This window comes from Vigna unguiculata, chromosome 4 (assembly GCF_037176805.1).
Source record: "Vigna unguiculata cultivar grain cowpea cultivar isolate G323 ecotype 2 chromosome 4, ASM3717680v1, whole genome shotgun sequence".
Lineage (NCBI taxonomy): Eukaryota > Viridiplantae > Streptophyta > Magnoliopsida > Fabales > Fabaceae > Vigna > Vigna unguiculata.
In genome coordinates, this window is record NC_140795.1 from 5,383,857 (window position 1) to 5,455,945 (window position 72,089).

Consider the following 72,089-nt stretch of genomic DNA (forward strand, 5'->3'; position numbering starts at 1 on the left):
AAATATTGAAATTAGCATAAAATATGAACCCTGACTTTTCACATAAAATATTCTTATACATAAGAGGGGTGTATTTGTTTATATCATATATAAACTTGACATAAAAAGCTACCATATTTATCACAATATGTTTTAAAATTCATTTTTGTGACAGAGAATACTGAAGAATATAGTTTTCATCAGTTTTTAGGTTTGACTTTTTATAGAAATCAATAAAACTTAATATTTTTAAAAATAGATGCTTGCACAATTTTAATACGGTTGGAAAGAAAAACTTAAAGGAATTAATGTCAGATTTATTTATGTTTAGCCAGTATACATCTTAACGTTCTAATTAAAACATATTTTATAAACTTTTGAATTCATCCTAAATTTTATACCCATTAGTCTCTCTGTAATATGGTTATCAATTTATTTCGTTATTTATCAGAGGTAAACATTTATGACACTTGATATTGGTTTTTAAAATTATAATAATAAAAATTAATAAATGTATTTTCTTTTGTGATAGAATAGTTACATTTACACTACACTACCCCTTCATGTATTATTTATTTTATCATTTTACCAAATAAAAAATGTAAATGGTCATTTGATAATAAGATTAGTGTTAAAGTAATAAATTGTAACAGTATAATCATGTATTAATATGAAATTTAAAATGTAATTTACTTCTTATTATTATGCAAATCTCTATGTCCCTAGCCTTATGTCCAAACAAAACATAGAATATACTAATACTAAGCAATTTTTTTTAGAAATTAGCAACTTTTTTACATCCTGTATTATTTTAAAACTGACAAATTACTTTTTTTAATTACAAATCTTTTTTTTTTCTTCAGTAACTTGCTAACTAGCCTGTCATCATTTGCATTACTGCTCTTCGTTGTTACATCAAATCAAATTTTATAGTCTTTCTACTCACACATTTAGGTCTTTCTTCCTATATCATTATCTTCTTTTAGTTTTGTTTGTTGTACACATTATGCATTACTTTCATTGTCCTTCTTTTCATTCATTACTTTCTTCCAAGTAATACATTTTTAAATTTATATTAATTTTGGATTTATTATTTATTGTTTTTTGTTTAACTAGACAACATACCTAAATGGAAGATATTCCTTCTAACAAATCAACATCAGAACAACAAAGACAAAGATGGAGAATAAATGCTGCAAATAGAAGACGTAGAATGACCTCCCAACAAAGACTTATTGAACAATCTAAAAGAAGGAAAAATAATCCTGAAAACACAACCAACATTGTCCAAATGCCAAACAGAGCTCCCCGATTGAGAATGACATCTATTCGACAAATGGCTCGGTCAGCAACTAATGCAGGTAACATCACATTTTTCCTCATCACTGTTGTATGTAAATTATATATTCGATTTAAATAAAATTTAAATTATCTTTTAAATATTAGGTTATGGTTTGGTCCCACAAAGGTTTGCAGGACATAATGATAATGAAGCAAAAGTAATACACACCTTACTGACACTCTCCATGGTCAGCAAATTTTATTCATCAATATTTAATCCATGTTATTTACTCACCATTTTATGAAATATTTACATATTTATATTTATTATGCTTCATGCTTTCACATAACAGGTTCTTCTCATGCACCGCAAAGGTTTGAAAAATATAATGTATATGAAGCATTGTCAAGTACTTCACCTGTCAGTAACATAGATTATGGTCAGTACACTATATTTGTATTATGTGTAACAGTAAAGAACATATATAAACAATAATGTATTCTAACAATCTTAAAAATGCTTCATAAATAATTACATTTAATTACGCTTAAATGAAAAATTATATCTAACTCTATACAAAAAAGTATAATACAACTTCTTTGTTTAGGTTTAAACCCACCTCATCACTATTGTATGTCATTAGCCGATAAAATCTTTTCGAGTATGCTTACATTCTTTTTAATTCTTTCCTGTAAAGTATATATTTGATTCAAATACAATTTATCTTATTTTTTAAATATTAGGTTATGGTTTTGCCCCACAAAGGTTTCCAAGACGTAATGATAGTGAAGCAGGACCAAGTAATACGCACATTACAAACAGGTTTCCAGGACGTAATGATAATGAAGCAGGACCAAGTAATACGCACATTACTGACAGGTTTCCAGGTCATAATGATAATGAAGCAGGGCCAAGTAATACGCACATTACTTGCACTGAACATGGTTAGACAACTTTATTCGTCAATAGTTAATTTATGTTGTTTACATTCCATTTCAAAAAATATTTTCATTCTATTTATTTACTATTACAGGATTTGTAATTATGATTTTGATATAATTTATTACGGTGATGAATAATAAAACACCTTTAAGTATCGTTAATTTTTGCAATTACTTCCTTTTTTTCTATGTGTATCAAGATATGATTATACTTTATTACCATGTATCATGGTTTTTAATTTTCTCTTTATTTATTACAGTGATATTGGATTTTTATTCTGCACTTTTTTTCATTGATTTAATACCACACAGTTTATGGTTTTCCTACACAAAGATTGGAAGGATGTATTTATAATGAAGCAGGACAAAGTAATACACACGTCAGTGTCATTCAACATGGTTAGTAAATTATTTTCATCAATAGTTAATACTCATTTTGGTACCATTGAACCTTATTTGTATCTTTTTCCTACCATAATTAATACATGTTGTGCTTTAAGAATGCACTTTTAATACTTTTGCAATTTATAAAACTACATTATTTACTATTCCTCCAATTTATCACTATAATGTAGATATGCTACATGGATTCCCCCGAAGACATAATAGTGCTAGAAATTTTTCAAATACGGTTCCGATGCTCAAATTTCAATTGCCTACACCAACTACATGTCCACATTGTCATGCACGATTATTTTATCATGAATCATGCGATATGTGTTGCTTTGGTGGGAAAGTCTTACTTCCACGTGTTCCTCCTCCACATGAGCTTTTTCAAATATTTTCAGATCAAACATCTGAAAGTAGACATTTTAGACAACATATAAGAAGTTACAATCATGTCTTCTCATTCACTTCTCTTGGTGTTCATATGGATGAAACTATAGTAGCAAATGGTCGTGGTATATATAGTTTTCGTGCTCAAGGTGCAATCTATCATAGGATAGGAGGATTTTATCCAAATGATGGGTCCAGACAACGATTTTTGCAGTTGTACATTTATGACACTGAACATGAATTACAAAATAGGATGTTGGAAAACTCTCAACTTCATCAAACTATTGTTCATAAATTGCAACAAATATTACATCGGTGCAATCCTTTTGTGCATGTATTTCGACAACTTGCTCAAGAACTAAATATTCAGATATGTTCTTTACTCATTAAAGAGCGTCCTATGAATCAACCACAGTATAATATTCCAACTGCATCTCAAGTAGCAGCTATTATTGTTACTGCAGACGCAGAATCAATGGCACGTGGCCGAGATATTAAAGTTGTAGGTCATGATGAAAATTTAATAAACATACAAGAGACCGTAGGATATTATGACCCTTTACAATATCCTTTATTATTTCCATTTGGAACATATGGCTGGGACACCAACACAAAAAATCATAATGGCCAAAATATCTCTTGCCGAGAATATTATAGTTTCATGCTTCAGGTAACTTCTATCATAATTATCCCAATTTCATTAAATTATGTAATATTAAGAAGGCTAACATATTTTAGAAACACGTGATTATTTAATGTAGATTCGTCCAAATGATCAGTCTGTAATATTACAAGCGGGACGACTTTTACAACAATATGTTGTAGATAACTACGTTAAGATTGAGACTGGAAGGTTATGATGGATTAGTAATCATCAAAACAACATTCGTGATGAAGTGTACCAAGGTTTGCAGGATGCTTTGCATGAAGGACAAACTCACGCAGGTAAATATATTTAAAACAACATTTATTACATCTAAATATATTATCATTCACTCTTTCATTTCTTTGAAGATATTGTTGGAAAGAGGACAATATTACCATCGTCATGTATTGGTAGTCGTCGAGACTTGACACAACGATATCAAGATGGTATGGCAATTGTTGCTCATAATGGAAAACCTGATATTTTCCTTACAATGACATGCAATCCATCTTGGAGTGAAATTTCTTCTAAACTACAAAATCAACAAACTCCACAAGATCGCCCTGACTTGCTCACAAGAATCTTTCGAGCAAAATTTGAACAATTGAAGGAAGATGTTGTTAATAAAGGAGTCCTCGGAAAAGTTATTAGTTATATGTATGTTACTGAATTTCAAAAACGTGGGTTGTCGCATGTACATATGCTATTGATCTTCGATAATAATGATAAGTTACGTGATCCACAAAATTATGATAGCATTGTGAGGGCAGAAATACCAAATAAGGCAGAAGAACCACAATTGCATGAAGTTGTGTTAAAACAACGCACGATACATGGTACTTGCGGAACTCTCAATCCTAGATCACCATGTATGAAGCGCAATCAATGCCAAAAGAGATTTCCCAAGGATTTCTTGGAAGAAACACGATAAGGTAATGATTCATATCCACAATATAAAAGACGTTTTGATGAACCAATTTCGATAAATAGAAATGTGACTGTTGACAATAGATGGGTGGTTCCTTATAATCCTTGGTTACTCTTAAAATACGACTGTCATATAAATGTTGAGGTCTGCAGCAGCATCAAAAGTATTAAATATTTGTATAAGTATGTTTACAAAGGACCAGATCGAGTAGTAATGGAGATTCATGGAGGACCAATTATAGATGAAGTCCAGCAATATCTCAATGCTAGATGGATTTGTGCTCTTGAGGCTTTATGGAAAATCTTCAGATTTACAATCTATCGAATGAATCCAGCTGTTGAAAGATTGCAAATTCATTTACCAAATCGACAACAAGTGCGATTTTATAAGCACCAAAACATCAATGACGTGTTGAATGATGATAACAACTCTAAAACCATGCTCACACAATTTTTTACCCTCAATCAAAGAGATCCCTAATCTAGAACATTTTTGTATCGGGAAATTCCAGAGCATTATTGTTGAAATAATAGACATAAGGAATGGTATCCAAGAAGGTCAAACAAGAAAGTTATCGGCCGAATTTATACTGTATCTCCTTTTGAAGGAGATAAGTTCTTCTTGCGGGTTTTGCTTTCTCACATAAGAGGACCAACCAATTGGGAACATCTATTATCACCAAATGAAACATATTGTCACACATTCAAAAAGGCGGCTGAGAAATGGGGATTTTTAGAAAGTTACAATAATATTCATGAATGCTTAGTTGAAGCATCAACTTTACAAATGCCATATGCTTTACGAAGACTATTTGTGACCATATTACTTTTTTTGTGAACCAACTGATGTTAGAAGCCTTTGGAATCAGTTCCACACCTATATGCTAGAAGATTATACTTCAACCAACACTTCTGTCAATGAGAACTTGATTCCTATGTTATTGAGGGATTTAAATGACCTTTTAATTCAACATGGTAAAACAATCAAGGATTTTGATTTGCCACCTTTATCTTATGATGCATTGGCAACTACTTCAGTACCAAGAATTATACAAGAAGAATTATCAATACAGATACCTAATGAAGATGTTGACAATGTACACAGATTGAATCATGACCAACTCATTGCCTTCAATACCATTTTAGATGTAATCAACCGTAATCAAAGTCAAGTCTTTTTTGTGGATGGACTAGGCTGAACCGGTAAAACATTTCTTTATCGTACTTTAATTGCACATTGTAGGAGCAACGGTCAAATTATTTTAGCTACAGCTTCCTCTGGTATAGCAGCAACATTATTACCAGGTGGTAGAACTACACATTCTCGATTTAAAATACCTATCAATGTCGAGGCCGGTTCGTTTTGTTCTATAAGTAAACAATCAGATCCTGCAAAACTAATAAAAACAGCAAAGGCAATTATTTGGGATGAAGCACCCATGATTAACAGATATGTTTTGGAGGCACTAGATCGGACATTAAAGGACATTCTAGATTCTGATGCTCCATTTAGGGGGAAAGTGGTCATATTAGGAGGTGATTTTCGTCAGGTACTACCAGTTGTTCAAAAAGGTACAAAAGCACAAATGATTTTTGCCTGTATTATTAACTCTCATTTATGGAGTAACACAAAGATATTACATTTACAACAAAACATGAGATCATTACAAGATCACAATTTTGCTAAATATCTCATGCGCATTGGAAATGGTATTGAACCAACACAAGTTGATGACATGGTAAAAATACCCCAACAACTAGCAATATCATGGGAAGGAGAAACCTCAATACAACACCTCATACACCAAACTTTTCCTCAGTTACAATTTCATACATGAGATGCATCTTATATGGCTGAACGAGCCATGCTAACTCCAAAAAATGAAGATGTAGAAAAACTTAATGACATAATTATCGATATATTTCCAGGAGAAGAACGTAATTTGTTGTCATTTGATGAGGTTGAAGGAGACACAAATCATTTATAACAACATGAGTACTTGCACACTATTTCTCCAGGAGGTTTGCCACCACATAACTTAAAGGTTAAAAAAGGATCACCCTTAATGTTGTTGCGAAACATAGACCCTAAATTTGGGTTATGAAATGGGACAAGATTATTATGTCATGGGTTCTACATGAACATGTTGGATGTTGAAATACTGACAGGTCACCATGCAGGAAATAGAGCTTTCTTACCAAGAATTAAACATAAAACAACAGATAGTGCAGGTCTTCCTTTTATGCTTATTAGGAAACAATTCCCTGTGAGATTGAGTTTTACAATTACTATAAGTAAATCACAAGGACAAACTATACCTACCGTTGGAATTTACCTTCCACGACATGTTTTTAGCCATGGTCAGCTATATGTTGCTTTATCAAGAGGTGTTTCTCAAACTTCTACAAAAATCCTTATTAAAGAAGGACACCTTGAAGGACAAGAAGACATTTTTACCAAGAATGTTGTTTATAAGGAAATTTTGTTATCTCAAAACTAGGTACTGTTCGTTTTTTACTTCATTTGTGCCATTAAAATGACTATATTTTCATATTCTACCTAATTATACTTATATTTACAACTACGATAATAAAATTCATCATATTTATTTTATACCTTGCAGGTACGATAATAATTAAGGACAACATACACCTCAATGAAGAAATACATGTAAGTCATTTCCACAATTTTATACCACAAGAGGTGATATGCAATAAGTGTAGTTTTAAAAGTTTAGTTCCCAATCTTGAAATAGTTGACATTTTCTTCGTAGAATGAAAAATTTTTAAACCTGTGGAACACTTGGAAGGATGATTATTCACTCTTATTGGTTAGGCCAGTAGACAACAAGGTAATCAAATTAATTCATTTCAACCATAATATTTCATGTTTACATATATCAGTACAACTATATTGTGCATCATGTTTACATATATTGTTCTTCAATTGTAGATTCATCATTTGGAAATTTATTCTATTGGTTGGGGATCCACTTTGATAACTGATAAAACACAACTTTCAAATCTAATCAAACAAGAATTACTTTTTCAAAAGACATGCAGGTATTATGCACATTTAAAATTATTTACTTTCTTCCATTATTCTTCTATCATACCACGTAAAATCCTTATTCTTTTTTATTTAACTTCTTTCCATTACCAAGAAACAACAAAAATCATTACCAATCCATACTCGCTACAACAACAATCTTTGTGTTTATCAAAATATATGCATCAATGAGGTTATTACTATTTCTTCAATATTTGTATACCATTACATATACATTTAATGACTCATAAGTAAATAACATTATTCAATGATATTTTTTAGTTCTTTAAAACTCAACAACTTATGGACCATGTCTTCTACAAAGAATTAAGAAGATTGCTTCAAAGATAAATAAAGTTTTTTCAACCAATCTATGTATAACTATCATAAATTGTCATCGATTATTCTTAATATTATACGTATAGATACATAAAAAAGCGAACACACAGGTGCGGCAACGCTTGTGTTTTCGCTAGTAAATGTAATGATGATACTTTTATTACAAGTGATATTTCTATTACATATTTTTAATAATATTTAATTTATTTAAATTTATATTTTACATTAAACTTTATTTAAATTTTATTTTAAAATTATAAGTATATAGATTAATAAATTTATATTCGAAATATTTGTATAATATTCAATATCAACAATATTTTAGAATTGGCTTAAAAATAACAATTTTATAAATTTAAATGTAAAATTTTAAAATAATTTTATAACAAATTAAAATAAATATATTTAAAATTTTAATATTAAATACAATTAATATTATTAAAATATTTAATAAAAATATCAATTTTAATAAAAATAATCATAACATTATATAAAAGTAAAATTTGGTCTAAATTTGGAGTGTCTGAAATTGAAAATTTTTAAAAAACTTTAGGACTCAAATTAAATCAAATTAACAAATATGAGGACCAAATTGAGATTCATACAATAATTTGACACGTGCCACCATATTAGATTGACACGTGACACACTACAGACGTGACACATGGCATACATATTTTTTTTTTTAAATTTAAAAAATTTTTTTAAAAAAATAAAAATTTTTAAAAAAATATAAAAAAAAATTCAAAAAAATGAGGAGCTGACACGTGGCACCTACTTAACGGTGTTAGTTCTCTACTAACGGAAAGGACCTAATTGATACTAATTTACAAAAATGAGGACCTAATTGAGACTAATAAAAATACGAGGACCAAATTGAGATTTTGCGACAAAAACGAGGACCAACGAAGTATTTTAACCTAATAATTAAATTGATGGAATAAAAATGAAAGGAAATGACTATTATATCTTAAGTATAATATTCCAAATAATGGTTATATTTAGTGATGTATGGGATTGGTTAAAGTTTTTCATTGTACTGGATTATTGTATATATTCATCATATCATTATAATATCGTTTTGTATTTTTTTTTTTTACTTTGTAACCAACAAAACAATGGAATAACTTTATTATAAGTAATCAACTATCAATAATTGTGTTAGTACATGAACTTATAGGTATAATTTGAAATAGTGATTTTGCGAGATTTATTATTACTGCATGCAAGGATTAAAATATCGAATTGGTTGCTATTGATCTTCGAAACAAAGTATTTGTTTAACTTGCTTATTGAATGAGAAAAAATTATTAGTGTATGGTTCGGTATAAACAGAAGCAAGTGTTTGAGTCTTTATGAAATTAGTTTTTAGAATTAGGAATTAATCAGGTTCAACTTTTGTCTGAAATATTTCTGAATTTTTTAAGTGATGGATTGAAAACTACATAGATATTGTCAATATTCATTATGTAAGTAGCAGATCTAAAAAAGAATTATTGTCTGGGTAGAGAGTTTAACATGCCAAATCGAAACAAATTCCAATTCATTCTTCAAATAATTTAAGACATCACCACCATGGGTCCTTGAATGCATCTCCTTATTTTTTTTCTTTAAGTCAACTTTTATGTAAAACTCTTTATATAATTTTAGATACACTGGACTCGGCTTCCATCCATCAAGACTCTAAGTTGATTTTCTTAATCACTTCTCTCTTTTAGTATCAAATTTAAAGAACATTTTTTCTCATTTGTTTAGCTCCTAATATAATGTCCCAATCAATGGTCGGTGATCAAATGCTATTTAACTCTAAAATGTAAAATATTGATTGATAATTAATTTTTTCTTATTTCATTAAGTCAAATCAAATTAAAATTATATTTATTTGATACATTTGATTTAGATAGTAAAAAAAATAGAAGAAAAAGAAAACTATTTAATTGTAAATAGTTAATAAACTCTAAAAAGTGAAAGAGTGGGGAATTAATAAAATTTTTGTTGCACATCACTAATCAACTAAGCAATTATTGTGTCATATTTTTAATTTAAAACAAATAAATTCATAGGCAACTATTACTTTTTATTATTATTATTATTATTATTATTATTATTATACGTAATGTAATCTATTATATAAAAAAGGAATCTATGAATATTTTTTTTATATTATAAAAAAAACTCAATAATGAATTAAAAGTAAGTTTTAATAATGATTCTTTGATTTTTATGATAGAAATTACACACTCAATCCAAATTTTACCTTTGCAAGGATTGGATTGTTGCACAGGTTCACAGTTCAAATAGTCAATGAACAATTATTGTTCCCATACTGCATTAGAATGTGGTGGTTACTTTCTTACTAGATATCAAGCAAAAACAAATTACACCATCATAGCTTGTGGAGGAGATAAGAAAGCAAGCAGATGATGTACACACACCTCTTTCTTGAATTTTTTGGTTTTTTTATTCTATTATTTTTTTTTACATCTCATTGGATGTGAAACATATACTTATGATATTGTTCAGTATGATCCATAACTCAAGTGTAATGCTTTTAGGTTAGATCCTATACCATGTCATTGCCATATCGAGTTCAAAGAATACAAGAGTTTACAAAACATTGAAGCATGAAATAAAACTTGGAGTCCGAGTTTCAGAGTTAACAAAAAGACTATAAATGTTCAAACAATGTTACAAAGTATCATATGTCAAATGTATAAACAATATGTTATAAAATATTACTAACTCTAATATGTAAAAAAAAAATAACTATATGTCAAAATTTTAATTTCGAAAAATTGATACATTACGGTAATGATTAACTTTGTAACATATTATAATATTTAAAATTTTAAAAGATAAAATTAGATTAATTTTTATTTCTTATAAAATGAAATAATTATATATATATATATATATATATATATTTTATAAAAAGTGAAATCTACTACAATCTGCGAATATATAAATTCCTTACCATCCTACTCATAGTCTTAATTTTAACTATCTTAATAACAACACTTAATATAATCAAATTTTATCATTAAAAAATATAATTGTATCTTTATTATTTAAGGATCAATTATAAATTAGTTATTAGCATTAGTTATTATTTATGGATATAATTATATCTCCATTGTTCAAAATAATGATTTAACTAGATCCCTATGATTTAGAAATATTTTCAATTTGTTTTTCATATTTTTAAAATCTTTATGTAAATACTATATATATAATTATACATAATTATAATACTTGAAAATATTTATATAAATTAATTGTTTATTTAAATATTATAAAATAATAATTATTTGTATTATTAATAGTATTGTTATTATTATCTTCTATGCTCAACGCCTTTTACTATCTTTCTTTGTCAGATGAATCACTCAAAAAATCATTGTCGTTAGGGTGAGAAGAAAAACAATACAAGTGCGCAGGAGAGACCACTCAAAAAATTGTTCAAATTTTCTTTAAAAGCCATGTCTGCATCTAAATGCTTTTATAAAATTTATTTTAATTTAAAAGATAAAAGCCACCTACGCATGCTACCTCATGAAGGAAAAAAAGGGTCAAATTATGAAGTTACTTTATCATTTTTCTTAAAAAAATTGAGTACGTGTGAACTAGAGATAGGATGAAATGGGGTTTCCAAGTGAAAGTTCTTCAACCAAATTGCAAGTTTGAAGGAAAGTGAGGACAGTATTTTTTATGTTTCCTTCATCAAAGAGGAATATGCCAAAGGGGAAAGTTCTAGTAATACATTCTTTTAATACATTTTTACTAATACATTATCTATTATTGATTAAAATTTACAAAAAATTATGAAATTATTAATGAGACTCCTTAAATAAAAGGTTAACATTACTTGACCAAGTTACAAAGAAGATTTAATTTTGTTAAATACTTCTTTTAGGCCAGTTAAATGAATACTTTTAAAAAATTTACTTTTGTTAAAAAATAGCCATTCAAGAAACTTGATATGAATTGAGGACTAATTATTATAAACCCAGCGAAAAAAACAAATATATCTTACATTAAAAGTAAGAAGCATAACATTAGAAAATAATGAAACTCCTATAAAATTTTCAACAAGGTTTTCCCAAAAAGATCACCACATTTTAGAATCAAAATCCTCCGACTATGTACACAAAAGCTTCCCACCTTTCTCTATCAGAAGACAGAAAAATGAAAACTGCCACTAGTTGGCATGAACAGAGACAAAGTTTGTAAGATTCTAAACAGCATAACCAACAACAATGGAATAGTTTATTTCACACAATGAACAGGAAAAGGGTTGGAAGACCTTGGAAATCAAGACTCTTTATCCTTTGGTATATTTCTTGGAAGTCTGTTGAAAACATTCTCATCTACTATTCTATAATGTCTTGAAAGTTGGCGGTTTATAACTCCACAACATTTATCAACATAACCTCCATATTTCTGGTACAATGCAGGAATGGTAATCATAAGAAGGGTTCCTGTCATCATTAAAGAGAAAGAAATGTGAATATATACAAACTTGTATTTTTTTAGCAAACTATATTCGGTTGTAGTTATAATTTGTGAATGTACTGCTACAATGTAAGTATACATTAGCAAATCCTATAAGCATAATATATGCGAGGGTCTCTGAGGAACATCACAAATTGAAAGCATACCAATATATGAGAGGGTAAAGAAGGAGAAGACACTGCCAATGACAGAGAAGAGCCACAGACAAATGACCACCTATCAAGAACACAATAGACACTGAATTATGTCAGTTAATTTTCCATCATCTCATTTCAAATTCTAGGAGCAAAAAGCACATTGCTGCAGAAATGCCAAAGATAGTATTGAAAAACAGATGATAGACTTAAACAGAGCAAGTTCAATGAAGGGAGTGACTATTGACAGCATTTGATAAGCCATTGCCAAATTAAGTGTGATCTTTCAAGACAATAGCATACAAAACCTATAATTCTTTGCAACGAAAAGAAATACAAACTATTTAGGTCACACTTCCCCAAGCCACAATACTAAAAGGCTGCAACATGAAACACACTAACCTTGAAAAAAATTCTAAAATCCTTGCCAATAGTGATGTCATGGGCTATAAGAAGAACATTGTTGATTTTGACCCGAAATGAAGCTGCCACATTATTAACCATCTCCTCTGACACAACTAGTTCAGGTAATGTTGGTGGTTGTCTGCGTGAGAAGAAAAGGATACATACGACATTGTTCTAATGTTGAAAACGATAAAAAAACATATCAAAGGGATGGCAGTCATACTTATTTCTAAGGGCAGCATAGTTAGCATGCAGAAACAACAGTACGATCAAAATCAGTAAGACATCTGAACATATTGTTAAAAATGGTAAATTGGTCCACTCAAACACGATCCAGGCAACTGTAGCAACAACAATGACACCCAAGGAAATGTGCCACCTCTTCCACAGTAGAACATCAGCGACTACAAAACAGACAAAGGAAAGCAAACATCAGACTAGTAGAACCATATTGAACCCGTAACAAAAAACTGCAGCAGTCAAAATTATGCCCTTCAGCATTTTACATTTGTAAAGACAGAGTTCAATTTATTAAAAGGTATTAACTAGTTTGAGCATACGGGAAAGAAATCAAAATGTCAACTCAGAACAATTCTCAATTCCTCTGAACGACTAATATTTCACCAAGTTGACCAACACAAAAAGAAGAATAGAATATGCTCAAGAAAAAAAAAAGAAAAATCAAATATGAATCAAAGAACCCATGGTGGCTATTTTGACTACAATATCAAGCTTTTTGGAGTCTTTACAATCACAATTGTGGACACATCAGTCACACTAAACCACAATATCAAGGATGATGACAATACCACGACCACAACTTAAGCCTTGGATTCAGTAGACATCAATAAAGGGGAAGCTCCTATGTGTACGTTGTGTCCAATTATCAAAATCTCCACTTGAATGAAAACATCATAAAAACAGACAATCTGTATACATGAATCAGAAACCAGAAAATTACAACATACCAAAGGCAGTAGGAAGCTGAGCTTCTGATTCAGACATTAAACTGAACTCTGAAACTGAAGTCCTACAAAGCAGATACCCCAGATCTGGAAATAATCGAACATATTAGACAGATATATGATATGAAAGCATCAAAATCAATCTTCAGAATTCAGTCATCTCCACTAAATCATAATCCAACAAGTCAACTGAATCACAAGAATACCCATGCACTCGAGGAAAAAACTGGCACAAGTTTGACTCAGCGGATGGTGCAACCACAAAAGATTACGTACAGAAAAAAAAAAAAGACTAAAATTACCAAGATCATATTGACAGCCCAGAAAGCAATACAGTAACTAACCATGAGAATTATCCAAGCTAGAAACTATATGACAATTGAAAACCTAAATCACAAATCCATTTCCAATTAGCAAAAATCACAATAAAATAGCAACAACAAATCTTAAATATTAGAAAAACCAAAGTTTCAAACCGGTTACACTGTTTCTACCACAAAGATCAAAGGAAAACCAGTTGAAATTATATGTCATGCCAATAACGCAATGCAGAGAATTGAAAGATAGAAGCTTGAATCAAATTTAGACTCGATTGCGATGAGAATGGGAATAGAAGTGAAACCCTAAGACTGATGAGGAAAAGATCAAGGTATCCAATTCATTGGACTGAGAAAATGCTTAGAAACGTGGAGTTCCATATGCTTAGGATTTGCTTTGCAAATAATTTTTTTGTTATGTTTTTTTTGGTACAAAGAACATTGTGGTTCAACTACTATACTAATCGTATGTTTTTAAAACTAAATTATTGTTCATCTTTGAAAAATTATTTTGGATGAATTATTAGGAAACCCTTCTAATTAATTAAGTTTCATTTTTTTATAAGCATTTAATTATCATTAATAATTGGTTAAATTAATATGCCAAAGTTGTGACTTTATGGAAAATTCTCAAATCTATGCCAAAGTAGTGCAAGTGGTTAGCTTAGGTTTCTCCCTTTATGAAGGCCATTTTGTTCTTCTGAAATGGATCAAACCCACAGCTTTGCCTGCCATAATGTAATGTGAGTGAAGGAGTTCTTATGCAATGCACAAAGGCAAACCTACCATGACCCGAACCACATCAAAGATGCTTTCATCATAAAAAATTTGCTTCCTTGAAATATCATATGTCAAAACTCCATCCCATGACTTCTTTAGATAGTTAATAAAAAGGCTCTAAATAAGCATCAATAGTGGCCTTTGAATTAGATGGGCTTGGTATAAGGCAACACAAAAATAACTACCTTTTGACATCCACATTCATGTTGATGATTGTATATGGTAACAATAACAGGCCAACAAAAATAAAGTGAAAACGATGCCTTGATATATAAATTAAACCCATCAAATCATAAACCAAGTCTTACATTCGTGGATCAATAGGAAAATCTAGATGTACTAGATCAAAGTGCTTCCAAGCTATGCCATCATATGGATGGCATAACACTCATGAAATTCTTCTTAGACATTCTTTGCCACCTTAGGATTATAGGCAAATAGAAAATTGCCCAAACTGGAACTCGTCTTTTGTTACTTGTTCCAGTGCGGCAGTCACGATACCTTGGCCTGTGACAAATTTGATTTAACTAACTTTCCATCTTGTTTTCCAAAGTCATTGACATAAAAAAACATATAACCATCTACACAACAATCAACTCTATTAGCTTCCAATCCTAGCTTTGATACTAATCTTTTGGCCTCAATAACTTCTTGACAAACTCTCTTTTATGGGGTCACATCCAAAAGCACTTGGGTAATTAATAATTAACTCCATGCAAGACAAAAAGCCTGACACATATAAGTCCTTTTGAATCAAATATAAAGCAAAGTTTGTGCACTGACTGGAATGTTCCAGATTAAAAAATTTCAAGTAAATGGGTCCTTGAAAAATTCATTTGCTTGCAGTAAATCCTTTTGTATCAAATACAAAGAAAAGTTTGTGTCTGCATATCAAATATCAAATACAGATAAAGGACTTACATCTAAGCAGATAAATTTCTCAATGATTCACTTATGTGAAAATTTTAATAAGTAGATGTCAGAGCACTCATCTTGGAAACAATTGAGTATTTCCTCTATTTTTTGTTTCAGCCGGAGAAAAAAACTCATATTTTGACAATAAAATTTGGAGGAAAATAATAATAGTAGATGATCACATTTATACATCTTGACTTCATCATATGCCAGTTTGTTTAAATTTAAAATAAGTGTTTTTGAAATAAGATTTGTTTTTAAAATCACATATTTAAGAAGTACATACCATTCGCTCATTAAAATAAGTTGAAAACTACTTATTTTTAAAATAAACCGATTAGGAAAAACATGTTAAAAAAACCATCAATTTGTTTATTTAGAAAAAAAAGACTAAAAGAAATAAGCACAAGCAAACTGACCTGGAATCTGAATTTAAGAAGTATTTTCTCTTTTAGGCAGAAATAAAAACTTTGTATCTTATGAAGTTAATCAAATCAAGAAATTCATGTGAGAAATACTTGGTATTGGTCAAGTTCTTTTAGATATGCCAATATGCCATCAAATTTGTACTGGGACACCTTAGAATAGAGTTGATTTGAGTTGATTTCAAGATATACAGATACCTTCAAAACACCAAAGTGACTATTTTGTTGGAAATACATGTCCATGTTTGATTGACATGCTCAGACTAAAATAATAATGCATTCATATGTGATCCAAAGTTATTTTTGTGTCCACAAAACACCATGTTGATTTCAAACAAAAATTAATTAAAATTTCCTCACATTGCTACCAGTGATCATTGCATGTGCATAATCCATCTCTAAAATGATGAAAACGGTTAGCATCTCTTACAACTATCAACCTATTTGTGACCTTAGAGATCAATTTTACAGCAATGTGACAATCATCACACATCCTAAGGTTTTTTATTATTCGGATTGGCCCTGGTGGAGGTATTTTCATGAGGCCATATGCTAATGCTAGCTTCTCACTGTGATAGCTAAGATAACCTTCCTTTTGTTCCTCTTCCACATCATGCAGCACAGCACCAACATCAGGCACATACCCCAATGGCTTAATCATTGCCAACAACTCTTGAATTTTCTCATAGATCTGAGTAGATTCTGGATGATTGCTTCCTTCTGAAACAAAGACATGAGTATCATTTCTTATACCTAGCCAACTCGCACCGGGTTCCTTCTTAATATTCCTTTCCCTCATCAATTTTCTAATATTCACTACTCCATCCCATTTCCTTGCCTTGGCATACATGTTTGATAGTAATGTATATGTTCCTACATCATGAGGGTCCATCAGTATCACAGTTTCTGCAATTAACTTCCCTAAACTATAGTTTCGATGAACATGGCATGCGTTAAGCAAAGTACGCCAAGCAACAACATCCCACTTGACTTGTGTTTTTGTCTTCATAAAATTTTCAGCCTCATAAAGTTGGCCATCCCTACACAAAAGAGAAACCATACACGTGTAATGTTCCAATCCAGGCTCAATATTAAGTTCCTTCATTAGTTGATCAAAATAGTAGAACCCTTCTTGCACAAGAGCCAAATGAGCACAAGCAGAAAGTATCCCAATGAAAGTTACATAGTTCGGACACTCTCCAGCAGACATCATGTCTTGAAACACTAGTAAAGCTTGTTTACCAAGTCCATGATGGGAATAACCACATATCATAGCGTTCCATGTAATCACATCTTTATATATCATATTTGAGAACACACTATATGAAGAATCAACATTGCCACTCTTGGAATACATATTTACTAAAGCATTTCCAACAATGAGATGATTCTTAAACCCTAATTTCATTATACGACCATGTAATGTATCACCATATGTTAGTGCAACCAAATTTGCACAAGCATTTAGAAGAACCGCAAAAGTGAACTCATTTGGATGCGTATCCTCTAGCTCCATCCTTGGAAATAGATTCAAAGTTTCCTCAAAATATCCATTTTGCAAATATGCAGTCAACATGGCAGTCCATGCAACCACATTCCGATCTTGCAAGTCATCAAAATGCTTTTTCGCATTTAGAACTTTACAACATTTCCCATACATGTCTATCAGTGCACTAATAACAAAGACATCAAATACCAAACCAGTCTTCATCAACTGTGCATGAATCTGCATACCCAATTGCAAATCTCCAATATGAGAACAAAGGCACAACATATTTACATGTGTAACACCATCCCAAGACACACATTCATCCACCATCATGTTCAGAACCTTTTCAACTTCTTCTCTACACCCTGATTCCACAAGTGCACTCAAGATAGAATTATAAGAAAACACATCATTCCCGGGCACTGTTTCCAAAATCTGCAAGGCTGAGTCCACATGAAAGCACCTAGAGTACACGTGAACAAGTGCATTCTTCACATATTGATGCAACAATAAACCGGACTTAAACAAATACCCATGACATTGCTTCCCCTCTTGGACTCTCCCACTGTTTGCACAACAAGAAAGAACAATGGTAAAAATATACTCATTGGGGCATGCACTGTCCAATGAAACCAAGTTCCTGAATAGCCCAAGTACTTCCAAAACATCTCCTTTGTGCAAATACCCCGCCATTAAAACACTCCAAGAAATCAGGTTTCTCTGGGGCATTCTGTCAAACAGCTTTTTGGCATACTCCAATTGACCACATTTAGAGTATAGATTGATCAGTGAATTTATTTGAATGATGTCACTGTCTTTTGAAGTTTGGTTGCAAACAAGCAATTGGGCATGGATTGTTTTGCCCAACCTCAGACTCTTTGAAGTGGCAGAGAGTTTCAAAATGTTAACAAGTTCTTTGAACTTGTGACTCAAATTCATCTTTGCCCTTTTCATGTAGCACCCCATTCCCCATCTGTTTCACCATATATCACCACATATCACCATATATCTCCGAAACTGAAGTCCTACCAAGCAGATGCCCCCAGACAAGGAGACAATTAACATATTAGCCAGATATGAGATGAGAGCATCAAAATCATTCTTTAGAACTTAGGAACCTCAGCCGAATCATAATCCAACAAGTTAGCTGAATCACAACAATACCCATGCACTTAAAAAAGACACTAGCACAAGTTTGACAAAGTGGATAGAGCACACACAAAAAAATTACATTAGAAAAAGACAAAAATTACCGAGGTCACAGCCACAACCATCCCAGTAATTAACACAGTAACTAACCAAAAGAATTATCCAAACTAGAAACTATATGATCAAAGGAAAACCTAAATCTAAAATTCCATTTCCAATTAGAAAAAATCACTCCAAAAATAGTGACAAATTTAAAACATCAAAAAATGAAAATTTCAAACCAGGCTACACAGTTTATACCACAGATATCCAAGGAAAACCAATTCAAATCCTATGCCACTCCAAGAACACAAAGCAGAGAATTGAAAGAGAGAAGCTTGAATCAAATTGATAAGAAAAGGAACAGAAGAGTGAAACCCTAAAACTGATGAGGAAAAATATTGAAATTGGGAATTCAATTCAGTTCAATTCTTAGGACCGAGAAAATGGTTAGACACTTGGAGTCTCACTCGTACTATGCTTATCAAATAACCTTTTTCTTATGTTTTTCTGATACAATGAACAACGTGGGTTCAAATACGATAGTAATAGTATTTTTTTACAATTATTTAAATTAGTGTTCATCCTTTAAAAGTATTTTAATGATTTATTATGTGACTTTTGGAAAATTCTCAACCCTATGCCAAAGTTGTGCAGGTATAGCTTATGTGGGAGCCCATCCTATTAAATTTCTCTCTTTGGGAAGGCTTTTTTGTTCTTCCTTATTAGAAAACTCAACCTTGCAAAATCGGTTTATAAAATAAGGTTTGCATCCATTTATATATTATAACTTGGTCATATCTCTAGTCAATGAGGAATCTCCAATATATCCCCTCCCGTCAAAGACTCGACATCTCAAACATGGAACTAGAAATCTGTGGGTGCTCAAATAGTGCATGGCACAATAGGCCCAACAAACCTCATTAGGATAGTCTTTGATGATACAATTTAAAGAGGAAAGCTTTAAGAGATCTTAACTTGGATCTCCTTGCCTATTCAGATTTATATAATTGTAAGGAACAATTGCTTACAACAGAAACTTAACCTAGGATACTTTATTACAAACTATGACGCACAAACACATACGGCTAAATTAAAAAATACAGGATAGGAAGACAGGGCAGTATACAAATTTGTACAATTATAAGACTATTACAATATACTGATCATGGTAGCCAAAATCGCAATCTAGAACGTAAGATCGTACGAATCTACAATCTTCTTCTCCAACTCCGATCTCGTTTCACTTAAAACTCGCAATCTGCGCAGATCGTGTTGGATCCCCGTTCTAAGTCACAACTCGTGTGGGAATGGGAATTCTCGCGATGCAGTTCTTCCAAGCGGCGAGGGAGAAGCCGACAGAGCTCATGGTTGTGCTTCTCTCGCTGCCTTGCGATGCAATCCCTCCCAGCGGTGAGGGATAATAAGCGGACAGACCTTGTGGTGGTGACGCCTCTCTCAGTAGCTCCTCTATCAGCAGCAATTTGCAGCGGTGACTCTTGCAGTATCAGCGTACCAGGCAGTTGCAGCCTTAATGCTGGCCTCTCTACGAGTCTCTTCATGGGGGTGGGGATGACAACTCTAGGGTGTTTTTTATGGGTTGGAATTGATTTTTAACCTAGAAGGTTTAACCCATTGCCCAATTATTAAAATTTTTATTAGTGTTACCAAATCAGTACCATACCATTAGAGGGTTCCTGCATATTACTGGAATTTAGGACTGAATCAGTATTAATTATAGTGAATGAGACTAGAACTGACTCAGAGTTGGGATGCTTAGAGGCTAAATTTAAGGATTTTAAAATGTTGATTTAGTAATCAAAGAGAGGATATAACTTGTTATTCAGTAATTTTTAAATTGGAATATTACGGAATGAAAAATACATTTATGAAGATTTGGTGCATATGATCATAACTAGAGTATTGGATAAATAATTCACACGTCTTTCAATGCATTCTCATTTCAAGTAAGAGTTTTAATCATGCAGAGAACAAACATCAACAATCAAGTCATTCAACAAGTACTCTTATATGATAAACCCAACAAAAAATGAGATTCAGAAATGTAACTAGTTTATGGTTGGCATGTTTCATTACCTGGTAATGGTCAATTAGTGGAGATTTCCTTGCCTTGCCCGTTTGAGTCAACTTGCCAACAAAGCTAAATGGCCTGTTCAAGTACACTGAAACCTTAAACATATTTGTCGGTGGATATAATTAAATTTAGCTAATAAATATCTGCATTATCAAGAAAGTTGACCACCTACAGCATTGAACCAGACAATCTCTAATAACTTGTGAAACACAATTTACTATTATTGTACACCAATCCAATTCCTTACATGGGCTCAACTTGTCATATAATTTGCTCAACTTAAAGAGGGTAAGATAATACAACTTTGGGACATTCAAGTTCACACAAAATCTTTTTTTATTCTTTTTTACTGGTATTCATCTCAGACAGTTAACAAAATGAAAAAAATAAAAAATAAAAAACAATTTCCGTTTAGTAATATGGCACCACCAGTATCGTTAATCCAGTAATTCCAATGAAAAAATTAATTCATGTGGAAAGCTTTAAACTTTGATGCCTGGAACCCTACACGAAAAAAGATATTCGACTGTGTGTTACGATAAAGGGAAAGATAAGCACCTCGCAGCAGCGAAAAACGTTGAATAGTGTTCAAGTCCCCAACTTTCTGGAGTCGCACTTCGGAAACGCGATTTGGGGATTTGGAATCTTAGGTATTTGAAGAACAAACAAATTTGGAAGTGGGATATGGGATGGCGATTCGGTAAGGACTCTGGCGCGTTAGGGCACGAATCTGGAATTTGGGAAATTTCGAATTGTTGGTTCTAAAATTTGATAAAGATTGAGACTGGGTAATTCAATTCCGAAAGAGAAAATGCAAATAGGTTTGGAAAAACTTTGTGAAAGTATCAAAATCCTATTGTTTTATGTTTTTTCTGGTACAAAAAACCTATTCAAATACCATGGTAATGGTTATTTTTTAATTATTGGAATTATTGTTCGTATTTGAAAAAATTATTAGAATGATTTATTAGGAGACCCTTCTAAGTAATTATCTTTGGGAATTGGTTAAATTAATATGCAGATTCAAAAATCAATTGAGAATTTTAATTATTTCTCCATATCAAAATTCTTTTATATTAGGTCTTTTTAAGTTTTTGGAGTCTCTTAAAAAATGATTTTGAAATTGGATTTCCTTGAAATAGTAAAAATAAAATATATGGAAATTTTAAAAATCATCTCAACTCAATTAAAATAATCATAAGATTAAAGACTCAACTATACTTTTCTTAATTTAGAGTCCTAATTAAAACTATCAAATAATTTGGAGGCTTAAAAATTAATTTAACACTTAAAATTGGAATCTTCAATCTCTTTTTAAAAATTAATATTAAAATGTTGGTTAGAAAATTAATAGAAAAACAAAATATATCATGCTAGGGTTATATTTTTATATATTTAATGACTTAGGACAAATATTTATATTGTACATGATAGTTTTTCAAAAAAAAAAAATTGGTATACCAAGTTGTTCTAACATCAAATATATATATACTTTATTTATATTTTTCATAACAATATAAGATATAAGATAGATATAAATACTCTTTTGATTCTTATTTTTGTTAATTTTTTTTAATTTAGTTTTCATATTCGTTTTGTATTTAATTAGGTTATTATTTTTGTCAATTTGATCATTTTTACTAACAATGGTGTTTAAATGGTTAAAGTATCTTAATAGTGCATGTCACGTACCCGTTCTGGATTTTTTTCACTTTTATTACTATTATTTTTTACTTTTTTTTATTTTTTAAAGAAAATTTAAATTTAAAAAAAAATTACACATGTCAAGTCAACATCAATTCATGTGTTAATGTCAATTCCATGTGTTGTTGTGGTTGTATTAATTTTTTTTTTGTTTGTTTAATTTAATCTCTAAATTCATTATTTTTATTCAATTCACCTCAAGTAAAAAACAAGAACTAACATGTAGCATGCACAGCTAAACACCGTTAACAAAAAAGACTAACCAAAATTATGACCTAATTGAATACAAAATGAAAATAAGAATAAAATTGAACAAACAAATGAAAATATGTACCAAAGAGCATTTAATTTTCAAGAAATTTAAGTTAAGATCAATAATAAATATATAATTAATTTTTAAAATAATTGTTAAATATAAAATTAAAATAATAAGATATATAAAAAAAATTAAAATAATAGTCTAAGAAAAAAGAGATTTTTAGAATAATGGTTATAAATAATTTTTATTTAAAAATAATTAAAGGTAAAACTGATATTATAAAATGTGGACACAAAAGAGAGAATCCTCTAAATGTTTTGTTTAGTAAAGAAAAAAAAACAGAGAATTCATAATTTATAGCAAGTCTGAACTTACTGTTTGGGCTTGAGAAACAAGTTTGGGCTTTTACTTCTTGCACCTCCATAATTTGTTGTCACACCTTGTCAAATTGTCAAAATGACTAATGCGATTTCCCCATATGCATATTTTGGAAACTTTTTGTGTAACACCCCATTTAATTTAATACACGAAATTAAAGGAAGCGTCACAAGAAAGATAACATAATAGCGTAGTTCGGGAGTTTTAAACTCAACTCCTTACAACCCAAGGCACACCACAATGCCCAAAAGAAAACTGGATAAAGAGTTCAACAAAAAGTATATAAATCTAAGGACGAACAAATACATGGGTCATAGCCCTAAAGAAACTCATAAAGGAATTATAAACCAGTCCACGCGGACTATGCAGCGGAATCACCACCTCCCTGTTGCCCACGGGTGTTCCTCTCATCTGCTCACACCAACAAGTTGATGATCATCGCAAAGGAGAGTACCACACAGCAGAACACACAACAAAGAAAGTAGGGTAAGCTAAAGCACAAAGGATTTCATCCATACAATTAAAATATATTCACCATACCATATACATATATCAACCAAGCATGTTATGACTTCTCAGGCAATACACTAAAACGCGACTCGACTCATCCGGATACGTATAACCTGGTCGGATTCAGCGGATGCTTGCACTTGTGGTGGATACATTTGCTCACCCCCAAGCTGCTCACCCCCGAGCTATGTGTTACAAGTGTTACGATGAAACAATTTCCTTCACCACAAGGTTAGCCCTTAGTGAATTTCAGGCCTCTTACTACTCTCACCACAGGAGTCAGTCCGCTCTAGGTGAGACTAACTGACTCCTTAGAGTGTCAGGATGATGCAACCTTACCTTGAATTCTTACTTAGTTATACAGATGGGGCACCACCATGGACACCCACTAACAGGGGTCATGGAATTACGTCCCGACCACTGAAGCACGATCCTGAAAGTCTCACCTAGAGACCCCAAAGAATTATGCACTGACACAGACCAAACAAGATCACACAGCCAAAAATTTCACCATGCATGTATACGTTCGTCATACCAACCTTGAAAGCTAACGCCTTTCATGTTCCAGGTCCAACTCATTCCAACTCATCATAAGCCATCCATGCATAAAGGATTTCCAACTCATCTCATTATCATGCCTCTTTAATACAAACCATTTCATTTAAAATCTCATGCCAAACTCATATCAACCCATTATTCACATCTCATGACTTACACCACTCATACATACTCATTTATCTCATACTTTCAACACAATACTTAAAACCAAGCAAGCATTATCCATACAAGGTCAAGAAAGCACTCACACATCGCACTGTCTCACCCAGCACCTCGCTCAGGCTGAAGGGTCTCGTTCAGGCGAGAGGCTCTCGCTCAGGCGAGCCCCCTTCGCCTAGGCGAGGGCTCGAAAAAGGGGAACAGTAGCTCACCCGGGATCTCGCTTAGGCGAGATTCCTCTCGCTTGGACGAGATGCTCGCTCGCTCAGGAGCAACATGGGTCGCCTGAGCGACCGCTCGCGTGAAACATCTTGGGCGAGCCTCGGTTGATCTCGCCTAGGCGAGACAGGCTCGTTTGGGCGAGAAAACCAGAGCTCACCCTTGTTCTCTCGTGCATTTACACTCAACAGATCACCAATGGCACAAAATCATCATTCTCTAGTTCATATAACATACCAAACATATCTAAACGGCAAAATAGAGGCACAAACAGTATCACTCAAAAGAAAAGGGTGAACCCTAGCTTCTCGTACCTGGAAAACAAGCTAGCGGAACGCTCCAACACGCACACAGTGAACACAACGGTCCTAATGATGGTCAAAGAGCTGAAATGAACGGTAAAACAGAAGCAGGGACGAATTATTACCAAACCCTAACAGTAAACAGTGGTCATAGGCCCAGAAAAGGGGAAACATGAGCTGAGAAAAGACATACGTGGAGTAGGAGCTGTGTTTGAGTTAGCTCGAAGAAGGCTTAGAGCAAACCCTAGCAGAGCGTTCTGTGCGAGAGACGTAAAGGTGACGACTGATTCTTCTACAAGAGTGAAAGTGCGAATTAAGGTAATTAGGAATCAACTTTATCCTTTGGACCAGCTCCTTGGCCCATCAAATTTGGGACAACCCTTTTTGTTAAAGGGTACAAAAAGAATAGGGCCTTACATTTTGGAAAAAAAAATCGGAAGTTTTCAGAATAAATTTTTCGAAATTTTTAGAATAAGATTTTAGAACAAAATTTTTAAAATAAAAATTGTGAAACAATATTTTTGGAAAGAAATTTTGGGAACGGGTGAAATATATTTCAGAATAAATTTTTTCGAATACATACAATTTCTTCTGGAATGTATTTTTAAAATATCTTCACATATAGTTTTGAAAAGAGCTTTTTAGAAATATGAAAATTATTTTGAAAAACGTTTTCTGGAATAATTTTTTCGCATTTTTTTCCTCAAATGTTTTGTCACTCTTTTCTTCGTGTGTAACAGTGGTAACTAAAAAAAGTTAAATATATTTTTAACTTTTAAATTTAGACGCGATATTAGAATATACTTTTGTTTTAAATTTTGATTTTCGATCTTTAAAAAATAAATAAATATAATTTTTTTAATCCTTATTTGACGTGTTAAACGATTTTTTATATTAGTGTGAACTATTTACACAATTTTAACACATTTCAATTTAAGTGTTATTGTAAAACATTATATAACAAGTAAAAAGAAGTTGACGTTAATATATTAAAATGATTATATTTATTATTTTTTAAATTTGAGGATAAAAATATATTAAAATTTGAAAAAGAAAATCTAATTTTGCGTCAAAGAATAAAATAACCCAAAAATAAACTACACCAAATTTAGTTGACATATTTGAGCAACTAAAAATCCTTTTCACTGCCATGAAGTTTAGGTGCAGCCTGCAAGACCAATTAGAAGGCTTTGTTTTGCACATCATTTTGCCGTCCACAAATTGTTATTTATTCGTGTATATAAGTCAACCTTCTCTCCATCACACACTCACCTAGCTCATGGAAGAAGAAACGGAGAAGAAGAAGAAGAAGATGGGTAGAAGATGTCACTGTTTGGTCTTAGCATATCCACTTCAAGGCCACATCAATCCCATGCTTCAGTTCTCCAAACTGTTGCAACATCAAGGTTTCAGAATAACACTCGTCACAACCCGTTTCTACTACAACAACTTGAAAACACTGCCTCCTTCTATCGCAGTCGAAACCATATCCGATGGGTTTGACCTAGGACCACCACCACCACACCATGCTGCTACCCACAAGGCCTTCATCGATCGTTCTCGTGAAGTGGGGTCACAATCTTTCGCTCAGCTTCTTCAGAAACTTGGTACATCAAAAGATGATGATGATGATGAGCGTGTCGATTGTGTTGTGTATGATTCATTCTTCCCTTGGGCACTTGATGTTGCCAAGAGATTTGAGATAGTTGCAGCAGTTTTTCTGACTCAGAACATGGCTGTGAATAGCATATACTATCATGTTCACATGGGAAACCTACGACTTCCTCTCACACAGCATCAGTTTTCTCTTCCTGCTTTGCCCAAACTTGAGCTTCAGGACATGCCCTCTTTCCTTCTCACGTATGTGCAACATCCTTATTATCTTGATTTCTTTGTGGATCAATTCTCCAACATCGACAAAGCTGATTGGGTTCTGTGCAACACTTTTTATGAGCTGGATAAAGAGGTAAGAACAATCTCATCACTGGTATACCTTATTTGCATTGCACATATTTTAATGCATTTCTGGTGATAATATTGGAAAGTTATAATGTGTTGTGACATGTTATGAAAAGAATGGCTTGAGGTAAAAACAATAACCTAAATTTTTTAATGTTTAAATGATTAAGAAGTGCAGCATGGTTTTGTATGATCAAATTAAATTAGGATTCTTTGTTGATTTTTATGTATTATTCTTCTGTATTGTCTTCAAAATACACGAATAATTATTAATTTTAAAATTTTAAAATATATTAAATAAAAATTGAAGTACCGATATAATACATTTTTAATGGTCAAGTAAAAAATAACATAAAATAAAAATTTAATAGAGAAACTATAGACTCATCAAATTTTAAAAAAGATTAATGATGCATACTCATTTTTATCAAATACTTAACAAACCTATGTGACTTTATTTTTTTATTTTTGCCTGTTTTCTTAAATTTTCCTCTCTCTCTATACAATAATTATAATGTTCCTCCAAAAATAATTTAAAAGAATTATTCCTAACTTTTTAATCTGATGGTTAGATATAAATTATTCTACAACTATTAAAATTATAGTAGGAAATGAAGTGCTACAGTAACTTGATCTTTCTCTCCTCTCTCCATATGTGAGGAGATATTAACTTGCACTTTTTTATTGAATAGTTTAATTTCATCATTTTGAATTGAAGATTTTCTTTTTTTTCCTTTTCGTTTACATCATTTATGAAAAACTATTATATCGATATAAAATTATTTAATATCTCATTTCTATACATATCTATTTAAATTTTATTACATGTACAAAAATTCTGGTTCATGGTAATGTTTTGATGAATATGGAAACTGAGTTTATTAGGTAGCAGATTGGACAACTAAGATTTTGCCAAAATTCAGGAGTATTGGACCAAACATTCCATCTATGTTCTTGGACAAGAAACACAAAGATGACCAAGATTATGGTGCTGCAGAATTTGACAGTGAAGAATGCTTAGAATGGCTTGATGGTAAGCCAAAAGGGTCTGTGGTTTATGTGTCATTTGGAAGTTTAGCCATGGTTGGTGGAGGCCAAATGGAAGAACTAGCTTATGGCTTGAAGGAGTGTTCCAGTTACTTCTTGTGGGTGGTGAGAGCCTCAGAAGAGACCAAGCTCCCAAAGGATTTTGAAAAGAAATCAGAGAAGGGTTTGGTAGTGACATGGTGCTCCCAGCTAAGAGTTTTAGGTCATGAAGCTGTAGCATGCTTTGTGACACATTGTGGTTGGAACTCCATATTGGAAGCTTTGTGTTTAGGAGTGCCAACAATTGCAATACCTCATTGGTCAGATCAAGCCACAAATGCAAAGCTTGTGGCAGATGTTTGGAAAATTGGAATCAGAGCTTGTGTTGATGAGAAAAAGATTGTGCAAAGAGAAACACTGAAGCATTGTATAAGGAAAGTGATGGAGAGTGAGGAAGGGAGAGTCATGAAGAGTAATGTCATTCAATGGAAGAGTTTGGCTTTGAGGGCAATAAGTGAAGGAGGAAGTTCTTATCAAAGTGTTTTGGAATTTGCAAACACCTTTTTTCATTAAGAAACGTTGTGTCTCTGTTGAATTGAGAACTCATGACATTGGTTATGATACCAATTTTTGGATCGAGCACTTATCATTTGGCCAAAAACTATAGTTATCAGTCAGAGCGTAACTCTTTTTACTTAAGGGTGAAGGATATATTTATTTATTACACACACACACACACACACACACACACACACACACACACACACACACACACACACACACACACACACACACACACACACACACACACACACACACACACACACACACACACACACACACACACACACACACACACACACACACACACACACACACACACACACACACACACACACACACACACACACACACACACACACACACACACACACACACACACACACACACACACACACACACACACACACACACACACACACACACACACACACACACACACACACACACACACACACACACACACACACACACACACACACACACACACACACACACACACACACACACACACACACACACACACACACACACACACACACACACACACACACACACACACACACACACACACACACACACACACACACACACACACACACACACACACACACACACACACACACACACACACACACACACACACACACACACACACACACACACACACACACACACACACACACACACACACACACACACACACACACACACACACACACACACACACACACACACACACACACTTTTTTTCAATCTATGTCTTTATTTCTTTTTTTCATTTTCTTTCGTGATGGCTTCTTGATTAGAAAGAGAATTTTAGTCCTTTTTATAAATCAACGTTCATATCAAATTGGGTCCAAATTTATTTTATTTTATTATAACTTTTCATAATAATCAATTTATATCTTATTAAACCACATTTAAGTTTTCATTATAACCAATAGGTCTTTATATTCTATTAAATCACGTTTGAGTTTTTATAATAATCAATAGATCCTTATATTTTATTAAATTGCATTTGGATCCATCATAATATTGCAAATAAGTTCCATAATATAATTAATTTGTCAATTAATTCTAACATCTTATAATTTAATACATAATTAGAAGACTTTCGTCATTATTTATAATCAAAGGTACAAAATTATTCGTATTATATTTTAATTAAATACAAAATTATTCCAAAGATTGAAAAATAAGTCTCGTATTATATTTTAATTAGATACAAAATTAACCCATTTCTATTATTAATTCAACAAACCACACTAAAAACAACTAACTAATGACTAAAAATTGTTTCTAAAAGTAATTAACAAAACAACATTCTTTAATTAAATAAACATAATTTTTAATACCATTGATGACTTAAAGTTCAGTCTTTGGTAATATTCCATTATTTTACAAATGATATAAAAATGCTTTCAGTTTCTAATGGAAATGTTGATCAAGAGGGATCCATAAGTTTCGAAATGCAAGAGTATTGAGAAGAAGGTTAAAAGAGAGGGTCCAAGTGCTGCCACCGCCATTGCGACCGCCACCGCACCAGCCACCGAACTGAACCTTTGCAACGGTGGCACGTACCCTTCTCGACTTTACTATTTTTTCGTGCAAAATCATAGACATTTAACTTAGAATACCACTATAAATCTTCAAATTTTGATCTTTAACTTTGATATTGTTTTTGTGTATAAAAGGAAATAGCATCTCTTCAAGGAGATTTAAGTGAAGTCACGTTTTGTCTTTTTATTTCAAATATATATTTAATTATTCTTTTTTGTACGTCTGAGAATTTCTGGTGTCCATCTGTTTCCTTCACGAATCGCCATGCCAAAAGAAAGAATCATAGATGACAAATTATAAAAATGAATCATACAAGAAATTGACTATATTATTGAAGCGGTATCAGTGAAATTTACTTTATTACAATGTTAACACTTATCGTCATAATTCAAAACTTCAACAGCAAGAGTTAAGAGGAGTATGAAAGTGAAAGCAAAGCAAAGAAAAGACAATGCTGAGATATTATTTTCTGAGTTAAAACATGTTTTATTGTATATACGAACAGAAAGATCTCATTTCATTTAGTTTCAACTAACAAGACTGAAAACGCATTTCAAAAGATACAGGAAGCAAGCATAAAAGAAAACTTATCCTAAACAGAATTGGTTCCCTCTTTGCCAATGCTTGTTTCATTCGGTAATGTCGCCGGAGAATTTGGTGCCGAGTTTTCAGCTGTTACAGCACCGGTGCCATCACCATCTTGGTTGCTAAAGAGGGAAGAAAAGGAAAATGGATTGGAAGTGGAGCTTGCTTTCTGAAGACCCTTTATGGCTCTCATGGCAGCAAGAGTGCTACGATATATGTACATGGTTTCCTCCCCAAGAGTTGAGGATGCCTCACGTAAGGCGTTGGTTGCGCCGCCATCTACCGGCGGTCTAGCCGGATTTTCCGGAGGGGGAGAAGATTGGATTACTTCGGCTTGTAGGGGAAAGAGCAGCTCTAGATTTTCCTCACATTCATGAACTAATCTTGTGAGGGGTTCAGTGGTGAAAAATGGTTGACGAAGAACAAATTGCGTAAAAGGAAGACGCAACAACCCACCAGTTCTTTTATCATACTTCTTCAAAATTTTAATTAGTCCTGTGGAAGTGATCATATGTTAATGCCTTAAGAATGAACAAGTACATCAAACACACAACATGAATCAAGTAATATGTATGTGTCATAACAAGAAACCTCACAGAAATGGCGTTTCCACATTAAAGTGGAAACTTACCAACTATACTTAGATAAAGAAAAAGAGAAAAGATAGATACTAGATTAATTCTATTATGTACCTGCAAAGTTTAAAGAACTGTAGTTCTTGAGTAACACCATTTCTCCATGGATGGTAACTAAGTCCTTCCTGATGTCCATCATTTCTTCACTGAATTCACAGTCAGATGTGTACATTTCACTGTGGCTGCTTTTATCTTTAAGACGCTCAATTCTCTCTTTCAGCTCCTGTTCAATGTTTCAGGCAAAAATCAGGGAAGAACAGAATTACATGTTTTCAATAAATGGTATTACAATGGAAATATACTCTTCGTTATATTGATCTGTTTTCATTGCACAAGTTGGACTCAGTACACAATTCATGACTGAAATATCAATAATTAAACCCCTAAAGCATAGGGGTCAAAACCAACCCGTGGTTGACTACTTAGCGAGCTCAATCCAATCCAGTTCACTTATCAGTGTTAGCGAGCTCAACGAGCTCAAAAAATTTGATTAGTCAAACAACCTTGAACATCGTCAATATAGTTATGTGGTCACTGAGATGTGCCAAGGAAAGTTCCATGTCATTTCAGGAATAGCATAGAGGGATCTAGTGTTAAGTGTTAATAATGCTACAACTGAATGAATCAAATACGTTTATATCTGCTACATATTCGAACAATATAATCTATTTGTCGCATATTAATTCCTAATAGTTACTTGTGTCATTTTATTTTGCATCATAATCATCCAATCCTTAGAATCAAATTGTTTGAAGAAAATCAGTACAATTTGTATGGCTTCACAGGAGCTACATAATACACATTGGGGAGAAAACAAAGAGAATAAATCTCAATTATAAGCCATCCATGAAGAAACATACTTACCTACTATCTATAAGTTGGTAAAATCTATAGTGTAGGATTTTACAGAGACCAACAGATATAGTATTGATTCCATTCACCCTTTCAACTAAAAACTATTATACAAATTTGTATTATACCAAGGCTGTGTCATACTAAATTATTTTGTATATTCCTTTAAAAACTTGAAGAAGTCACATGGTATCAGATATCCCAAGGCATGCTTCTCACCAGAACCCAACTACTTTCAAGGTTACATAACAGTTTAGTAAAACTTTCTTCGTATCAACATAAAATTGAACAACCCAAGACCTTCCTAACTACCCAATTGTGCAAACACAATTTCCTGACTACAAAATTTCCCATTAATGGTGGATTAGGGTATGTTTTTTCTACATGAAGTCTAAGAATGTAACTAAGTTACATACATGTCCCAATTACATTAAAGAGCTTAAAAATGAAACCTTTCTCACTTCTAAACAAAAGGGCACTTGGTATACCAACATCCCATAAAAAAGCAGGCCTATCATATACCAGATAAAAATTAGGGTTTGATCAAACCCAGACCTTTCTCAAATATCAACTGTGCAAACACAATTTCAAGGTTTTAGAGAACAGTCCACGATTTCACCCACAAAAAAAAAAGTTTTAGACTTCTCAACAACAACAATTCCGACCACACGAGCTACGTTTACACGCAATTTTCTTATATATTAAAGATCGGAAACCGAAATTCAAAGCCTTGGCAATTTACAAATCATCAATTTTAACAGAAATTGATAAGAATAAGAAAATAGAAGTAGAGAGCAAAAAATGAAACGAAAAACGAAAGTGGGGAAGAACCTGGAAGCGGATAACAAACTCTTCCTCTTTGTCCACATAGAAATCATTGAACTTTTCAAGCTCTTCATTGAGAATCCTGACAAACCAAGCCTGCAGGAGTTGCGGGGAAGAGGGTTGTTGGAGAAGGTGAAGAGGGAGGTTGATGGGGGTGGTGGCGACGGTGGTGGTGGTTGAAGGAAGGTGGTGTTTGAGGAGTTTCTTCAATGGTTTGTAGCAGAGGAACTTGTCTCTCCACTCAGGGATGGTTTCTTCCAAATGGGTCTTGAACTCTTTCCCAAATTTCATTGCTGCTGATTATGAGTGATCACACTTCAAGATTCCACAATTTTTTGGATTCGGGTTTGAGTTTTTTCCTTAGTTATGATGTCTTCTTTGCAAAGATGAAAATAAGATGAAAAAAAAAAAAAAACATAGTTTTGTCGTGTGGTGGTGAAATATCGTGAAATTCATTACATTATTTATTTATTTATATCTAATTATTTATATTCTTTTATTTTTTTTCTTCACCTCATTGGTTTATTTTTGTCAAACCGATTTTTTTGTTTTATTTTATAGGTTAATAAGAGAGAGGGTAAAAAACAAATTGTCCCGTATGAATTAACCACTATTTTTTTTTTATTTCTTACTTTTTTTTAAATATGTTTAAGTTTTTTTTTTCTTTTAGATACAAAATTAGTATTTTAAGTTTTATAATTGTAAAATACTTATTTTTTTTGATAAAATTAAAAAAAAAAACTTATTTTAATCCCTCTTTCTCTCAATGTTAATTCTTAATTTTGTTTTGTAAGATCATAGAGGGAGAGAGAGTTGGGAGCATGTGGAAAATTGGAAAGTAAGTGTTTGTGAGTGGGAAGGAATCTAAGAATGTTATTTAATGTGAAAGTTGAATGAATTGTTTATGTGAAAATGTTTGATGGAATGTGACGGTCATGCCCATCATCATCATATAATAATGAGACTTACCAACAACATCAAATACTACCATTTCTTATACTAATTTGTTTCATTCATGGCCGGTTATGCCGTTTGATTGTAGTAATTGGTAAATCAAAACTTTCTGAAAGAAAACAAATATTAAGTTATAATTTAGGTATAATTAATCGTAAGGTACCCAGTTTGGTACTAGCGTGTCAAATTGGTACCCGCTTTTAAAAAAATATCAATTGTATTTCAACTTTTGAAAATTACTTCAATTAGGTACCTTTCAGACAGAGTTGATTAACGCCGTTAGTCAACGTGCCACGTGTCAATTTGTGGTTTTTTTGATTTTTTTTAAAAAAAAATTTAATTTTTTTTTTTTAATTTTTAAATTTTTTTTTAAATTTTAAAAAAAAAAATTAAAAATGCCATGTGTCAAGTCCCTGTGTGTGACACGTGGCATTGTCAGTGCCACGTGGCATTGTAATGCCACGTGTCAGTGTCATTATCAGATGTTATTGTGATGATTTCGATTTAGTCCCCATTTATGTTTTTTCGTTTCAATTTAGTACCTACTTATGTGTATTTGATTCAATTTTGACCTAATAATTTTTAATAATTAAAAAAAATTAAGTATTTGATATTTATATTAAAATTTAGTGGTAAAAGTCATTTTATTAAGTCATTTTTAATAAAAAAAATAGCATAACATTCATACAAATAATAAATTTGGTCTGAAATTGAGAGAAACATTATAAATATTAGTACTTAATTTTGTAAAAATATTTATACTTAATTATTTTTAATCTTATAAAAAATGGATTACAAAAATATTTTAATTATTAAAAAAAAATTGGGACAAAATTAAATCAAATACACATACTTAGGTACTAAATTGAAACAAAAAGACATATGTGGGGACTAAATCGAAATCAACACAATGACATCTAATAGTGACACTGACACGTGGCATTACAATGTCACGTGGCACTGACAATGCCACGTGTCACACACAGGGACTTGACACGTGGCATTTTTATTTTATTTTTAAAAAATTAAAAAAAAAATTAAAAATTCAAAAAAAAAATTAAAATTTTAAAAAAATAAATAAAAAAAACCACAGATTGACACGTGGCACGTTGACTAACGACGTTAGTCAACTCTGTCTGAAAGGTACCTAATTGAAACAATTTTCAAAAGTTGGAATGCAATTGACATTTTTTTAAAAGCGGGTACCAATTTGACACGCTAGTACCAAACTGGGTACCTTACGATTAATTAAACCTATAATTTAATATCTTGTCGCTATTAGAATTTCTTTTATTGGAATGCTAGGATAATATTAAGATTTTGAATTCTAAATGGGATAATGATGATAAAAACTAAAAGTAATTTGTGTCTTTAAACCATTTTTTTATTAACAAATTGAGAATAATGTTAAAATTAATTTAAAAAATTGTTATGTATTATATTATTTGGATAATAATCACTATTTGGATATAAATATATAATGATATTGTATTTTGAATTATTAATATTTATAAATTAATAGTTTCACCATGGTTCTATTTTGAACAAATTTCATAGTAAGGGTTTTTAGTCCATCAAAATTAGATTGAACTCTTTGTATGATATTGTGTGGAAACCACTAATTGAAACGCTTACAAATCAACGATAAAGGTTTTATCCTGAATGGTTAAAGAAATTGAAAGATAAAATATTAAGACAGCCTATTAGTGTTTCATTGTCTAGCATTACAATAGGGTCCATGTTTGTTGACAATAGAGGCTTAAGAACTTAGTAACATATATAATCGTGAATGAAATCATATACGCTCTCAATGTCTACTAATACAGAGACATGATGTTGTGTTATATGCCCATGAGAAGAAGGGTTTCATGGGTAAGGTTGTATATAAAGCATTATAATCAAGGTTGAGAAACCAAGTTGTGGAATTTGTAGAAACTTTTGGACGAATTTTCATTATCTTCTTCAACAATGAGATGGAAAAAGAAGGGGTGAGAAAAAAATTTGAATGATCGAATCTAAATAATCTAAACCAAAAAATAGTTTTAAGGACGATTTGACTAAAATTGAGTATTATTTGGATAACAATCACTATTGGTTAAAACAATCTAAGTATTATTTGACCACACAACCATTTTTGATTAAAAATCCTAACTATTGTTTAGATTGTAGCCATTACTGGCTAAACACTTTGAGTATTGTGTGGAATGCATTTACTCATGGCTAAACATCGGGAGTATTGTTCCTGACTAACCCACTAAGTATTGTTTGGAATATAAACACTTCGGGCTAGACTAAGTATTATCTGGATAATAGTCACTTTTGGCTAATATTGAGTATTATTTATATAGTAACCGTTCATGGCTAAAACTACTAAGCTTTACAAATAAAGTGATATAAACAATCATTAGATTGCTCTCTGAAAGAGAGGTTACATCTCATGATGAATACAAGATAGTTTCACTCTTTTAAGTTGTTCTTGAACACATACAATGTTCTTTCCCACAACTACAAAGGTTAGGGATTATTTAAGCTGGTTCTTGTTGCAAGACTTTTGCCAACCTTTATTCTTTTTAAAGGTCTTATTTGCATAGAACTTAATAAGAAAACAGTCATTGTAAATTCTTTATAGTTGTTGAGATCTAGAAAATTCTTCTTTTGGTATTGCTTCTTCTTGAGTCTAAGTTTGCTTTGAAGTTACGAGATGCATTAAATGCTCTTACTTAGCATTGAGTGTGCATAACTTCTTTAACAATAACTCTGAAACATGGTAGAACTTTACAGACCTAGGCAGGTGGCTTCTCTCCATCTTTTGAGCAAAACACAAGGCATGACACAACTAACTAACTTTACAACACTAATATATTGCCTTTCCCAAAAGGTTATTTGCATGAAGCAACTTCCAACACTTTCTTCAAGAGATCTTGATGATGAAAGAGCATTGTGAGATCTTCTCGAGAGAATGAAGAAGCATATAAACCCTACAAGCATATAAGAAGCATTTATTAAAGTTTGACATATAATATGAAATGCTTAAGGTTTGCATCTCTCTATGAAGTATACTTATAGTCTATTCAAGCAAAATATTATTTGACTAGGTATACTCACTTGTGCATGTTCGAGAAAAATCTTATTAAACGATGTGTGTACACAACATTAATATTATGTTTGTCAAATGAAACACATTTTAAATAGTGCTTGCATTTATCCAACCACACAACTTGCAAGTGTTGTGCTAGATTAGATTCACTACGTCTCACATTATTTGATACACATAATATATTATATTTTATACGTGATTATTTAAGCACTTGATTAAAACCAAACTAAGAGTATGTTAAATTTGGATCTAACACTTTGTTTTGAATTAAGACTTACGGAAGTCTCTATATAATGTATAAGCATATTATATTGTTTTATTCATGATTTATATTTCATTTAATCTTATAAGTTTTGTTCTTAATCACTATCATGCTTTGATACATATTTTGTGTTAGCTTTGTTAATCATGTTAATCATACGAGTATGATTTGTTATATTATACTTTGAATAGCTTTTAAGCTCTTAAACTATCTTTCTTTATCTAAGATTTAATCAAATATATTTGCTCAAATAATGCTAAGATGTCATGATCATGTATATATTTTCTATGATGATATGTTGAGGATAAGAGTGCATGACTTTAAAGTATATAATGTTCTGAAGCCAAGTTATTCTTAATTCTCCAATGTTTTGATATTTTGAACTCATATCTCATATTGCATGATCGTATTATTTTTTATTTATGCTCTAAAAAAATTTGATCTTATATCTTGTGTTAACTTCTTTTTACAATTAGATTAGATTATACACTTGATAAACAAATTATTTTCTTAGAAAAATAAAATGAATTTCACGTTCTATCCATCAAAGTTATATTCTTCTTTCAAAAGATTCTTCTTTCAAAAGAACTAAGTAAATGAGACAACTAGATAGAAATACTTTTTTCTACCACAAAATTGACATTAAAAGAAAAATGGGAGTGTTAAGGTATAGATGAGTCTAATAGTGATAAAATGCAATTTTCGTCTAAATCACTTGATGATAACATTTTAATAAAGTTTTGACATGATATATTTTAAAACATTAAGTTATAAAATTTATTTATGAACATCTCTAAATGGAAGCTTACCCATGTAGAAAAAAACTAAAGATCAAAGTTTTATGAAAGAGTATGAGAAAAAGTTAAAAAAATTTCAAGTGCTTAATATACCGTTAATCTTTTACACAACATATAGAGCAAACTCATATTTGTATATTTATGTGAAGTTATATTTGAGCGTGAAGTGTATATTTTTATATCCTCTTTGTTAAAATTGAATCTTATAATTAATCTTGACATCTTTTGTTAATTTGGAAAAACTTTGCATGTACTTGGCGTGGAAACATGTTATATACTTAGTATTTAATCTTAGAGACATATTATATATAACCTGAAAATACTGTGTTACTTACTTGAAAATGCTTTGTGTATTAAAATAATAAAGAACAACTTTATCTATTGATTTAAAGTCAAGAGTGATAATAATAATAATACTTATAACTATTTATATTGATTAGTGAATATTTTTTTAATTAGTAAAAAAAATTAAATGTAATATAATTTTGGAGTAAACTAATATAAAAACTGAGTAATCATTGTGATTATTATGTATTATACATTAAATTTATTTTTTTAATTCTTTTTAATAATTTACAAATATTTTATGAATATTATTTATACAATATCAAACTACGTTCTTTTGGTTGTGATAAAAATTTCAAAATATATTCATAACCACTCTCTAAAGTTAATGGTTAGTTTAAAATATATCAATAAAATATTCCCAATCTTAAATAAAACGTCTTTTAACTGCATAAGGATAAATATTATTTAAATAAATAAAACAAAAATAATTTAAATATGTTTTTAACCTCAATAAAATTAGAAAAATGTGATTTTGATTTTTATATATTTTTTGTTACTTCGTTGTTGATTTCTACAAAATTGAAATAACTACTTTTACTTTTTATATGTATGTGAATTTTGGTTTCAGTTTTTATAAAATATTTTTCTTTTATTTTCATTCTTCTAAAATATTAAGTCACTATTTTCATTTTTAATATGCATTTTAAAATGAAAAAAAATTATACGATTTTATGGATTTTAAGATTTTTTATGTCACTTTATATTTTTTCTATGAATAAAAACTTAATTAATATCATATAATATACTGAAGGTGAAAAATAATGATAATCGATTTAATAGAAATTAAGAAACAAATTTTTTTTTCAAAGACAAAAATAAAAATATATGATTAAAAACTTATTTAAAATTAAATAAATATTTGGCTAATATATATAAGCTTTATACTCAAATTTTGTTTTTTCAATTTTGGTGCCACTTATTTTCAAATTAGAGATATTTAGTCCCTTATTTTTTTTTTTAAGTAATTTCGCTAAGACAGTTAATACATCATTTATACTAACTTATTTATTTTAAGAATATTAGAATGATTTCAAAATTTACTTCCATATTGTGGTTTACAATTTCTCAATTTTCTTACAACAAAATCAAATAATATTATTAGAGAATATTTATTACAGTGTGTGACATCAGTTTACACATTAAGATATTAGATGTAGAAGTTAATAAAGACCACTGGACTAAAATGACTTTTTTATTATTTTTTTAAAAAAAGTGAAAAACTGGATTATTTCTATTTTAAAATTTAAAAAAAAAAATTGGGTGTTTATAAACTTTGAAATATATAAATGTTTATCTTCTGATAAAAAGAAATGTGTTTGTCCATATATTGTGTTTATCATGCACGGTGTCGTTTTGTGGTCAACAATTTTTGTTTGGAAGTATCTATATTTTTGTTTTGTTGGAATAACTTAAGAATTTTCTATTTTAGGAATCTTCTATATATAATCAATCAATGTTGTTTTTCCTTTTGTCAACTTCTAACCATATGACTCAGTTTTTTTATTCATGGTATATTCTTGCATGCAAAACTTTTAATATTATTATAAATTTTGACTACAAAAAAAGTTATTCTCCGAGTATATTATATTCTTCGTTAATCTATATTATCTGTTCAATTTGTTTCATAAGAAGAAAACAAAACTGTTTGTTTCATTGGTTTTACTTAGAGATCTTCAAAACTTAATTGGAGATTATTAACCTAATTTTAATCTTTATTTATCATGATACTATGATGGAGACACTAACCAACCATAATTATGAGTAAAAAAATATCTCTTATTCATTACATAACATTTTGTTAAATTATGAGTACTTCTTTTGTTGTATAATGTTTTTTTTTGTTGCTATAATATGTATGAAGATTATAACTGCTTAATTATATGTTCCTATTATACCATGTGCTAATATCATTCATAAATAATGAAGGTAGATCAAAGTTATAATTTAACTAAATTATTGGTAAAAAAAACATTTTATATAAAATTGGTACAAACTATCATACAAATTAATGGTGATGATAATCCAAAATGTTTTTCAGGTTGTCCTCTGAATTGGTACTGTATCAACATCTCAATATTTTTAAACTTTCTAAAATTAAATAATTTTATTCACATAAATTTCTTAAAAGGCAAAATTAAGACAGGTAAATAAGTGAAGAATAATCAATTACATCGAAAAGGAAAAATATGCATATCTTGGGCTTTTAATCACCTATTTTGATGTTCGTTTGGGCTGTTTTAAATTTGAAATCTGGGCATTTCTTATTACACCTCTCTTTTTCTCTTGCTGCACCCTCACAAAACTCTTAACCCGATTACTCTTCCTTAAAATTAGGTGTTCTATACTTGGATGAGCTTTTGTGCAGGGTTTTTAGGTTAAATATGTTTTTGTTCTTCAAGTTTCAATGAAATTTGGAATTAGTTTCTCTTCAAAACTGTTGATCAATTTAGTCATTTATCTTTAAAAATGCGTGAATTTAGTCATTTTAACCAAATTTTGTTAAGTTTATCTAATGTTTCAAGTGCAGTTCATGATAATATTTAAATTGTTTACACCGTTTGATACATTTTTGCTTCAATGTTAACCAAATATAATCATAAAATGCGTTTAAAATGTCAAATAAACTTAACAAAATTTGGTAAGAAGGACTAAATCCACGTATTTCTAAAAATGAATGATTAAATTGGTATAAAATTTCGAAGAGAGACTAATTCCAAAATTTATCGAAACTTGAGGAACCAAAAACATATTTAACTCGGATTTTTATTGCATCTAGGATTACACAATGTATTTTCGAATCCAAAAAATAAATTTTTTAATTGTAGAAAGATGTATAATTTATATTGTATTCAGAATTGCATAATCTGCAATGTATTTTTGGACTTGAAAATATACTATGAATAGTATAATCTGGTATTATTATTAATACTATAATATTTTTTTTATTATTATATTATTATATGATTATTATCATTAGTATTTTATTTTTATTATTATTATTATTATTATTACCATCGAGGCTTAATTATTCGAATATTTAGTAGAGGTGTCTCAATTTAGTTCTCGAATTTAAAAATGTTTAAATTGCGTTTCAACTTTCGAAGAAGTGTCTCAATAAGATTTATTTTAGAAAAAAATATTAACATCATTAATGACATGTTAATATGTAGTTTTTTTACTTTTTTAAATTTCTTAATTTTTTTTAATCTTCTTTTAATTTTTTAATTTCTTTTGCAAAAAAAATTGTTCTCATATATCAGGTTCTTGGTGTGACATGTAACATTGTCAGTACCATGGGACAGGACAATGCCACATGTCAATGTCACTGGCAAGTGTCATTATCTTGATTTCAATTTAATTTTTATGTATGTCTCTTTGTTTCAATTTAGTCCCTACTTATGTCTTTTTTATTCAATTTTGTCCCAACTTTTTTCCTCAAAATAGAGCAATATTGTCTTCCTCAAATTTGAGACCGAATTTATTATTTTCACAAATGTTATAGTAATATTTTTTATTAAAAATGAATTTTTAACATATTACATTATTGGATATTATTACTCATGTTTTGTTAATCATTAATTTCTTTTTTAAAATAGAACAATATTGTCTCTCTCCAATCTGAGACCAAATTTATTATTTGTATGAATGTTATAGTAATTTTTTTATTATTAAAAATGAACTTTTAATATATTATAGGGTTAATTATGTTTTTCATCCCTCAAGTATTGGGCATTTTTGGTTTTCGTCCCTCATTCAAAAGATGTGCTATTTAAGTCCCTCACGTTCTGAAATGCATGGAATTGGTCCTCATTTTTAAACACCGTTAGGTTTATTACAAAGCTGGCAGACGGAGTTCCACGTGAGGATCCCGTTTTTAACAATGTTTAAGTTTTGATTGACACGTGGTAAATTAAGAAGCTGCATTTTTATTATTAAGCACGTGGTAAAATAGTTTAATATCAGATATTAGGGTTTAGGTTAAAATTAGAAAGAAGGGGCTTTTGGTGACGAGAAAAGGGATTGGGCAGAGATTCAGATGCGTTCGTGAAGGAGAATCATCGAAAGGGACAACGAAATTGCAATTTTAACAAAGAAGTTGAGAGATTTCAATGAAGAAGACAGTGTTGTCATCTACGACATTGCAATTTGTGGAAAGCAGGTTCGTTGTTCTTCCATATTCGACTGTATAGGGTTTGCTTTGGTTGTTTGTTGATTTCGTTCATGATTCGATTAATGTGGTCTGTGTGTTTATTTGAAATGTAGGGTTGGGAATGGGGTTCGATGTAGCTTTTCATCATATGGATAGGTTCGAAAGAAATAGGGGACTGAAATACGTTGGGGTGAGATTCATGTTGTTAAGGGGATTGATCCATACTTTTGGTCGTTCTTTGAAGCATTGGGTATAGTGAAAGAGTTCAAATACAGTGGTGATGTGAAGCTTTGGTGGAAGGGTTCAAAACAAAGTTTGTTAAACAACCTTAGACTGCTGAGTGATGATAAGGAAGCCATAGAGTTAACTAAGTTTGTAGAGGAGAGTAAAGAGAAAGTTGATATCTATGTCCAATATGTTCCTAGTCAGCCTGAAATAGTTCACTTCATTGGTGGAATGGATGAAGTTGTCGCTGAAGAGGAAGTGGTAGTTGAGGAGGTTGTGATTGGTGAACAGGATGTGGTTAGGGAGGCAGAGGTGAATGGTGAAGAGGCTGTGATTGGTGAAGAGGATATGGTTAGGGAGGCAGAGGTGAATGGTGAATAGGTTGTGATTGGTGAAGAGGATGTGGTTAGGGAGGCAGAGGTGAATGGTGAAGAGGCTGTGATTGGTGAAGAGGATGTGGTTAGGGAGGCAGAAGTGAATGGTGAAGAGGCTATGATTGGTGAAGATCGTGTGGTTAGGGAGACAGAAGTTAATTGTGAAGAGGTTGTGATTGGTCAAGAGGATGTGGTTGATGAACATGTACAAGCTGAAGAGGAAGAAGATCCACCTAGAGATAGACTAGATGATAGTGAAGAAGAAATGATGGCTGATGATGATGATGGATTTGGGATGGACAACAATTCAAGTCGTATAAAGATTGGCCCTGTTTTGGATAGGTGGAAAGAGTTTAAACGAAATTCAAGCAAAGAGAGGAATAAAAGAAATGTTAGTGAAGGGTCTTTTGTGACTAATGAAGAAATTGGAGATCATGAAATAAATGAGGAATACATTTGTGATGAGTTAGATTCTGATGTGGACAGTGATGATGGTCTTCTTAATGTTGGACCAAAGTTTACAAAGTATAGACCGGAAGATATGAAGAAAGACTTCAAATTTAAATTGGGAATGGAGTTTGGTTCTTTGAAAGATTTTAAACATGCACTAATGGAGCATAGTGTGTTAAATGGTAAAGAAGTTAAATTTGTCAAGAATGACCACAAGAGATTGGGGGCTGTTTGTAAGAGAAAATATGGGTTTTTAATTATGGTGAGCAAGGTTGGAGGTAAACAAACCTTTAGGGTGAAGACACTAGTTGGTGGTCATAAATGTGGACGGGTTTTTGGTAACAAAAATGCTAACACGGACTGGATTGCTCAGGTTTTAATAGACAGATTCATGAATGTTGGTATAATGACAGTGAATCAAATTATTGATGAAATCAAGAAGACATACAGTTTTGGCATAACTGCTTGGAGGGCTGGAAAAGCAAAACAAATAGCAATGGGCAGTTTGATGGGGGATGGACAACGTCAGTACAACCGTTTATTTGATTATGTTGGTGAATTGTTGAGACTTAAAGCTGGAACTTTCAAGGTTAAGATCAACCAACCACAACCCACTTTGCCACCAAGATTTGGAAGTTTCTATATGTGCTTAGATGGTTGTAGGGAAGGCTTTATGGCTGGGTGTAGACCCTTCATTGGTGTTGACGGTTGCCACTTGAAGACAACTTATGGTGGTCAATTATTGGTAGCAGTTGGTAGGGATCCCAATGACCAGTACTTCCCATTAGTCTTTGTTGTTGTTGAAAACGAATGCAAGGAGACATGGAGATGATTTTTGACACTACTATTACAGGATATTGGTGACATTGATAGTCATCGTTGGGTGTTCATTTCAGACCAACAAAAGGTAAAGCACAAACATAATATTGTTTTTAACTGATTTAAAATTAATTGTTTGATTATGTCTAATTTGGTATTACATTTATTTGCAAGGACTTATGACTCTATTTGATGAGATTTTGAATGGTGTTGAACATCGTTTTTGTCTAAGGCACCTATACAACAATTTTAAGAAGAAATTTGGTGATGGTGTAGTCATCAAAGACCTTATGATGGGGGCAACAAAGGCTAATTTTTATGCAGGATGGAAAAAAAATGGGTGAGTTGAAAAATTTAAATCCTGATGCTTATAATTGGTTAATTGCCATTCCTACCAAATCATGGTGTAAATATGCATTCAGCATTTACCCTAAATGTGATGTGTTAATGAATAACCTTTCTGAATCATTTAATAGCACCATTTTACTGGCTAGAGATAAACCAATCATTAGCATGATGGAATGGATTAGATCATACATAATGAGTAGATTTGCAACACTTAGAGAGAAGTTGAATGCATATCCAGGAAATGTAATGCCTAGACCCCAAAAAAGGCTTGATAGGGAAATGGAAAAAAGTGGGAATTGGCTTCCTGTGTGGGCAGGGGATGCTAAATTTGAAGTGACACAAGGATTCACAATGGAGAAGTTTGTGGTTGATCTAAGTAAGAATAGTTGCAGTTGTTATTTTTGGGATTTTGTGGGTATACCTTGTAGGCATGTTGTGGCAACAATTAACTATAAGATAGAAAATCCTGAGGCTTATGTCCACGCATATTATAAAAGAGATGCCTATCAAGCTTGCTATGGCCCTAAAATTACTCCAATCAATGGGGAATAACTTCCTCCAGTTTACAAAACCCCACCTGGTAGACTCAAAAAATTACGAAGAAGGGAAGCTGATGAACATGTCAATCCTTCCAAACTTTCAAAGAAAAATATCATGGGAAAGTGCAGCAGGTGCAACCAATATGGTCATAATATCAGAAGCTGTAGAAAGGGCATGAGAAGAAAGGTAAATATTCATCTATACTTTCTTTCAATTAATGATATTGTACAAACAAAAATCTTAATGTTGAATACATACCCAAAGGACAGGGAAACACCCAAAGGACTCAAATTGGAAGTGGAGCTACCAACGGTGCATGCCCATTTAACCAAAGCTCAACCAGTAGAAGAAGATGCAGACCCATGGTTCCAGCCAACAGGAACCAAGGAGAAAGAGCACCAACACAGACAAGAAGCATGACGGCACAAGTATTAGGTTCTCAAGCAAGTACTAATACAATGTATGCACAACCCACGTGAAATTGAATGGAGATCCAAACTTTTTTATTGCTTTATTAAAGAATTCTGTAATAGACAATTACTTTTGACACATTGGGCATAGGGATAGTGGACCACTATTTTGTTTTGGAGCACTACTATTTTGTTGTTTTATTAAACTTTGCAGTGTTGTAGTTAAAAATGTGGACCAATATGTCTGTTATGAAATACTTTATTCATTGCAATAGCAGGGATCACTTTGCATTATTGTATTTAATTGACAAAAATGAATGATTGCAGCAAGAAAAGATTGAATTATAGTACTTAATTTAGTCATAATTCAGTCCTAATTCAGTCCACTGATTGTAATTTGAATCCTTTAAAGAAACAGAAATCAGTTTTTCAATGATATCAATTTTCCTCTACATCAATTCTGGACCCATTACAAAGCACAATCAACCACTAAGAACACGTAAAATAAAAAGGCATTGGGCAACTGAATGGCATGCAATACTCATATCATTAGTAATACCATTTTCATCACTACAAAATAATTCCACAGAAAACCTACCAATTAAAGGAAAAACTAATTTCCCAGAAATACAAAAACTAATTACAGTTAAACTTGAACAAAAACATAACCACAAATACAATTGAAAATTACCACGATAGTACAAATAAAAGTTGCAGCAATTTGCCAAATCTTTTCTCTTTTTTCAATTTCCTCTTCAACTTCTCGTTTTTCTTAATCAAGTCCACTATCAATTTTTCCTTTTCCAAACAAACTTCCTTTTCTTCAAATCTTTTTCCTACGCCAGCTTCAAATTCAGATTCTTCTCCTTCACCTTTACATTCTTCTTCATTAACCCATTGAAAATAATTACAATTTGAATTGGACTGTAAAAAATTGAAACCATTATAACAGCCACAAAAAAAAGCTTGAGTAAAACAAATGCAAGTTGTCACTTACCGCCCAATTTCTACATCTCCAAAATAACATGTCCTTGTTCTTCACAGTACTTGCCTTTAGAAGCAACAATCGTTCCCCACACCCATACACTTTCGATACTATTTCTGAACACGACGTTGAGCTTTGAGAAATTTTTCCTTTGCCTACAATCAATTTCGGAACTATCACTCTTCATCACTACATTGTACACAAACGCTGTCACCTACGTTTCTCCTGCACCAAAATGACCTCCTCAAGCTCCTCACTAAGGATCCTATCTCACAATTCAAAATTTAGGGTTTCAAACATTACCCTCAGACCCCCTTTTAAAACACGTGTTTACTGTAGTCTGAGTGAAAGTTAAAAACGGGTTCCTAACGTGGCACTCTGTCTGCCAGCTTTGTAATAAAACTAACGGAGTTAAAAAAATGAGGACCAATTCCATGCATTTCAGAACGTGAGGAACTTAAATAGCGCATCTTTTGAATGAGGAACGAAAACCAAAAACGTCCAATACTTGAGGGATGAAAAACATAATTAACCCTATATTATATTATTGTATATTATTAACCCATATTTTATTAATAATTTATTTTCCCACTAAATTTTAATATACATATCAGTATTTAATTTTGTAAAAATATTTCTACTTAATTAGTTTTAATCTTATAAAAAAATGGATTAAAAAAATATTTCAATTATTAAAAAAAAATTGGGACAAAATTGAATAAAGAGACATAAGTAGGGATAAATCGAATCAAATATACATATATAGGAACTAAATTGAATAAATATATATATATATATATATATATATATATATATAAACTAAATTGAAATCAAGACAATGACATTTTATATTAACACTGACACGTGACATTGTCTTGTCACGTGACACACTAGGGACATGGGACGTGGCAACCAAATTTAAAAATAAAAAAAATTAATTAATTTTTTTAAAATTAAAAAATTTAAAATAATCACATATTGATACACCTAATTGAGACATTTTTTAAAAAATTGGGACACAAAACTGTTTTAAAAACGAAGACCAAATTATTACAATCGTTTGGGACCATATAAGTAATTAAGCCTATTTAAAATAGAATTCAAAACCAATTCAAGAATATTAAAAAATATCCTATAAAACAAAATTGAATTTTTATCATGATATTCAATTATTTATCAACTCAAACTACAAATCACTTCATTCAATTCAACATTTAAGAACTACTCATGCTCACACCATATCTCTTTATCTCTTCAACCCTTAGATTCAATCTTTGTTTAAAATATTAAAAATAAATGAAAATCCTTAAACTACATACCAAATATAATCAAATTCTAGACAAAGGATAAACTAGTAAGAAAGGTCACTTTTTCCTAACTAATCAAACCAAGATGGATTTCAAACGTAAGTTGACAGAAAAATGAGAGTTTTTTTTTTTTTCTTAAAAAAAAAACAATTACTTTGATTTCACTTGTGTTCAGTTAGGAATTATTCTAAGCTCATTAATTATTGGAAGGTATAATCTAATCTTGAAAATGATGAGAAATGAGGATGGGCATAATTGATGTGGAGAAAGTCTTATGTATACATAGATGAACTATAAAAATATAAAAGTTAAATTCTTATATATGGGACATATTAGAGTATAAGATGAGTGAAGTGAGATTAGAAACTGATTACATCTTTACATGTTTGTATATCTTATATATTACATTTGTTAAATGTTTACGAATCTTATGAATCATAATTGGAAACAATTCACACACATAATTTACATCATGATTCAACTACAATTATTACAACAAATGAATGAGCTTGAAATCAACACAATTTTTTTTAGTCAAAACAGGTTTGATCCATTTTAATGTTGTATAGGATACATTAAAACAACTATTAACACTACATGGTGATTTAATCATTCTCAAACTCTCTTGTCCAAAGTATAGGTAAAAAAAAAATGAATTCAATTCAATTTGTCCCATGGTAGATAGAAATTCTTAAATTTATAGGTAGGAAATGTGTCAACAGATGGTAAATAAACCCGTCCTCGTGGGTATTATCCGAACCCGTTCCTGTTTTGACGGGAAATCTTCGCATTGACTGAGTATGGGTATGGGAAATCCCCGATTTTTTCAATTGGATATGGGGATGAGGATGGGGATGTACATATCCTTGCGATATTACCCGTCCTCGCCATATCTTCATCCTTGTTTAAATTATTAAAATATTTACAATTAATTAAGTAATCATATATATATATATATATATATATATATATATATACTTTCTATTTTGTATTTCTTTTATTTATTTGGTTTGTTATGAAACTCTTTCGCATCTCCAATATATTTTTTATCTTATCATAACCTTTATGTAATTATGTTAACATGATGTATGTCAATTAAAAGAAATTTATTTCTAACATTTGAATATTTCTATTATTTTTTTATATTTTTATTTATTGTATATTTTCCTTTCACATGAGAATGTTTAATATTCTCAATTTAAGTGTTTAATAGCATAAACCTTTCATTTACTAGGTAATATAAAAAAATTACTTATTATTATTAATTTTTGTTTCATTTGAAAAACTCTTTTGTTTCGCTAAAATAATTTTTGTTATTTCTCAACCATTGAGTATATATGTTGATATTTGAAAAGTTTTCTTAAATCTCTAAGATATTTTTCATCTTATCATACCTTTAATTATACATTTGTTTTCCTTTGTCTGATTCCTTTCAATAGTCTCCAAATTGTTTATAAGACATGCATTTGTTAATTTGTTAATATTTTTATTTTTTGTTTATTTTCATAATGTAGAATACTATTTCGATATATTTTATCTAATTATTTTTTTCTTTTCTAACTCATTACAATCATACTTTAATTTTTTCACTATAATTGTATAAATAATTTTTATTTACTACAATATAAAAATTTAATGTAATGCTATGAATATTTTTTTATCACCATCCAATATATATTGGAGTTCAAAAGATACAAGATCTATGTTAAAATTTTATTATTATGTTTATTATTTGTTCTTTGTGTCATTTTGATCAAGTGATGTATTATAACTTTTATTCGTGTATAAAAAAGAGATTCATTATAATTTAAAAAATTGAAGTAAACAAATATTTAAAATATAATATATTTTAATTTGAATATTTCTTTCCTTTTATATATTTTTTAAAATATTTTTAAATTTTATCAAATAGGTTTCATTAATGTTTGCAAATTTAATAAATGTTTTGGTTCTCATGAAATTTTATTTGGTATTCTAATATAAAATGTAAACAATTATAATTTATTTCAAAGTATCAAAGTATTTGATATCGAAGAAATAACTATCCTCCTAATATTGAATATTTGATAATATTATGTTTCCTTTACCGTAATTTTTTATTATTTTATACAAATTAATTAAAATTAATATTAAAGTAGTAAGAAAATTGATACAGGTATGGGTACGAGATTATACCCGATATTCGGTGGGATGGGAATGATACAAAAGTTTGATACCCGTTGGATTTGGGTATGAGGATGAAGATGAATATTTTTTACAGAAATACATACGAGATATCAAAACTCGTTCTCACCCCGTCTCGTTGTCATTCCTATTGTGAACAAGACTTCTTCTCATAATCATGATTCAATTTAATTGAACTCGTTATCCTCCAACACTTTTCTTTGTATGGCCATAAGATGCAATGACGAGTGGTTGAATTAAATATTTTGCCACTTGATGTACGTATCTTGAATTAGGGTTGTACTAAATTAATATTATTACATGTTGGTGAAAGAGTTTGAATTGAATAGTCCCTCCCATGTTATTCACTCTGATATTGCTACGAACACATTTTAAATTTCTTAAATAATTTAAAGATTTTGAAATATTCATATTATGCAATTACTAATACCAAAATTACTTTCTTAAATTATATTTCAATTGATTTAGTATAACAATAGTAGTATTATCATTGTTTTCATTTTAAGAAAACAAATATGTTTATGTGTCTTAATTTCGTATTAAATTTTTAAAATTTTAGAATACGGAAACATTTCAATAACTTTTATTTCTATTATATGTTGTTGTATCTATCATGTTTTTCAATTTCAATTATTACAAAAGCAAATTAATATATTATTATACGAATATATAATATTTTCACTATAATATAATAAAAAAGTAGTACTCATTACCTATGAAGTATTTATTTCATTATAAATATTTAAAATTAATAATAATTATACTTCTATCGGAAACTAAAAGTCGGTTTTTGATTCCATACAATTATTCCAAAAGATTGAAAAATAAGTCTCGTATTATATTTTAATTAGATACAAAATTAACCCATCTCTATTATTAATTCAACAAACTAGACTAAAAAAACTGTAATTACTACAAATTGTTTCTAATAGTAATTAGCAAAATAACAGTCTTTAATTAAATAAACATACTTTTTAATGCCATTAATGACTGAAAATTCAGCCTCTGGTAATATTCCATTATTTAACAAATGTTATAGAAATGCTTTCAATTTCTAAAATATCTCTACATTATTTTTTTTATTGTATTACCCGTGGGTATCCGCGGATAAAATTCACAACCGGTAGAAAATAATAGTGAAAATGGATACATGCGGGTAACAGGTACGAGCCTTTTTTTATACCCGCATCTTAACAGGATGGGTATGGTATCATAGTATTCACACACGTGGATACCCGTATCCGTTCTATTCAATTGGTTTTAAAAAATCTTAATTTATTTGTAAACTGTCATTCAACACTATTTAAATGAATTATTTTTATTTTTTTTGAAATTTATAAATGTTATATATTACATTTTTATTTGAAGTTATGGTTAAAATTTGTTATTAAATATATTTTTTTTGTAAATATTCGTGGGCACCCGTGGATATTAAAAAAATATGTAGATACTTGCACATATATAAGTATGATATACGAGACAAATATTTATCTAGCGGATAGAGTATTAGAAAGTTACTATCTGTACAAGACAAATATTTATCCAACAAATAAAGTACGAGAAAATTATTATCTGTATCTTACCTATCTGTTGACATCCTTAATTGTGACTAACATTTCAGTTTCTAAACCAGTGAGGAATAGATGAATTTTTCATGTAGGGTAGATATTAGTGTTATTATTATTGTTATTATCTACTATTTATTATTGTAAGATATTAGAGTTGTAATGAAAATGTTGATCAAGAAGGAACCTTAAGTTTCGAAATGTAAGAGTATTGAGAAGAAGGTTAAAAGAGAGGCTCAAAGTGCTGCCACCGCCACTGTGACCGCCACCGAACTGTGATACCCTTCTCGTGTTTACTATTTTTCCATGCAAAATCATAGATATCTAACTTAGAATATACCACTATTAAATCTTCACATTTTTATTTCAAATATATATATATATATATATATATATTATATTTATTTATTTATTCTTTTGTGTACATCTTGGATCTTTTTAAAAATAATTATTGAAGAGATATAATATTAATGAGACATGTGTCAAATTCACACATAAAAAATTGACATCGCTGTTAATCCAAAACTTTAAGACAATAGATTTGTGAGTCTTCAATTTTATATGATACTTAACTTTTTTATTTTTATTTTATGTAAAACTTAGACTCACACTTAAATTCAACACATCAGATAATTTATCTGAAGTCCACCCGTTCCCTTCGCGAATCGACATATGCCCAAAGAAGGAATCTGACAAGTTGTATAATATAGGAATCATTAATGGTAAGTGGTTCATGTATCAGATGTAGTTATATTAAATTTCTCTATTCATTGTTTTTTTCTCCAATAGTGTCACGTAACTGCGTGTAATGTTCAACTCCACACGTCTCATTTTCTGAAAAATTGGTGTTAATTCATGAACTGTCTATAACCTAGGGAAAGTTTCAGCATTATAAGAAACCTATGTTGTTGATATGTACCCATTTTAAGAAAGGTTTTTGATATATACCAAATTGTCTTGTTGAAAAACGAGAGAGAAAAAAAACATGGGAAGCATTCTTCTGAATCCATGTCAACCCTTCTTCTCACACACCATTTTGGCTCCATTGAAGAAGCACAAGCTTCATCACCATGCTCCAAAGAATCGTTTCCTATGCAACAATATCAATAGAACTTCCTCTTTTAATTACAGAAGCTCTGCTTCTGTTCCACTTCATGAGTTGCCTTCGGTATCTTTCTCCCACTTTTTTTCTTGCTACTTAAGTTATTTTTTAAGTTGGGTTTAGTTCCACATTATATGAAGAAACACAAATCATTATAGAAGTTCGCGGATACTTTGGATTAATACCATGATTAAAAAAAATGTGCATTAGAACTTGCGATAAAACTTATTTGTTTTTAATTTCTGTTTAAAAATATACTTAAAGTTAATCTTAATTTTAATTTATTTTTGTCAGGCTTCATTTGATGAATACATAGAAGATAAAGGAAGAGTGATCCGATCTATATTTTCAGAAAAAACAGCAAGCCAGCAGCTCAATGAGGTACTTTCATTTCCAAGATTGTAATTTTCAAAATCAACCTAGGATTTAGATGGTATATATATAAAGTTTATAAAAAAAATGTTTAAGTATGTTTTTAGTCCTTGAACTTTGACTTAAAATTGAAATTTGTCTTTGTCTGAAATTTCGATACATTTTTGTTCCTAAACTTTAAAAATGAATGAATATAATTCTTTTAACTAAATTACATTAACTTCTTTTGAAGTGTTGAGCACATTTTTCAATAGATATTGAACCGGGAATGTGTCAAACGGTGTAAACAACTCCAATACTAACATGAAACGTGTTCGACATGTCAAAAAAAGTTAATGTAATTTCGTTAAAAGAACTATATTCATTCATTTTTAAAATTTATGTAACCTATCATAAAATATCTAAATTTTGCACTAATCCAATTAATCATTCATCTAAAAAGACTTTGTGAATTATGCATATATATATAGGAAGAATGGAGAGTTAAGATGACTCCCATGGAAGCCTTGTTCTTAAAGTGTCACCCAGTAATACACATTACAGCTAAATGCAAATCTGAAGCACATGAATACCCACCTGAGATTCCTCACCATATCACCAAATTTTTGGAGGTTCAAATTGTAAGTATCACAAATCAATTTATATATGTATGCAATCAAATTTTGATTGGTGAAAGTTTAATTGGTTTGATGAAGTTCAAACCTAAAAGTTCTACACATGTAATCATTGCCATGCATTTTTTTTTTTCGTAGACAAAGGTTGAGTTTCCTGATCTGAATGTTGATTACATACCTCAAAATCTCAACATCAATGCAAAAGGATCCTTGTATTTGGAAAAGAAGGGAATGCATAATTGGATGAAGAATCATTTAGACATTAACTTAAACCTTGCTTTTCCTTCATTACTAGCTTGGGTTCCTGATTTGGTGTTGCAAGGAATTCTACAATCGGTGAGAATCATATCGCTTTTTTCACTTTATCATCATGTCACAATCTTCATTTATGATTAATTCTATACTAATTTGAGACATTATGCCGCAGGTTCTCAAAAGTTACGTGGATGATATTAATAATGGATTTGCTGTTAGATTACTGGGTGATTATAACTCCTTCAAGAGGAACAAGTCCAAAAGTTTTAAATAGTTATACTTGTTGTAATTTGTATTATTATGATATAACCAATCAATGGAATTTGTGTTTTTTTTTTATTCAAAGCACTTTCTCACTTTCTAGAAATTTTAAGTAACTTCTACTCATCAAATCTTCAAAGTTCTGAACTGCAAAGTTCAGAAGTCATTTGAATAAACATGTTTTGGACCGGCCAGTAAGTATAATATATCTTAAAAAATACAATTTATAAAAAATACAATTTATAGTATCTCTTGGTTACTAAAATAGTCAATATTATAAATAATAATTTTTTTATTGACAATTGTTAGTTATCAGTTTTTGTTAGCGGAAGAGTTTAACTCAGAACTTCTTTCACCCTCCCTTCTAAATCCCACCAAAACAACCTTGTTTCTCCAAATTTATTATGAATAACAAATTGTAATTGGTTTCTAAATTATTTTCAAAATTTAGCTACCAATGTTTTAGCTATAGAAAAAATTAGTCACTAAACATTAACTATCAAGGTTTTAGTTACCAAAAAAATTTATTTCTAAATTAATTTTTAATTAACTAGTCACTAATTTAACGATCAATTATAATTTTGTATTCATTATAGTAATTATTTTAGTAACAAATAATTTTTTATTTTGTTAAAATTAATATCTAAATTAATTATTATAATGACAAATAACTTTTGATCATTAAAATTGATTTGTTAATGAAATATATTTTTTTAATAAAATAAGGTGAATGTTAATGAAGGGCGAAGACCTGCAACAAAGAAAGGTGTGGGGTAGAGGTGCAGTGAAGGAGATGAGTAGGTTAACTTTTTCAAATTTTATTATAAATTTAACGAGGATAAAATGGGTATATTACATTTTATGGAATGCATGAAAAGAAAAAGAGGGTGTAGGAAGAAATTATCAGAATCATGTGCTTAAAATAAGTAAAAGTTTTTAGGCTTGGATCACAAATAAACTCTCAAAAGAAAAGTTCTCCTATGTTGGACCACATAAATCATGATTGTCAAAACAAGGGTAGCACAATAATGACTTAGAAGCAAACATTAATGGATTTTAGGTGTGAAGGCAGTTTCTTCCTACACTGCCATAAATTCTTATATTTCAAATTACGCAAAATATAAATTTTATATTATGAAATCTAATTTTTATTTTGTATTATAAATTGAGCAATTTAAAATATAAAATTTTATATTCCAAAATAAACAATCCATAATATGAAAATTGTATTTTAAACTGTATAATTCAAAATACATTCGTATTTCGAAGTATATAATCCAAAATATATATTTTATTTTGTATTTTGGAATGTGGAATCTAAAATAAAGGAGTTTATGGAGTATAAGTTGAAATTATGGAGGTGTAAGAAAAAATGTCTATTTAAGAGATGATTGTGGGGTTAGTGGATGATAATCAAACGAGCCTAATCTGTATGGATCTAGTCATAGTGATATAAGACCTTAAAGTTTTAAATTTATTTCTTCCTGCACCCCTTTTTAGACACCCCATAAAAGTATTTTAAAATTTGGAAAACTTTTCAAAATATTTGTTTTGATTTTCTTTTTTTTTTACATTTTGAATTTAGTGTTCTGAAAGATATTTTTGAATTAAGAAACTCTCCAAAATATAAAAAGATTTCCCAACCAGGTATTTTAGAATGTGTTTCCGAATTTTGAAACACTTTCAAAAATATCCAATTTGAAATGTATTTTTTTATATAGTCCAGTGTGAACATTCTGAATAATATTTCTAGATCTGAAAATACCTTTTGAAACACCCTATCTAAGATGTATTTAAAAAAATGGAATTGTGAATTCGTAATTTTATTTACTTTTTTCTGGATTAGAGAAAAGGGTTTTTGCTGTCATGGGTTGTTCACACCCCATTGTCATCACTGCCATCTCTGCAACCACCAATCTCGAGGTTCACATCCACTACATTTATACTCTCCCCTCCTCTACCACCACAAACTCCTCAACCTTTTCATTCTTCTCCTTCACATAAACGTCTTCCACCAACACTTTAGCATCGGACACCATCGAACCATGCAACGCGTGCTGTAGAAAACCTTTTAGGTCTAAAGAGGAGGAGGTTCACTAAGAAGCTACAACACCAATAAGACCTGAGCCCAACCACATAAGACATTGACATCACTCTCAACCCAAAACCTTAAGATAATGGATTTATGGGTCTTTATCCTATAACAATGATCTACTTTTTCATTTCTAGCCAAAGGTGAGTCTCTTTCACCATATTGGTATAGTCCCCCTCCAGCGAAAGATACCACTTGTTAGGTCTAAAAAGGAGGAGGTTCATTAAGGAAATACAACACTAATGAGACCTAAGTCCAATCACGTAAGACATTAACACCACTCTCAATCTAAAACCTTAAAGCAATGGGTTTATGGATCTTTATCCTTATATAGTGTTCTACTTTCTCATTTCTAACCAATATGAGACTTAGATTCATATTTAGATTCTTAACAAAAGCCATATCAGCTTATTTTATACATGTTTCTTCTCCCACCCACACGCAACAAATAAAAGCAAAGGCAAGGTTTATTAGCTCTTTAAGTGCTAGGAAAATGGAGAAAGAAGAGGATAATGGATGTGTTAGAAAAATAAAGAAAGAAATGGACGGAGGATGTGTGAAGAAAGTGAAGGACCATGATGTGGGAAGGGTGTTGAGAAGGAAGAGTTGCACACCTAGTGTTTTAAATATATTTTAATAAAGGATAAATTGAGAATTTTAGAATTTTAGGGAGGTGTAGGAAAAACAACATGGGATGCACAAAGAAGCACCCAACTTTTCATTTTCGTTTACATTACCATAAGGGGGCTTCTTCCAGCACCTCCAAATACTTATTTTGCACCCAAAAATTATTTAAATTCTTACTTTGTCCCCCAGTTAAAAGTAACTACATTTTTTTTCTCTCTAACTCACCATCCCCAAGAGTTTCTTTTTTTCCAATGAATATCAATATCTAGTATCTTGTTTTGTTCTATGGATGTCGATATCCAATACTTTATTTTTATTTAAATTTTTGTTTGTATATTGACATCACATTTTTTTTCATTTACTTTATTTCACAATTTATTTGTTTTTTAATATATTATGTAAAAATAAAATTATATATATATATATATATATTTTATTTTTATTTTTAAAATATATATTAAAAATTAAAAAAATTGAAATATAAAGAAATTTTTAGAAAACTAACATAAAAAAAATAAAGAATAATATATATATATATATATATATATATAAAATTTTATTTTTATGTAATATATTAAAAAATAAATAAAATTATGAAATAAAGTTAATTAAAATCAATAATTAATTCTTTTACATAAAAATAAAAGAAAATTAAAAACAAATATATATATATATATATATATATATATATATATTAATGGATGTGAGAACTTAATTTTTTTAATATATGTTAATTGGGCGTAGAAATCCGTAAATGAAAAAATATATATATAATATCGGATGTTAATATTTGTAACGGGAAAAAAATTTAAAAAAAATGTATAATTACTTATTTGGTTTCCTAACTTTTTAGTTTATTTTAATTTGATCTCCATATTTTTGGTTGGTTCAATTTAGTACCTAAATTATTTAAAAGGGTTCAATTTGGTCATCTTCATTGAGTTAGAGTTAATACTGTGTCTATACAGGACACGTGTCAAGCCGTGATTTTTTTTTATCTTTTTAATATTTTTTTAATTTTTACTTGTTTTTAGAAAAAATTATAATCTATCACGTATCAGGTTATTGTCATGCCACGTGGCAATTTATATTCCTAACACACGTGGTAGTGGTAAAACTTATTTTCAATTTAGTCCTTTATTTTAAATTTTTGGTTCAATTTAGTACCACTATTATTTAAAACGATCCAATTTTATCCTTTTCAATTTGAGACCAAATTAGTAAATAAACTTAATTACAACTTATATATACATGTTATAATAATTTTTTTTAATATATACATCAAACACTTCACCTAAATACTTAAATTATTTATTTTTTACATTTTTACCTTTATAATTTTTTACACTTGTAAAAAATAAAATTATTTGAATATTTAGGTGTGGTGATTTGATGTATAAATTCAAAACAATAATTTTAATATGTATATATAAGTTATAATTAAACTTACTAACTAATTTGGTCTCAAATTTGAAAGGAAAAAATTGGGTCATTTTTAAAAATTGGGGTACTAAATTGAAGCAAAAATTTAAAATAGAGGACTAAATTGAAAACAAGTTTTACCACTACCACATATCATGATTGTAAACTATCATGTGGCACGACAATAACATGACACGTGGCAGATTATAAATTTTTAAAAAAATTAAAAATTTCATGGCTTGACACGTGTCCTGTAGGGACACAATGTTAACTCTAACTTAATGGAGATGACCAAATTGAACTCTTTTAAATAATTGAGGTACTAAATTGAAGCAATCAAAGATATGGAAACCAAATTGAACTAAACCAAAAAATTAGGGGACCAAATCAGTAATTATACAAAATAAATAAATAAAGCACCAGATGTCGACATTCGTAGAATAAAACCAAACATTGAATGTTGACATTCATAAATGAAAAAAAATACATAATATAGGATGTCGACATCCATAACAAGCAAAAACTTAAAAAAAAAAAGAGTAAACTTAGGGATGGGTCAGTTTGATATGAATCGCATCATGGCCCAAATAAAGAACGACTAATATATTGCTGTAATTTCTTTTATTTAAATAATGGCTCAATGCTTTGTAAAATTGGGTGACCAAATTGTGTCTTGGCTTAACCAATTAATGAGCTTTAATTTTGCTTTTTTTTTTCAAGTTCTAATAAGGGCCCATTTGCCAACTTAAAAATCAGCCTTTGGAAGACCAAGAGGACCTTTGCTGAATGCTTATGAATGGCTTTTGGTTGCCTTAATTTCAGTTACTGGGCTGTAATTGAAATTTATGTGTCTTTTATGATTCTAATGGTTAAAGCTCATATATAAACTGAACTGAACCATTTTTATGAATGAAAACAAGTTAAGTTTTGTTCAGAAATTCTCTTTTTTTATCTAATAGTGAGAGTGATTCTCCTAATTCTTGAGTGATTGAAAAACCTTTGGTTGTATCAAAGGATTTTTTTCTTCCTTCTGTGTTGCCTACTTTGAAAAGAGTGATTTTTTCCTTCCACTTTTATATCCACCTTTTATTTCTTTATTCTTCACCCAATTTTCAGAAAAAAGAAAACTCAATTCTGCCCAAAAAACATCTCGTGGTCATAACTACTTCTAACCCTAAAGATCCTAAATTAGTTCTTGTGGAATGAGATTTAGATAAGAGTTAGAGAAAGAGAAAAAAAATGTGTTACATGTTTAACTGTTTAACTTGGGGACAAAGTGGAAATAAAAATAAATAAATAAATTGGGTACATAATAAGTGTTTGGAGGTGCAAAAATTTGTTGGGTAGCTGACCCTTTTATTCTATTCTTACAAAGTCTATCAACATATATTCATTAAGAACATACTTTATTTTAATTGAAATAGTATTTTCTCCACTTAACAGATAACTTTTATTGTTATCAATAGAAAAGTCCTTCTCATATGAAATTCCAAATTAATATTATTAGTTTTGCACCCATAGAAACCATAAATTTAATATAAGATAGAAGAATATAAAGAATTATATAATTATATATAAGAATTATATATTAAGTTAAGATAATGTGAATGCCAAAAACCCTCACCACAAAGGCTAACAATGGAAGTCCACAACTGTTATAAAATAGAAAGGGCCAATAACATATAATTTTGGAAGTTATTTCCCATTTTTTTCCCTTGCTTTCAGACTTGAGGCCATTTCTTCCTGTACCACCATTTGTTTCTTCCCACACCCCCAAACATTTCTATAATCCCCACTTCACCCTTTAACATTTTCTACCGTGCGCACAGTTTCTTATCCTTCACCATTCTATTCTCATTCATATTCTTTTCTCTGCCACTCGTCAACTTAACTCTCCACTCATCACCATGCAATCCTCCACATTCATCATAAATTAACAACATTAATATATATATATATATATATATATATATATATATATATATATATTTTAACAACATTAAAATATAATTATTTTATTATCTTTTAATTTTTTAATTAATAAACAAATAAAATATTAAACACAATTCAATAATATTTATAAACATTTTTATTTTTTAAATAAAATAAAATAAAATAGTATTAATAATTATTAGATTAAAATTTATTTAATATTATAATTAATTATAATTTTTTTTTGTAAAATTCGATATATATTAATTATTTTTAACCGATTTCTTTAAAACATTGGTTTACATGTTCTAATTTTTTTTTCTTAAATTGGTTTTATTCCACATCAACAACTAACTAATCTTATTTTCTGCATTATGGTTGTACTAATCCAACAAATTTATATATTGAAACACGATATAAAAATATAAGATATAATATTAGATACTAACAAGGTGAAACAATCATCATATTACAAACCATTATTCACAATAGATTCATTCATTTTTTCATAATTATCTCGAAAGGAGATTTTTAATAAAATTTTAAAATACAAAATATTACTAGATAAAATAAAGTAAATTTTATTTGAAAAGATAAACATGTATTATGATCATTTACTTGTATAATTTGAAATGAGTTATTTGAAGGATTTAAGTTTTGTAAGATATAGTTGAATAGAATGATGTGATGGCCATATTTTTGGGATTTTAAGGAAGTTGAGGCACCATAAATTTGAAGGTCACAGATTCCATGATGACTACATAACAATATCTTCAAAGCTCATTACTCATTTTCTGTATCTCTTACATATGTCAGAATGCAAGTGCTGCCTTTTCCTATAAGGCAAATATTTAATTGCCAACTTCAAACTCAATTCATGAAAAAGGAAAAACTAACATGTATGTCAATATAAATTGGATTCACTTTACTTTGACATTCATGATATTTTAACTTTTAATTTTAAACTCAACCTATTAAAACAAAGTAACTTTATTATTATTGATTTTATTTAATGAGAATTAAAATAAGCTAAAAGAATTTATTGGAGAAAAATAGAAAGAAAATATAAAATAAAGACAAGTGATATTATATAATATCAATCAATACATTAAGGAGTATGAATTAAAAAAAGAAATCATATAACTTAGTAAAAGAACAAACTAGAAAAATGTCACGTTAATAAAAATTGACATCAATCGTGTAAAAAATTAATAAAGAAACATTTCAATTTAATTAAAAGACACAATTGAAACTAAAAGATCAGTGAAGGAAGAAAATGCGACTTTATTTTCATTAAAATAAAACATTCATTATTGAGATGAAGCGTCCATTTTTATTATAAAATAATGCTAACAATACTCATATGGTATAACTAAAATATAGTAATAGTATAAATTCTTTTATGATATCATAAAAAGGTTATTTTATACCTAGATGTTAGACAGTTTATGGTATATTTGGATTGTGGAATTAATATTTTGTTTATTATATTGTTATTCTCTTGATGTAAATAGACAGGAGAAAAATAATATATATATATATATATATATATATATATATATATATATATATATATATATATATATATATATATTAAAAATTGAATTTTAAATCTAGTTTAATTTTATAAAACAAGTTCTTAAAGTAAAATTTATAGATCTCCAATATACTTCTCTTTCGTCGGGCATATATATATATATATATATATATATATATATATATATATATATATATATATATATATATATATATATAAAAAGTGGAACTAAAAATTAATCGATGTTTCAATAACGAGTAACACAATAAATCTAACAAATAATAAATTTCTCAATATGTATAATATAATAGATGGAACAAATAACAAATTTTATTAAAATAGACCCTATTTTATAACTTTAATACCATGTAAAAAATATACTTTAAATCTAAATCAATCTAATAAAATCAACTTATAAAATAAAATTTATATTCGATATACTGTAAACTTGTTTTATTTATGATAAATGTGAAATTTTCAACAACCATTTATTGATTATAATCATAATTAACATAAATATAATAGTTAAAGCTTTATAAAATGGACGAATTCAATAACTTTTTCTATACATAAAAATTAAGAAAAATTACGTAATTTTTTTTCTTGAAAAAATGACTTAATTGGTTTCGTCTCCCTTTATAAATAAATAGTACACATGTTGAAAGTGAGTGATGTATTGGTCTTTATTGTTGTCCTTGACCATTTAATTTGATCCTGAAAATGCTTTTTCGTGTTAGTTATTCCATTAAAAAAAATTTATTAGTCTAAGGGAAGTACTATATATCATGAATGCTGCAGTTTAAAAACCGAATTATGAAGCTCATGGCTTTAATTTCACTGAGCATCATTTACTATGTTGTGACCCTCCATTGTGGACAGAGTGTTCTACACCACACAACTTTTCTGAAGAAGCACTATCAATCAAACTTAAACAAATTAGCACTCGTAATAATGTCAGAGTTGGTAAGCATTAACTTTAATTTGACAACTCTTAGTCTACCTGTATTCAAACCTCTGTTAACTCTTCCTATCTTCATCTCTTTTGCCTAAACAATCACTTTTTCCTCCACCATACATCTTCACTAGGATAAGATCTTAATAAAGGTAGGGTAGCATGTATATATTTTATAATCCCGTTGAATTTATATTTTTTTGATAGGTTTTTTTTATTTTTATAGTTACTATTAAGAAGTAGAATTAAGTCTAACTTAACCCTACAAAATCGGTTTGTAAGTTGAGATTTGCATCCATTTATATACTATGTAATCACTTCTTTAGTTAGTATGAAACTTCTAACGCACCCAACTCACGTCGAAATATATACATGTCGAATATGAGACTAGACATTAATGGATAGTCCGATAACAATTAGATAGCGACTGAAAAAATATGTCTAACAAACAATAAATCTTATTAGGATAGACTATAATATGACTCTGGTACGGTTGAAAGTCTCACATCAACTAGTGATAAGGGAATTTCATAATATACAAGTGGGGTGCAAACCTCACCTTACAAACCGATTTTGTGGGGTTGAGTTAGAGTCAGGTTAGAGCCTATCGTACCGAGATTTCTTGGACATTCTGTTCCACCCTCTATTGGGCCGCTAACGGATCACCCATTAATTTTTAGTTCCATACACAAGATAAATACCTCAGTATGAGAGGGTGCCAATTTTATGGAGTTGAGTTAGACTTAAAGTCCACTTCTATCGTACCATGTTAAGAAGTGGAGTTTAAACTTAATTAACATTTTAATATAGTTTTCCTATATTTATTTTTTAAGTGTATGATGAAAATAATGCAAATTCACATTTTCGAAAGAAAAGTTCACTCATGTTATCTTAGGTGAAAAATAAATTTTAATAATTTTGCATAAAAGTTAGACATTATAAACCTATAAATACTTTGTTTAATGGTTTAATTTTGAAAGATCTCATGTGTTCATCTAATAAGAAGCTTTGGAATTTTATTTCTTTTCTTAATTTTGTTGTTTAGATGTATTTATTGTTCTCTCACTTTCTTATTTTTTTAATATTAGGAAACAAAATTTTCTACTAAGTTTTTTCTTATATATAATAAAACCTATTTAGCATAGCATTTTTACGAGGGGAATATTCGGTGAGGTACTTAGAATCTCTTGTAAAAAAATCTTGAGATTTTTCATGCCCATGTTTTCATGAAAGGATAATTGTGAATATTAGAGTTTGTAGTGTCACCAAAGTTATACTTATATCACAATTAAAGACAATTATTATAGTGTCCCTGGCCTGACCATTGTTCAGATACATGATGGTTACGGACCATATTAGAAGGCTCTGGAATTCTTTTTAAAAGTTACATACATATATAATAAATGTTTTATATTATTTTATATTTTTAATGTTAAGTGAGATTTTAAATATATTTTTTAATATTATATTAAAATTATAGATTAGAGTCTATTTCAGTAAAATTTATTGATTGTAGGATAATTTAGTTTTCATTTATGATGCATAAAAAATGATACTAAATTATTTATATGTTTTTTGTATTAACTTTTATAATTAACAATTATTTTTAGGAGAGAAAGGAAAGCGTAGGATTGCAATTTATAGGAGAAAGAAAAATTTATGGTAGTGATTTCCTGCATCTTTAGAAGAGAAAGATAATATAAATATATTATATTATTTATAAATGATTCTCTTAATTGACTTTTATAATTAGGAATTAAGAGTTTTAATTAGAAATTATTTAACTATTAATTAATCAATTTTTTTAAGAAATAAGGAGAGCAAAATTAGGAAATTAGGTGGTAAAATATTTTTTTTTTTAAATGAATGGGAGGATGTCACGTTATAACATGATATCGGAGTCGTGGATTAAAATTTATTTCCCAAAATTTTCATTTTTAGTTAATTTTTTTTTGTATCATTTTATTTTTTATCCAAAATAAGTATATGATGTACATTAACAATAAATAAATTAATTAGCATATAACAATTTTTTCCACTTTATTCATCTGTATTGTTAATAAGAGAGGGATCAGAGAGAGAAATAGAAGATAACACGGAAAGGTGATAAGATCAAAAAAATTGAATCATTTATAATAAATAGAATATATTTTTTTACAAGGCGAAAATGAATTGAATAGAAGATAAGATACACTATTTTTATTTTTTATTTTTTGTTTTAGATCTAATAAAAAGTATAGTTTTGCATGAATTTACTTGTCATTTTTATAAAAAAAAAGTATATAAATTTTTTAATGCTTGTATTATAACTAAACTATTGTCAATTATTTGATCTCAGACTCGTAAAACGACAAATCCAACCTAATCTACAATGCATGTTATCCTTATGAAATAGTTAAGAAAAACTAAGGGTTTCATTTGTGAGAAGAACAAAACCCTATTGCAAAGAAACCTAGTGAAAGAAAGAGAAAGAAAAAGTTTCTAACATTTTCAACACACAAAACCATGAAAGTCAAAGTGAGTGGTTACATAGTTTGGGTTTTTGTTGTGCGAACCACATTGAATATATCATCATCAAATATTGCCTTTCAATAAATAACCTTGCATGGTTTGTCGTAGTCATGCATGTGCCTTCATAATACCCTAAAATAAATTAACATTGACAACCCTAAAACATATTCAAACAATTTGGAAAAGGAAAGTGTGAATGAGCTGTATTTCTTGCATCGTGGCCACAAACTAACCACACACTTTCTTTCTACCCTATTCCATGATTTAAATGATCTATCAATAAATATTAATATTTTATAAGTATGTGTGTGAAATGAAAATGATAATTAAATTTAAGATATATTTAAACTTTGATTTTGTTAGAAGTGAAGTTTTAAGTCTAATTCAACTCCACAAAATTAGCTTGTAAAGTGAGGTTTACACCTCACTTATATATTATGAAATTGCCTTATTTATAGTTGATGTGGGACTTCCAACACACCCCCTCACGTCGAAGAATATTCATCTTGTGCGTGGGACTAGAAATTAGTGGGTGATCCTCCCATAGAAAGTGGAAAAGAATGTCCAAGAAAGTTCACTGTGATAGACTCTAATTTGACTGTAATACCATATTAAAAGTGGACTTTAAACTTAACTCAACTTCACAAAACTAGCTTGTAAAGTGAGATTATTAGATTTAAAACTTCACTACTAACATATTTGTTCTTCTGTTTCATCCAAGGAGGATATATAGCTATATTATTCATTCTTATTCTTACGGTTTTCCAGAATTAACTTCGCAAATATGAGATTTTTATCCTATCTAATTAACACTGTTGTTGAATCTTCACATCAGTACTGTTGAGATTTTATTTCTCTGTAATTTGTATATCTTATTCACATGACAGTTGCATTTTACGTTGCAAATACAAATTAGTATTGTCTCAAGAATTATAGTTCTTCCAAACAACTTTTAAATCATCGTAAAATTCAGCCACATTATGTTCCCTTCTTTAATATAGTTTACCTCTTCTAGAAGATTTAGAATACGAAAATAATCAACTTTTGAATTTTTTATTTTAAATTATCTCATAATGACGTAATTTAGAAAGGTAAATTTATTTATGTAAAGAATTTATAATTTTTTACGTAACCTGTTTGAATAAAGTAATTAGAAAAAAATTGAAATTTAAGAAATTTTGGAAGGTATTTGAAATGATTGAAATAGAAAATTTTCAAATATCCTAAAAAATATAAGAAATTTAAAAATTTTACTTATTTTCACTCCTTTCACTCTACTCATAAAGATCAAGCAAAATCGACTTAAACTGAGAACTCAGTCAAGTTGACTTTAGGAAAATGTTCAATAGAGTTAACTTAAACCAAAGGTCGAGCCGAGTCGATTTGGGTTGAAGGACGAGTCGGGTCAGTCCCAATCGAAGCATAAAATAAGTCAGTTCAGACTGAAGTTTGAGCCAGGTTGGCTAGAACCGAAGGTCTTACCAAGTTGGCACAAACTGTAGCTCTTGTCAGGAAGGCCAAGTCGAAGGTCGAGGCGAGTTAGCCTGAGCTGAAAGTCCAAACGTGTTGAACTTGGCTAAAAGATGAGACAATTAGGCCCAAATCTAAGGACGAGAAGTGTCAACCCAAAGCGAAAGTCGAGTTGACTCAATCTAGGCCAAAGGTCGAGCAAAATCGGCCCGAATCGATGATCCGGCCAATTTGGCCCCAGACGAAGGTTGAGATGATTCGACCCAGACTAAGGTCAAGTCAATATGACCAGGGAAAAAGGTTGAGCTGATCTAGGTTAGGCCGAAGGTTGGGATGATACGAATAGAGGTGAAGGTCTAGGTTAAAGGTTAAGCTGAGTCGGCCTTGTTCGATGGTTGAGCAAATTCGAACCGGGTCTAAGGTTGATCCGATTTGGTCAAGTAGATTGGAGTCAAGTTATCGAAATATTTTTAAAATAAAAATTTGTCTTAAAATTAAAGTTAAAGTGCTTTGTCCAAACAAACAAGAAAATTAAAACCTAAAATATTTCACTTACTTTTTCCAAATAAAACTATTTAAATGAAGATAATTCAATTGAAGTATTTTAAATATGATTATTTTAGTTTCTTAAAATTGTTAAAATTCTAATACAAATAAAAATAAAAAAAATGATAAACAAAACTAAGTAAAATTATTTAAAATTATCCAATGATAGATGTGAGTGAGTATTATATGTAGTCAAGAATTACGAAGGGAGGAAAATGGATAAGTGAATATTGTAGAAAGGCAATTATTGTGGTATTGGTGAGTAACCGTTAAAGAATATAATAAATGAGTGACGTTGTGTTTCATTTGTAGAAACTTGATTTTTGTTTGAAAAAACATCCACCTCCTCGCATTGATTGAACAAAGCAATAGGATCCTATGTTGATTGGAAAACTTTGTTTTAGATGGAACGTGACGTAATGCATTAAGAAACTTTGTTCTTCAATTTAATTATATTGGTTTTTCAAAATTTTCAACAATAATATATATTTGTAACTATAACACATATTTTTTCAGTGTGATTCTTAGATTATTAGGTTATCACTCTTAAACTACATTTACTTTTAATATATTTTAAAAAATTAAAATCAGTATGAAGTATTTTCCACAATTTGAGACGTTATTCTCGAAGCATGATGGCTGGGTCCATGTGATGTGTGGAAGAAAAAACACTCTTGGAGAAGCAAAACGTGGCCTTTAGTATGATTGATCCTGTTTTTTGTTTTTGATCACATAGCCACAACAATAAATAATAAATGAATAAATTTTAGAAATAAATTTATTTTTGAACATTCGTTGAAAAATTCAAAAAGAAAATTATTTTTTGACACCTACGATCTGTTATAATGCTGATTTAATGAGAATGATTATATTAAATCTATTTAAAAATAATAAAAACTCAATTGAGTTTAAAAAACTATAAAAACAAAAACGAATGATATATATATATATATATATATATATATATATATATATAAATATAAGAATTAAATTATTAATTAAATCGTTTAATAAATTATCTTTGTTTATTTATTTATCTATTTATTATTTGTCTAATTTTTCACATTTGTTACTGTTTTTATCACCTTCTCACCAATTAAATATCTTTATATAGCTCTCGTATAAATTACAACGTTAAGAGAATCCATTATTATTGGTTGATAGGATATAGGTTTAAAATAAATAAAAGTTAAAATTTGAAGTTATATTTAAGAATATATAAATTAAAATTTTAATTATTTAAAATTTTACTATTTCTCTAAAATTTTATTTTATAAACAATTAGAATACAGTTATTAAAAAATATATAATACATAATTTTTCTTTTTATATTCATAAAATAATAAATATATAAAAAATTTAGGAGCTAAAAAATATTATTTATTAAACTAATATTTCATTTGTGAGAAAGAAGAGAGAATTACTTTTTATTTTCAATATACAAGAAACTCAAAAGATAATGAGAGAAAACATAAAAATATCTCAATAAATTTATTTGTCTTTTACTGTATTTAATTTTATATTTTATTATTTATTAATATTAAATATTATACTTTATTAAAGAAATAAAAATCTTTCTAATTTAATTTTCACTAATATAATATACCAATATAATTTTAATTGTTTTTAAAAATTTATGGCCATGTCCCTGTTAAAACACTAAGATGCGCCTTTGGTTATATTAAACAAGATAATATATAATTCACTTGTTATTCCAACCCACAAATAATGGTAACCACTACACGATAACCAATGGTTTACTAGGTTTATATAATTAAAGGTATGAGACTTTTATGGAATATAGGGTTCTCAAATTTTAGGTACCTAAACTAATGCTAAAACCTTTAAATATGGTCAAATAAGACCCAACTCAAAAGGCAATGTCTCTTCTCATTAACAAAACCCACCAAAGCTAGAATACCAACTTAAATTGACAAATTACCAATATATATATATATATATATATATATATATATATATATATATATTATTTTTTTCAATTCATCAAGATTACTTATAATTTTTTTATATTAAATTGTTGATAAAAAAATCATTAATTTTTTTTAATAAAATCATATTGGCCAACTCTAATAGAATCTTCTCTATCAATATATATATATTTTTTCTTCCACCTAATTCGAATTCAATGTACTTAAAGGAAAGTAGTAGAGTTTCACTTCAATCAATGAACTTGGCCTTGTCCTTGATTTGCTTAACTAAATTTTATATTCCATTTTCAATTAATAAAGAGTGGTACTCACTGGACAAAGGAATCAAAGAAAAGATGGGGGACCATATTTGCAATTATACTTTTGTTGGACTTATTTCTCTTTCTAACTAACTTAAATTGTATACCCTCCCTTCTCTTACTTTATTTTAGACCAAAATCCTATTTTGGTGATTTAATTCTCATAAAAGATTTAATTAAATCTTTAATTTTTATTTGGTTAAATATAGTTATTTTGTTTTTAAATACAAAAAATGATTTAATTCTTTTAAATATAATTACGTTAGGTCATTTCTATTAGATTAAGGTTAGATCATATTAGAATTTATATATCAAATCATAAGTAGTGTTATTTGATGTATAAATTTTATCGAAAATCTAACCTAATTTAATGAAAAAGACCTACTTAGATCATTTTAAAAAAGAAACTAAAACATTAAATTGAACCAAATGAAGATTATGGATCTAATTGAATATTTTATAAACTAGAGGACCAAAATAAGATTTTAACTTTTATTTTAATCTAATTATCAAAACGTGACCGCATCATCTTCGCATCTATTCATTGCAAATAAGTTATAGTTTCCAATTATTTCATAATAATGAGTTCAATTACCAAAAAAAAAAAATGTTTTCAACTTCTACGTTCTTTTCCTACTTTTTCTTGTACAAACACCTTTCTCTTAAAATAACATGAAAGGATGACTCATTAAATCTATAATGTTCAAAATATTGGCTAAAAATTCAGTGAAAAAGAAAAAAGAAAATAAAAAGATAAGAAACATTTTAGTTGTAATATATCATAACCACTGAAAATATGAAGCTTAAAGTATAACTTGGTTTCTTTAACATAAAAGAAGAGTGGAAGAATGTAGGTAAGTCCTCCTGTTATTAACATGCCGTTAGTTTTGTTCGTATTGTATGTTTTTTTTTTTCTGAAAAAAAAACTTCTATATAATAGTATTCAACGATGAATTTTGCAGTTTTCACTCATTAGATCATAGAGTTTACATATTATCACATGTTACTCAAGTGTTTTAGTGTTAGCTTATAACAATGACATGTCGTCTCATCTCCACGTTATTGTTATTGTTATTGTTATTGTTATTGTTAAGAAAACTTTTGGTACAAAAATTTAGAAACTTAAATTAAATATCAATTTTGTATACTTTTTTAATCAATTATTAGTCTAATAATCAACTCTCATCCTACTTATTAAGAAATTCAAGAAGAAAAAATACTAAAAAATGATTGACGAATAAGTTACAAGTGAACTTGTTTTAGGTAATAGGGTGAGCGTTCTCTTACACATTTTGTTTGTCCGCACTTCATAGTATTCTCCTCCTAGCTTTGGTGTCTTGTTCGTCCAAATCGGTTGATGGTACCTGTTAAAGATACTCTGACGCTCAAGTTAGTTATATATAGAATGGTCAAGCAAATTAAGGTAGTCTTAAATGCATATTAAAGTACCAACAACCATACCTTTGACCTCTATTTATAATATTCTTCCATGGAATTTGATTAGGGACGACCTAATAACGACCCAATTCTTCCTAATCATGCTTATGGTACCTTGTTTAATATAATTGCTTACTTAATTGGTTAGTTTGGTTTGGGCCGATCTAATCGTTCAGCTAGCTTGGTAATGGTCTTCAACAATTGTGTTCAATACATCTAATAGTCTTGCAATGCTTAAAAGTCAAGGCTAAGAGAAATTTTAATAAACATTTCTTTTTCAACCCTTCTTGATACTTCTAAGAACAAAATTAGGATGGAACTCCAACTCCCAATAAAGACTATATTGAATACAATGATTAAATCTAATAATATTATCTCAATAGACATGTGGTTATATATATATATATATATATATATATATATATATATATATATATATATATATATATATATATATATATATATTCACGCCTAAGCGACAAGGACTCTTGCTTGAGCGACAAAGTTGTCGCCTAAGCAATAATTTAACAGAGACAAAAAGAATTAAAGTGGTTTTCTCGCTTAAGCGAGAAGCTTGTCGCTTGACTGACACCTTTTGTCGCTTGAGTAGAAGTTGTCGCTGGAGCTAGAAGTTGT

The 72,089-nt window shown here is 29.7% G+C and overlaps 6 protein-coding genes across 7 annotated transcripts; 3 read left to right on the forward strand and 3 right to left on the reverse strand.

Moving 5' to 3' along the window:
* Positions 1–11,995: 11,995 nt before the first annotated feature.
* Positions 11,996–21,942, reverse strand: LOC114182116 (Reticulon family protein). The gene is made up of 7 exons (XM_028068891.2): positions 21,724–21,942; positions 21,168–21,240; positions 13,960–14,043; positions 13,215–13,395; positions 12,989–13,130; positions 12,599–12,668; positions 11,996–12,418 (listed from the first exon to the last, which is right to left on the reverse strand). Exons 3-7 carry the CDS (start codon positions 13,994–13,996, stop codon positions 12,252–12,254), a joined length of 597 nt encoding a protein of 198 aa, XP_027924692.1. The 5' UTR covers positions 13,997–14,043; positions 21,168–21,240; positions 21,724–21,942; the 3' UTR covers positions 11,996–12,251.
* Positions 16,658–21,835, reverse strand: EMB2744 (Pentatricopeptide repeat (PPR) superfamily protein). 2 transcript variants are annotated; one of them, XM_028068889.2, is made up of 3 exons: positions 21,724–21,835; positions 21,168–21,240; positions 16,658–18,907 (listed from the first exon to the last, which is right to left on the reverse strand). In XM_028068889.2, exon 3 carries the CDS (start codon positions 18,846–18,848, stop codon positions 16,758–16,760), a length of 2,091 nt encoding a protein of 696 aa, XP_027924690.1. In that variant the 5' UTR covers positions 18,849–18,907; positions 21,168–21,240; positions 21,724–21,835; the 3' UTR covers positions 16,658–16,757. The 2 variants fall into 2 exon arrangements, with proteins under 2 accessions (XP_027924690.1, XP_027924691.1); XM_028068890.2 differs by having other exon boundaries at positions 16,658–18,899; positions 21,724–21,816.
* Positions 21,943–26,452: 4,510 nt separating the features above from the next.
* On the forward strand, positions 26,453–28,935 carry LOC114182389 (mogroside I-E synthase-like). Its single transcript, XM_028069262.2, has 2 exons — positions 26,453–27,220; positions 28,099–28,935. Exons 1-2 carry the CDS (start codon positions 26,534–26,536, stop codon positions 28,810–28,812), a joined length of 1,401 nt encoding a protein of 466 aa, XP_027925063.1. The 5' UTR covers positions 26,453–26,533; the 3' UTR covers positions 28,813–28,935.
* Positions 28,936–30,786: 1,851 nt separating this feature from the next.
* Positions 30,787–33,655, reverse strand: SPX4 (SPX domain-containing protein 4). Its single transcript, XM_028066725.2, has 3 exons — positions 33,267–33,655; positions 31,641–31,806; positions 30,787–31,443 (listed from the first exon to the last, which is right to left on the reverse strand). The coding sequence occupies exons 1-3, from the start codon at positions 33,549–33,551 to the stop codon at positions 30,956–30,958; spliced, it is 939 nt and encodes a 312-aa protein (XP_027922526.1). The 5' UTR covers positions 33,552–33,655; the 3' UTR covers positions 30,787–30,955.
* An 11,417-nt stretch (positions 33,656–45,072) lies between these two features.
* Positions 45,073–45,636, forward strand: LOC146886680 (uncharacterized). Its single transcript, XM_085672638.1, has one exon. The coding sequence runs from the start codon at positions 45,073–45,075 to the stop codon at positions 45,634–45,636; it is 564 nt and encodes a 187-aa protein (XP_085528764.1).
* Positions 45,637–52,978: 7,342 nt separating this feature from the next.
* On the forward strand, positions 52,979–54,757 carry LOC114181711 (uncharacterized). The gene is made up of 5 exons (XM_028068242.2): positions 52,979–53,243; positions 53,472–53,558; positions 54,020–54,169; positions 54,302–54,499; positions 54,591–54,757. The coding sequence occupies exons 1-5, from the start codon at positions 53,061–53,063 to the stop codon at positions 54,690–54,692; spliced, it is 720 nt and encodes a 239-aa protein (XP_027924043.1). The 5' UTR covers positions 52,979–53,060; the 3' UTR covers positions 54,693–54,757.
* Positions 54,758–72,089: the final 17,332 nt, after the last annotated feature.

Bases quoted from the DNA above. Each gene is read 5' to 3' on its own strand.
- LOC146886680 (XM_085672638.1), top strand. From the start codon at position 45,073: ATGGGTGAGTTGAAAAATTTAAATCCTGATGCTTATAATTGGTTAATT.
- LOC114181711 (XM_028068242.2), top strand. From the start codon at position 53,061: ATGGGAAGCATTCTTCTGAATCCATGTCAACCCTTCTTCTCACACACC. The intron at 53,244-53,471 runs GTATCTTTCTCC...TATTTTTGTCAG, and splicing joins CACTTCATGAGTTGCCTTCG to GCTTCATTTGATGAATACAT. The intron at 54,170-54,301 runs GTAAGTATCACA...TTTTTTTCGTAG, and splicing joins AATTTTTGGAGGTTCAAATT to ACAAAGGTTGAGTTTCCTGA.
- EMB2744 (XM_028068889.2), bottom strand. From the start codon at position 18,848: ATGGGGTGCTACATGAAAAGGGCAAAGATGAATTTGAGTCACAAGTTC.
- LOC114182389 (XM_028069262.2), top strand. From the start codon at position 26,534: ATGGAAGAAGAAACGGAGAAGAAGAAGAAGAAGATGGGTAGAAGATGT. The intron at 27,221-28,098 runs GTAAGAACAATC...TGAGTTTATTAG, and splicing joins TTTATGAGCTGGATAAAGAG to GTAGCAGATTGGACAACTAA.
- SPX4 (XM_028066725.2), bottom strand. From the start codon at position 33,551: ATGAAATTTGGGAAAGAGTTCAAGACCCATTTGGAAGAAACCATCCCT. The intron at 31,807-33,266 runs GTTCTTCCCCAC...AACATTGAACAG, and splicing joins AGTTTGTTATCCGCTTCCAG to GAGCTGAAAGAGAGAATTGA. The intron at 31,444-31,640 runs GTACATAATAGA...TCACTTCCACAG, and splicing joins CAGTTCTTTAAACTTTGCAG to GACTAATTAAAATTTTGAAG.
- LOC114182116 (XM_028068891.2), bottom strand. From the start codon at position 13,996: ATGTCTGAATCAGAAGCTCAGCTTCCTACTGCCTTTG. The intron at 13,396-13,959 runs GTATGTTGTAAT...TCTGTTTTGTAG, and splicing joins TCAGCTTCCTACTGCCTTTG to TCGCTGATGTTCTACTGTGG. The intron at 13,131-13,214 runs GTATGACTGCCA...CTTCTCACGCAG, and splicing joins TATGCTGCCCTTAGAAATAA to ACAACCACCAACATTACCTG.